General features: G+C 46.3%; 1 protein-coding gene, 2 long non-coding RNA genes and 1 pseudogene across 3 annotated transcripts; 2 read left to right on the forward strand and 2 right to left on the reverse strand.

Moving 5' to 3' along the window:
- Positions 1-19,133: 19,133 nt before the first annotated feature.
- LOC123148451 (uncharacterized) lies at positions 19,134-23,997 on the reverse strand. The gene is made up of 2 exons (XR_006473880.1): positions 23,479-23,997; positions 19,134-19,384 (listed from the first exon to the last, which is right to left on the reverse strand). It is a non-coding gene; the product is annotated as an uncharacterized lncRNA (long non-coding RNA).
- On the forward strand, positions 21,932-22,420 carry LOC123148453 (uncharacterized). Its single transcript, XR_006473881.1, has 3 exons — positions 21,932-22,031; positions 22,106-22,171; positions 22,282-22,420. It is a non-coding gene; the product is annotated as an uncharacterized lncRNA (long non-coding RNA).
- Positions 23,998-24,207: 210 nt separating the features above from the next.
- On the forward strand, positions 24,208-36,966 carry LOC123153106 (protein SRG1-like; annotated as a pseudogene).
- Positions 36,967-38,851: 1,885 nt separating this feature from the next.
- On the reverse strand, positions 38,852-41,603 carry LOC123153107 (L-type lectin-domain containing receptor kinase IX.2-like). Its single transcript, XM_044572389.1, has 4 exons — positions 40,661-41,603; positions 39,872-40,300; positions 39,697-39,769; positions 38,852-39,404 (listed from the first exon to the last, which is right to left on the reverse strand). The coding sequence occupies exons 1-4, from the start codon at positions 41,532-41,534 to the stop codon at positions 38,852-38,854; spliced, it is 1,929 nt and encodes a 642-aa protein (XP_044428324.1). The 5' UTR covers positions 41,535-41,603.
- Positions 41,604-72,089: the final 30,486 nt, after the last annotated feature.

Below are 72,089 nucleotides of genomic sequence, written 5' to 3' on the forward strand. Positions count from 1 at the left end.
AATATTGATAGCAACTACTCCTACAAGTGCCTAGAGCCTATATCAAGCATTAGAACCACTTGGAACCATATAAATTTGACATGCAAGCTCAAGAACATGGTCACCTATGCAACACAAATTTGCAAAGAATAAAGCACTAGAACAAAAACTAATTGGACCAATGGAGTAGTCACATAGCAAGGAACAATCTCCCCAAGCAGTTTTGCGAGAGGTGCTTTGAGCAAGGAGATCGAAAATCACAGCAAAAGTGGTTGGAACTCGTGCTTGAGTTGGTTTTTTGGGTTTGTGTGAGACAGAGGAAGAAGATAGGTGCTGGGATAAGTGGAGTAGGGCCACTGCGGGCCCATGAGGTAGGGGGCGCGCCCACCACCCTCGTGTCCAGGTGGCAGCTCCTCCCGCGGTAATTTTTGCACAGTAAATCCTCAAATATTCCCGAAAAAATCATATTAAATTGGCACGGCATTCTGAGGACTTTTATTTTCGGGATATTTTTATATTGCACGGATAAGTCAGGAAACAGACAGAAAAATACTATTTTTACTTTATTTCTACTAATTAACAGAAAATAAAGAGAAGGTACAGAAGTTTGTGCTTCTAGTTTCATCCATCTCATGCTCATAAAAAAGAATCCACTAACAAGGTTGATCAAGTCTTGTTAACAAACTCATTCCGATAATCATGAAACTGGACAAATTTCGAATAACACTAAGTTACCTCAATGGGGATATGCACATCCCCTATAATAAGTATATCATATTTCTTTTTGACAGTAGGAAGAGGAAATTCAAAACCTCCAATTATAATCGATGGAATTTTTCCAATGGAGTTGATACTATGAACTTGAGGTTGTTTCCTCGGAAAGTGTACCGTATGCTCATTACCATTAACATGAAAAGTGACATTGCCTTTGTTGCAATCAATAACATCACCTGCAGTATTAAGAAAAGGTCTTCCAAGAATAATAGACATACTATCATCCTTGGGAATATCAAGAATAACAAAGTCCATTAAAATAGTAACATTTGCAACCACAACAGGCACATCCTCACAGATACCGACAGGTATAGCAGTTGATTTATCAGCCATTTGCAAAAGATACTTCAGTAGGTGTCAGCTTATTCAAGTCAAGTCTACGATATAAAGAGAGAGGCATAACACTAACACCGGCTCCAAGATCACATAAAGCAGTTTTAATATAATTCCTTTTAATGGAGCAAGGTATAGTAGGTACTCCGGGGTCTCCAAGTTTTTTTGGTATCCCCCCTCCCTTAAAAGTATAATTAGCAAGAATGGTGGAAATCTCAGCTTCCGGTATCTTTCTTTTATTAGTAATGATATCCTTCATATATTTAGCATAAGGATTTGTTTTGAGCACATCAGTTAATCGCATACGCAAAAAGATAGGCCTAATCATTTCAGCAAAGCATTCAAAATCCTCATCATCCTTTTTCCTGGATGGTTTCGGAGGAAAAGGCATGGTTTCTGAACCCAAGGTTCCCTTTCTTTACCATGTTTCCTAACAACAAAGTATCTTTTATCATAACATTGATTCTTTGATTGTGGGTTATCAAGATCAACGGCAGGTTCAATTTCTACATCATTGTCATTACTAGGTTGAGCATCATCATGAACATCATCATTAATATTGTCACTAGGTTCATGTTCATTACCAGATTGTGTTTCAGCATCAGACATAGAGATATCATTTGGATTATCAGGTGGTTCAGCAATAGGTTCACTAGAAGTTTGCACAGTTCTATCATTTTTCTTCTTCTTCTTTTTAGAAGAACTAGGAACATCAATATTATTTCTTTGAGAATCTTGCTCGATTCTCTTAGGGTGGCCTTCAGGATACAAAGGTTCCTGAGTCATTCTACCAGTTCTAGTAGCCACTCTAACAGCATAATCATTTTTCTTACTATTCATTTCATCAAGCACTTCTTTTTGAGCCTTAAGTACTTGTTCTACTTGAGTGGTAACCATAGAAGCATGTTTGCTAACAAGTTTAAGTTCACCTTTAATATTAGCCATATAATCACCCAAGCGTCTAATCATATAAGCATTTTCTTTTAATTGTCTACCAAAATAAGCATTGAAGTCGTCTTGCTTATACATAAAGTTATCAAACTCATCCAAGCACTGACTAGCAATTTTAGTAGGAGGAACTTTAGCTTTATCATATCTATAGAGAGAATTTACCTTTACTACCTGTGTCGGGATATCGGGATCAGGAGGTTCTTCAGTGAATAAATAATTGAGATCATATGTTTCTTCAATAGGAGGTTTATTAAGACCATGTATTTCTTCAATAGGAGGTAAATTCTTAATGTCTTCAGGTTTAATACCTTTCTCTTTCATACATTTCTTTGCCTCTTGCATATCTTCGGGACTGAGAAATAAAATACCTCTCTTCTTCGGAGTTGGTTTAGGAATAGGTTCAGTAATTGGAGCAGGAGATGGCTCAAGAGCTGGCTCAGGAGGTGCCCAATTATTGTCATTTGTCAACATATTATTCAATAAAATTTCAGCTTCATCTGGTGTTCTTTCCCTGAAAAGAGAACCAGCACAACTATCCAGGTAATCTCTGGAAGCATCGGTTAGTCCATTATAAAAGATATCAAGTATTTCAGGTTTCTTAAGAGGATGATTAGGCAAAGCATTAAGTAACTTGAGAAGCCTCCCCCAAGCTTGCGGGAGACTCTCTTCTTCAATTTGCACGAAGTTGTATATTTCCCTCAAGGCAGCTTGTTTCTGATGAGCAGGGAAATATTTAGCAGAGAAGTAATAAATCATATCATGGGGACTACACACACAACCAGGATCAAGAGAATTAAACCATATCTTAGCATCACCCTTTAATGAGAACGGAAATATTTTGAGTATATAGAAGTAACGCGATCTCTCATCATTAGTAAACAGGGCAGCTATATCATTTAATTTAGTAAGATGTGCCACAACAGTTTCAGATTCATAGCCATAAAACGGATCAGATTCAACCAAAGTAATTATATCAAGATCAACGGAGAATTCACAATCCTTATCAGGAACACATATAGGTGAAGTAGCAAAAGTAGGGTCAGGTCTCATTCTATCTCTAAGTGATTCTTTGTTCCATTTAATTAATAACCTCTTAAGCTCATATCTATCTCTACAAGCAGAAATAGCAGCAGAAGATTCCATATAAAAAAGATAACCTTCAGGAATAACAGGCATATTTTCATCATCACTATCATCATTGTATTCAGATTCAATAATTTCTTTTTCTCTAGCCCTAGCAATTTGTTCATCAAGAAATTCACTAAGGGGCACAGTACTATCAGGCATAGAAGCAGTTTCATCATAAGTATCATGCATAGCAGAAATGGCATCATCAATAACATGCGACATATCAGAATGAATAGCAGAAGCAGGTGTAGGTGTCGCAAACTTACTCATAACAGAAGGTGAATCAAGTGCAGAGCTAGATGGCAGTTCCTTACCTCCCCTCGTAGTTGAGGGATAGATCTTGGTTTTTGGATCTCTCAAGTTCTTCATAGTGATAAGGAGATATAAATCCCAAGTGACTCAAAGAATAGAGCTATGATCCCCGGCAACGGCGCCAGAAATTTGTCTTGATAACCCACAAGTATAGGGGATTGCAACAGCTTTCGAGGGTAGAGTATTCAACCCAAATTTATTGATTCGACACAAGGGGAGCCAAAGAATATTCTCAAGTATTAGCAGCTGAGTTGTCAATTCAACCACACCTGGAAACTTAGTATCTGCAGCAAAGTGTTTAGTAGCAAAGTAATATGATAGTGGCGGTAGCGGCAACAAAAGTAAAGACAGCAAAACTAATGTTTTTGGTATTTTGTAGTGATTGTAACAGTAGCAGCGGAAAGTAAATAGGCGAGAACCAGTATATGGAAAACTCGTAGGCACCGGATCAGTGATGGATAATGATGCCGGATGTGGTTCATCATGTAACAGTCATAACATAGGGTGACACAGAACTAGCTCCAGTTCATCAATGTAATGTAGGCATGTATTCCATAAATAGTCATACATGCTTATGGAAAAGAATTTGCATGACATCTTTTGTCCTACCCTCCCATGGCAGCGGGGTCCTATTGGAAACTAAGGGATATTAAGGCCTCCTTTTAATAGAGAACCGGAACAAAGCATTAGCACATAGTGAATACATGAACTCCTCAAACTATGGTCATCACTGGGAGTGGTCCTGATTATTGTCACTTCGGGGTTGCCGGATCATAACACATAGTAGGTGAATATAGACTTGCAAGATAGGATCAATAACTCACATATATTCATGAAAACATAATAGGTTCAGATCTGAAATCATGGCACTCGGGCCCTAGTGACAAGCATTAAGCATAGCAAAGTCATAGCAACATCAATCTCAGAACATAATGGACACTAGGGATCAAACCCTAATAAAACCAACTCGATTACATGATAAATCTCATCCAACCCATCACCGTCCAGCAAGCCTACGATGCAATTACTCACGCACGGCGGTGAGCATCATGAAATTGGTGATGGAGGATGGTTGATGATGATGACGGTGACGAATCCCCCTCTTCGGAGCCCCGAACGGACTCCAGATTAGCCCTCCCGAGAGGTTTTAGGGCTTGGCGGCGGCTCCTTATCGTAAAACACGATGATTTCTTCTCTCTCATTTTTTCTCTCCGAAAGCAAATATATAGAGTTGGAGTTGGCGTCGGAGGGCATCCAGGGGGCCCACGAGGTAGGGGGCACGCCCCCCACCCTTGTGGAAAGGGTGTGGGCCCTCTGGTCTTCATATTTGGCGAGGATTTTTTATTATTTTTTCTAAGACCTCCCGTGGAGTTTCAGGTCATTCCGAGAATATTTGTTTTCTGCACATAAAACAACATCATGGTAATTCTGCTGAAAACAGCGTCAGTCCGGGTTAGTTCCATTCAAATCATACAAGTTAGAGTCCAAAACAAGGGTAAAAGTGTTTGGAAAAGTAGATACGACGGAGACGTATCAGTCGCCCCCCGCGCGGCGGCAACTGCGACCGCCTCCGTCGCCCAGCCGAAGGAGAGGAAGCCAAGGGCGCCACCAACCAAGCCACCGGGCATGTCAAGCGCCGAGTGGAGGGCGGAAGTTCAGCGATGGGAGGCTATCACCGCCGACCGGCAGAATAGGGCCATCGCCAAGAAGGCCCGCGACAACGCGGCGGGCGCGGCTGCGGCTGCCTCATCGGCGGACCAAGCCGAGGCCGAGGCGACTCGCGTGGGGATGATGAATCCACCCGGAAGCCACGCCCAGTACGCGCCCTGGGGCCAACACGGCGTAGGATCTCCACAGCCATGGGGATCACCCTCGCCGGGCTACGCCGACGGGGACACACACGGTGGGTTCAACCCAAACGTCACCTTCCCCCATGGACACCCGGCCCAGCGCATGCCCTCTCCCGCCTTCACCGGCGTGCAGTACCCTCCATACAACTACTCGCCGCCTGCCTACGCTTCCTCCCCGACGCCCCCACTCCGCCGTGGCCTGCTGCCCTTCTCGCACCTTGGCGACACCGACGAGACCGAGGCCGACATGGACGACATCATCGCGGTAGGTTCGGCCGCGGCCACCGCGTCTCCCGGGTTTGTCACCCAGGACGAGACGGTGGATCTCAGCGGTGGCATGGACGGCGAGCTCGGCTACGTCTACGGCGAGGACGAGCAGGAGGAGAAGCAGGAGGAGGAGGAGAAGGAGGAGGAGCCGGCGCCTGTTCCGGCGAAGGGGCGCAAGAAGAAGCGGGCGGCCAGGTCAGGCGACCCGCACATCAAGTGGGCGTCCAAGGAGGAGGAATGCCTCGCCGAAGCATGGAAAGTCGTCTGCCTCGACCCGACCACCGGCACGAACCAGAGCATCGAGACGTATTAGGACCGCATCAAGGCCGAGTTCGACGAGCGCAAGCTCGTCGACCCCTACTTCAAAGGCGTCTACATGCAGCGCGGCTCCAAGGCGATGGAGAACCATTGGGGGCGTATCCAGGGGGCGTGCAACAAATGGCATGGGGTCGTCGAAGAGGTCGCGGCTCGCTCGGAGAGCGGCACGAGCGTTGAGGATCAGGTATGCCACGCCGGTCTCCCGCCTCTCTTCACCGTGTACGCCACCAACTGTTTGTTCCTCCGCGCAGTTGCTGCACATGTTCGCCCTGTACCGGCAGAGCAACAGCGACGCCGAATTCAAGTACCTCCACGTCTACAGGTGCATTGACAAGTGCGAGAAGTAGGCGGAAGTCCGGCGCACGCTCGACAAGGCCAAGGAGACCTACAAGCTGGACGCGCCGACTCCTGGCACATCGGAAGGGCGGTCGGACGGCAATAAAGGTGCCAAGAAGGGGAAATACGCCGACGCGGCCACCGCTCGTGTGTAGGAGTCCATCAAGCACTGACTCGCCGACGCGCAGGCCCGGGCCGTCCTTCGTGAAGAGAAGACCGATGCGCGGTGGTCGGCGTTGATGTCGAGCAGCGCCGTCAAGCTCGACCTGCTCCGGACCAACGTCGCCGCGAAGAAGAGAAACACCGACCTAGCTTTCCTACTTGGCGGAGCGGACATGCTCCAGAACACCGACAAGGAGGTCAAGGCGTGGGTACTTGGCGGAGCGTGGCCTCATCCTGAACCAGCTTCTCTCGACAGCGCCGCCGCCGCCGCCACCAAGCCCGCGTGATGACGCCTCCACGATGCCCAACACCATCGAAGGCGCGCTGACACCGCCTAATGCAGAAGCAGCTCCGACACCGCCAAGCCCGCACACGCCAACTCCGCCGACGCCTGGGGCAGAGCCCGCCGAGTGATGTGTTGCGCACGCGGACTTCTGCCGCTCTATTTTTTGTACGCCGAACTGTGACTTGCGATCGCCGGACTTGTGGCGTCTTTTGTGAGCGGGAACGACCAAGTTCGAATTTTCCGCGTCTTGGGGGCGGCGTCTGGGGGCATGACTGGGAGCTAGGTCGCCCCCAGGGGCCGAACTAGCGCCGGTTCGCCCCCAGACCGCTCTTTTTAGTGCCCTGGGGGGCCGAACGGCTGGAGATGCTCTAAGTGGATACCAAGTATATCAGGCATCTACAGGATACAGTGTCAAGAACTAGTCGAGATATCCATGATGTACTCATCCACTTTATTCAAAAAGGAAGATAAAAGACATAACTCCGAAAGTCATGTATGAACACTAGTATAAAAAGGACCTAATGTGAGACACATTAGTCCCGGTTCAATTTTGGCCTGGTACTAATGGCACCATTAGTGCCGGTTCGAATGGCTATGCATTAATGCCGGTTCGTGTTGAATCTTTAGTACCGGTTCGTGCCACGGACCGGTGCTAAAGGGGTGGTGGTAGGCTGGCGTCAGGCCGGGGCCCCATGATCACCTTTAGTACCAGTTCGTGGCACAAACCGGTACTAAAGGGCTAACCTTTAGTACCGGTTCGTGCCATGAACCGGGACTAAAGGTGTCTGACCTATAGTCCCGGTTGGAGACACAAACCGGGACTATAGGGCAATTTTCAAACTCTACCCCCCCGCCCCGAGTATCGCCATTTCAGTTTTGAAAAAATCAAAAGAAAATGATAAAAACTTTAGAAAATAAAATCCTTCGAGAGGTCTACACCTACTAGTTATGAAAAATTGAAAACTTAAATTTGGACATGTTTTGCAAAAAGTGTATGGAAAATGTAAAATGGCTATAACTTTTGCATACAATGTCGGAAAAAACGTATAATATATCAAAAAATTCAGCACAAAAATCTCCGCATCCGATTTTGACAGCCTATGGCCTGTTTGCAATTTTTTAGAATCCTCAAATTCCAAAAGAAAAAAAAGATATGCTCAAATTTCAGTTTTTTTTAATTTTGGTCAAACTATGGTCAAACTACTTATTCAAGAAGTATTAATGTTACTACATAATTATTCAAGAATATTAGTGTTACTAAATAATTATTTCAATTTTTTGTATTTTGATCAAATCTGGTCAAATTGTGGTCTGATACGTCTCCGTCGTATCTACTTTTCCAAACACTTGCCCTTGTTTTGGACTCTAACTTGTATGATTTGAATGGAACTAACCCAGACTGACGCTGTTTTCAGCAGAATTGCCATGGTATTGTTTTATGTGTAGAAAACAAATATTCTCGGAATGACCTGAAACTCCACGGATCATCTTAGAAAAAATAATAAAAAATCCTCGCCAAAGATGAAAACCAGGGGGCCCACACCCTGTTCACGAGGGTGGGGGTGCCCCCCCTAGGGCGCGCCCCCTACCTCATGGGCCCCTGGATGCCCTCCGACGCCAACTCCAACTCTATATATTTGCTTTCGAAGAGAAAAAAATCAGAGAGAAGAAATCATCGCATTTTATGATACGGAGCCACCGCCAAGCACTAAAACCTCTCGGGAGGGCTGATCTGGAGTCCGTTCGGGGCTCCGGAGAGGGGGATTCGTCGATGTCGTCATCATCAACCATCCTCCATCACCAATTTCATGATGCTCACCACCGTGCGTGAGTAATTCCATTGTAGGCTTGCTAGACGGTGATGGGTTGGATGAGATTTATCATGTAATCGAGTTAGTTTTGTTAGGGTTTGTTCCCTAGTATCCACTATGTTCTGAGATTGATGTTGCTATGACTTTGCTATGCTTAATGCTTGTCACTAGGGCCCGAGTGCCATGATTTCAGATCTGAACCTATTATGTTTCCATGAATATATGTGAGTTCTTGATCCTATCTTGCAAGTCTATAGTCACCTACGATGTGTTATGATCCGGCAACCCTGAAGTGACAATAATCAGGACCACTCCCGGTGATGACCATAGTTTGAGGAGTTCATGTATTCACTATGTGCTAATGCTTTGTTCCGGTTCTCTATTAAAAGGAGGCCTTAATATCCCTTAGTTTCCAATAGGACCCCGCTGCCACGGGAGGGTAGGACAAAAGATGTCATGCAAGTTCTTTTCCATAAGCACGTATGACTATATACGGAATACATGCCTACATTACATTGATGAATTGGAGCTAGCTCTGTGTCACCCTATGTAATGACTGTTACATGATGAACCGCATCCGGCATAATTATCCATCACTGATCCGGTGCCTACGAGGTTTCCATATACTGGTTCTCGCTTATTTACTTTCTCGATGCTACTATTACAATCACTACAAAATATCAAAAACATTACTTTTGCTGTCTCTACTTTTGTTGCCGCTACCACCACTATCATATTACTTTGCTACTAAACACTTTGCTGCAGATACTAAGTTTCCAGGTGTGGTTGAATTGACAGCTCAGCTGCTAATACTTGAGAATATTCTTTGGCTCCCCTTGTGTCGAATCAATAAATTTGGGTTGAATACTCTACCCTCGAAAGTTGTTGCGATCCCCTATACTTGTGGGTTATCAAGACTAATTTCTGGCGCCATTGCCAGGGAGCATAGCTCTATTCTTTGAGTTACTTGGGATTTATATCTGCTGGACACTATGAAGAACTTGAGAGATCCAAAAACCAAGATCTATCCCTCAACTACGAGGGGAGGTAAGGAACTGCCATCTAGCTCTGCACTTGATTCACCTTCTGTTATGAGTAAGTTTGCGACACCTACACCTGCTTCTGTTATTCGTTCTGATATGTCGCATGTTATTGATGATGCCACTTCTGCTATGCAGGATACTTATGATGAAACTGCTTCTATGCCTGATACTACTGTGCCCCTTGGTGAATTTCTTGATGAACAAATTGCTAGGGCTAGAGAAAAAGAAATTATTGAATCTGAATACGATAATGATAGTGATGATGAAAATATGCCTGTTATTCCTGAGGGCTATCTTTTTGATATGGAATCTTCTGCCCCTATTTTAGCTTGCAGGGATAGATATGAGCTTAAGAGGTTATTAGTTAAATGGAACAACAAATCACTTAGAGATAAAATGAAACCCGACCCTGCTTTTGGTACTTCACCTATATGTGTTCCTGATAAGGATTATGAATTCTCTATTGATCCTGATATAATTACTTTGGTTGAATCTGATCCGTTTTATGGCTATGAATCTAAAACTGTTGTGGCACATCTTACTAAATTAAATGATATAGCTGCCCTGTTTACTAATGATGAGAGATCGCGTTACTTCTATATACTCAAAATATTTTCGTTCTCATTAAAGGGTGATGCTAAGATATGGTTTAATTCTCTTGATCCTGGTTGTGTGTGTAGTCCCCATGATATGATTTATTACTTCTCTGCTAAATATTTCCCTGCTCATAAGAAACAAGCTGCCTTGAGGGAAATATGCAACTTCGTGCAAATTGAAGAAGAGAGTCTCCCGCAAGCTTGGGGGAGGCTTCTCAAGTTACTTAATGCTTTGCCTAATCATCCTCTTAAGAAACCTGAAATACTTGATATCTTTTATAATGGACTAACCGATGCTTCCAGAGATTACCTGGATAGTTGTGCTGGTTCTCTTTTCAGGGAAAGAACACCAGATGAAGCTGAAATTTTATTGAATAATATGTTGACAAATGAAAATAATTGGGCACCTTCTGAGCCAGCTCTTGAGCCATCTCCTACTCCAATTACTGAACCTATTCCTAAACCAACTCCGAAGAAGAGAGGTATTTTATTTCTCAGTTCCGAAGATATGCAAGAGGCAAAGAAATCTATGAAAGAGAAAGGTATTAAACCTGAAGACATTAAGAATTTACCTCCTATTGAAGAAATACATGGTCTAAAATTGCTAGTCAGTGCTTGGATGAGTTTGATAACTTTATGTATAAGCAAGACGACTTCAATGCTTATTTTGGTAGACAATTAAAAGAAAATGCTTATATGATTAGACGCTTGGGTGATTATATGGCTAATATTAAAGGTGAACTTAAACTTGTTAGCAAACATGCTTCTATGGTTACCACTCAAGTAGAACAAGTACTTAAGGCTCAAAAAGAAGTGCTTGATGAAATGAATAGTAAGAAAAATGATTATGCTGTTAGAGTGGCTACTAGAACTGGTAGAATGACTCAGGAACCTTTGTATCCTGAAGGCCACCCTAAGAGAATCGAGCAAGATTCTCAAAGAAATAATATTGATGTTCCTAGTTCTTCTAAAAAGAAGAAGAAGAAAAATGATAGAACTGTGCAAACTTCTAGTGAACCTATTGCTGAACCACCTGATAATCCAAATGATATCTCTATGTCTGATGCTGAAACACAATCTGGTAATGAACATGAACCTAGTGACAATATTAATGATGATGTTCATGATGATGCTCAACCTAGTAATGACAATGATGTAGAAATTGAACCTGCTATTGATCTTGATAACCCACAATCAAAGAATCAATGTTATGATAAAAGATACTTTGTTGCTAGGAAACATGGTAAAGAAAGGGAACCTTGGGTTCAGAAACCATGCCTTTTCCTCCGAAACCATCCAGGAAAAAGGATGATGAGGATTTTGAATGCTTTGCTGAAATGATTAGGCCTATCTTTTTGCGTATGCGATTAACTGATGTGCTCAAAACAAATCCTTATGCTAAATATATGAAGGATATCATTACTAATAAAAGAAAGATACCGGAAGCTGAGATTTCCACCATTCTTGCTAATTATACTTTTAAGGGGGGGATACCAAAAAAACTTGGAGACCCCGGAGTACCTACTATACCTTGCTCCATTAAAAGGAATTATATTAAAACTGCTTTATGTGATCTTGGAGCCGGTGTTAGTGTTATGCCTCTCTCTTTATATCGTAGACTTGACTTGAATAAGCTGACACCTACTGAAGTATCTTTTGCAAATGGCTGATAAATCAACTGCTATACCTGTCGGTATCTGTGAGGATGTGCCTGTTGTGGTTGCAAATGTTACTATTTTAATGGACTTTGTTATTCTTGATATTCCCAAGGATGATAGTATGTCTATTATTCTTGGAAGACCTTTTCTTAATACTGCAGGTGATGTTATTGATTGCAACAAAGGCAATGTCACTTTTCATGTTAATGGTAATGAGCATACGGTACACTTTCCGAGGAAACAACCTCAAGTTCATAGTATCAACTCCATTGGAAAAATTCCATCGATTATAATTGGAGGTTTTGAATTTCCTCTTCCTACTGTCAAAAAGAAATATGATATACTTATTATAGGGGATGTGCATATCCCCATTGAGGTAACTTAGTGTTATTCGAAATTTGTCCAGTTTCATGATTATCGGAATGAGTTTGTTAACAAGACTTGATCAACCTTGTTAGTGGATTCTTTTTTATGAGCATGAGATGGATGAAACTAGAAGCACAAACTTCTGTACCTTCTCTTTATTTTCTGTTAATTAGTAGAAATAAAGTAAAAATAGTATTTTTCTGTCTGTTTCCTGACTTATCCGTGCAATATAAAAATATCCCGAAAATAAAAGTCCTCAGAATGCCGTGCCAATTTAATATGATTTTTTCGGGAATATTTGAGGATTTACTGTGCAAAAATTACCGCGGGAGGAGCTGCCACCTGGACACGAGGGTGGTGGGCGCGCCCCCTACCTCATGGGCCGCGGTGGCCCTACTCCACTTATCCCAGCACCTATCTTCTTCCTCTGTCTCACACAAACCCAAAAAACCAACTTAAGCACGAGTTCCAACCACTTTTGCTGTGATTTTCGATCTCCTTGCTCAAAGCACCTCTCGCAAAACTGCTTGGGGAGATTGTTCCTTGCTATGTGACTACTCCATTGGTCCAATTAGTTTTTGTTCTAGTGCTTTATTCTTTGCAAATTTGTGTTGCATAGGTGACCATGTTCTTGAGCTTGCATGTCAAATTTATATGGTTCCAAGTGGTTCTAATGCTTGATATAGGCTCTAGGCACTTGTAGGAGTAGTTGCTATCAATATTATTGAAGTTGGTTTACTTTTGTTTGAAGTTACTAAAAATTTCAGAATTTTTCAGAGAAAAACAATATGGTTAGAAAGATGTTCCAAGGTGGTTCCTCTAAGAAGAAAGGACCCAGGATTGTTATGCGCGATGCTGACGAGGATCCACCAAGAGACGCTCCAGTACGGCCTTACGAATGGCCGTCGGAAAATTTTATGAACCGTGCGGGAATTAAAGAAGAATTCAAAGCATATTTGCGCAATGCCGGTCTTGAGGATTTTGAGGCTAACAATTGCCCCCAGTATCACGATCTCACAAGTTCCTTTGTGAGGAGGTTTGAGTATTCATCTTCGCGTAATTCCCCTTCAGTCATGTTTGATCTCTATGACAAATCTTATACCATGGACTTAGAGGATTTCACTTCTGCTTGCAAACTTCCATCATGGGGTAGTGTTAGGGTTCCCCCTAAATCTGAATTTAGAAACTTTCTTACTAGTATAACTGTGGGGGAATCTAGAGATATAACGCAGGCTACCATAGGGAGCATTCACTTTCCTGCTATACATTATTTTGCTCTTTTCATCGGTAGATGCATAAATGCTAAGGATGAAGCATGTCACATGTGTGTCCCTGATCTTAGCATTCTTAGGAGTGCGGTGTTAGGAGACCAATCTTATCATATGGGAGCCATTGTAGCTCGTAGGTTGCATCATAATAGACATAATGGAGATTTCTTTGGAGGAATTTATGCAACTCGCTTAGCTCATTTTCTTGAGATAGACATTCGTGAGGGTGATATGGAGTTGCCTCCTGCATATTTAGATTATGACTCTATGGCTTCGTACCAGTTTGTCGAGAGGCCTGAATCACCTCTTATATCGTTTAATTTTTGATAAACGACGTGTTTTCCGTATTACTCTCCCTGCTCCTGCCTTCTTTGATTCACAGACAAAAAGAAGATATGTTATTACCAGAGAGGAGGTAGAAGAGTATAGAGGAGAGCGGAGGCAGCTCGACTCCATGCTGCAGCTCAGCAGGCGATAACCGCTACACATCAGTATGATCCCAACTATTTTCGTCGCAGTACGACCCCAGCTACACCTATGGGTATCCGCCAGGCTATCCCTGGCAATAGACCAACTTAGAACAAAAGTCTAAGCTTAAGGGAGTACGTATTTCTCACCGACATTACATTTATGTTCACACACACTCATTGCTAGATGTCGGTGCTCATACTCTTTCACTGTAATATCCATGCTAGTTTATTTTTTTTCTGCTTTCTTCTTGTGTGTTTGTTAAACCTTAAGAAAAGTCAAAAAAAAATTAATACTAGTTTATTTTTCTGCTGTAGTAGTAATAATTAAAAAGAAAACCCAAAAATATTTCCCGTTCTTCTTTTGCTTGTTGGGAGCTTTCCTGTGTAAATGGTTTTATTTCTTTTCTTTTATTTGGGGGTCAGTAGGAGAAGACCATAATTAAATTGTTGAAGTGGCTCTTATATGCATTATTGTTGATTTAACCAAGAGCCCATATTGCCTTGTCTTCTCCTGTTTATTAAATGCTCGCAGATTCCAGCTTAGTCCAATGCACATGCACTCTTATTATTATTCACACCGTTCGGTCGTGCAAGTGAAAGGCAATTATGATGATATATGATGGACTGACTGAGATGAGAAAAGCTGGTATGAACTCGACTTCTTTTGTTTTTTAAATATGATGAGTCCCTCGTTCTTGATTCAGCTTATTATGAATAAACATGTTTGCAATGACAATTAGAGATCATAGTTGCTTGTGCCATGCTTGATTAGCTATGAGTTATAATGGTTTACCTTGTGTGCCAACATGCTATTGAGATGATTATGATGTGGTATGATGGGGTGGTATCCTCTTTTGAATGATTTAAGTGACTTGACTTGGCACATGTTCACGCATGTAGTTGAAACAAAATCAACATAGCCTTCATGATATTTATGTTCATGGTAGATTATATCCTACTCATGCTTGAATTCAATGTTTATTTATTTTAGTGCATGTACATGGTTGTTATCGCTCTCTAGTTAGTCGCTTCCCAGTCTTTTGCTAGCCTTCACTTGTACTAAGCGGGAATACTGCTTGTGCATCCAATCCCTTAAACCCCAAAGTTATTCCAGATGAGTCCACTATACCTTCCTATATGCAGTATCTACCTATCGTTCCAAGTAAATTTGTATGTGCCAAACTCTAAACCTTCAAATAAAAATTATGTTTTGTATGCTCGAATGGCTCATGTATCAACCAAGTCTGTCCTTATCTTCCGTGTTAGGCGGGTTATTCTCAAGAGGAGTGGACTCCGCTCCTCACTCACAAGAAAATGGCTGGTCACCGGGATGCCCAGTCTCATGCTTTATGCAAATTAAATCAAAATTAATTGCAAACAAAACCCCCCCTGGGACCTGATGTATGTTGGAGGCACTCGTTGTTTCGAGCAAGCCATGGATTGATGCTTGTTGGTGGAGGGGGAGTATAAACTTTACCATTCTGTTTGGGAACCGCCTATAATGTGTTTAGCATGGAAGATATCACCATCTCTTAGTTGGTACGTTGACAATGAACGTATACCGCTCAAAATACAATTTATCTCTATTGCAAAACTGAGCTCTGGCACCTCTACAAATCCCTGTTCCCTCTGCGAAGGGCCTATCCATTTACTTTTATGTTAAGTCATCACCCTCTTATTAAAAAGCACTAGCTGGAGAGCACAACCGTCATTTGCATTCATCACTGTTAATTTATATTGGGTATGACTATGATTGGATCTCTTTTACCATGAATTACAATGTCTAGTCAGTTCTTGATCTTTAAAGGTGCTCTGCATTTATGTTTTGCGGTCTTAGAAAGGGCTAGCGAGATACCATCTTGTTATATCATATTATGATTGGTTTGCGAAAGTGTTGTCATCCGAGATTTATTATTATGGCTTGCTAGTTGATTATGCTATTGATATGAGTAATTATGAGACCTGAGAATTATTGCAAATGTGGTTAGTTATGATCTCTGCTGAAAACCTGAATACTGGCTTGACATAGTTACAATAGCAAGAGCAAACAGAGTTTGTAAAAGTTTTTCTTTCATTCTTTCAGTTTGTCAACTGAATTGCTTGAGGACAAGCAAGGATTTAAACTTGGGGGAGTTGATACGTCTCCGTCGTATCTACTTTTCCAAACACTTTTGCCCTTGTTTTGGACTCTAACTTGTATGATTTGAATGGAACTAACCCGGACTGACGCTGTTTTCTTCAGAATTGCCATGGGGTTGTTTTATGTGTAGAAAACATATATTCTCGGAATGACCTGAAACTCCACGGAACATCTTAAAAAAAATAATAAAAAATCCTCGCCAAAGATGAAGACCAGGGGGCCCACACCCTGTTCACGAGGGTGGGGGGCGCCCCCCCTAGGGCGCGCCCCCTACCTCGTGGGCCCCCTAGATGCCCTCCGACGCCAACTCCAACTCTATATATTTGCTTTCGGAGAGAAAAAAATTAGAAAGAATAAATCATCGCGTTTTACGATACAGAGCCGCCGCCAAGCCCTAAAACCTCTCGGGAGGGCTGATCTGGAGTCCGTTCGGGGCTCCGGAGAGGGGGATTCGTCGCCGTCGTCATCATCAACCATCCTCCATCACCAATTTCATGATGCTCACCACCGTGCATGAGTAATTCCATTGTAGGCTTGCTGGACGGTGATAGGTTAGATGAGATTTATCATGCAATCGAGTTAGTTTTGTTAGGGTTTGATCCCTAGTATCCACTATGTTCTGAGATTGATGTTGCTATGACTTTGCTATGCTTAATGCTTGTCACTAGGGCCCGAGTGCCATGATTTTAGATCTGAACCTATTATGTTTTCATGAATATATGTGAGTTCTTGATCCTATCTTGCAAGTCTATAGTCACCTACTATGTGTTATGATCCGGCAACCCCGAAGTGACAATAATTGGGACCACTCCCGGTGATGACCATAGTTTGAGGAGTTCATATATGCACTATGTGTTAATGCTTTGTTCCGGTTCTCTATTAAAAGGAGGCATCAATATCCCTTAGTTCCAATAGGACCCCGCTGCCACGGGAGGGTAGGATAAAAGATGTCATGCAAGTTATTTTCCATAAGCACGTATGACTATATAAGGAATACATGCCTACATTACATTGGTAAATTGGAGCTAGTTCTGTGTCACCCTATGTTATGATTGTTACATGATGAACCGCATCCGGCATAATTATCCATCACTGATCCGGTGCCTACGAGTTTTCCATATACTGGTTCTCGCTTATTTACTTTTCCGCTGCTACTGTTACAATCACTACAAAATACCAAAAAACATTACTTTTGCTGTCTCTACTTTTGTTGCCGCTACCACCACTATCATATTACTTTGCTACTAAACAGTTTGCTGCAGATACTAAGTTTTCAGGTATGGTTGAATTGACAGCTCAGCTGCTAATACTTGAGAATATTCTTTGGCTCCCCTTGTGTCGAATCAATAAATTTGGGTTGAATACTCTACCCTCGAAAGTTGTTGCGATCCCCTATACTTGTGGGTTATCTTGGTCAAACTGTGGTCAAACTTATCCAAGAAATATTACTGTTACTAAATAATTACTGTTTTTTAGAACAATAGTTTCAAACTCAAATGATGAAACGAGTGACCTAATGCTCAAGCTAAACTTTTGAGGGTTAATAGGATTGACAACTTACATTTGTCAGGAAAACAACAAGTGCAGACTTGGAAAGTAGGGGGAGTAGAACTCCGAAGTTAAGCGTGCTCAGGCTGGGGGAGAGAGAGGATGGGTGACCGACCGGGAAGTTAGACGATTTGGAATGAGTGATCCACACTTGAGCAGTTAAGAGGGGTGATTAGAAACTAAATTATCAAATAATTTAATTCAGAAAATTGAAAATCGAAAAAAAATCAAAAAAAATTCCAAAATTTTCAGAAAAAAAACAAAAAAAACTTTAATACCGGTTGGTAACACCAATCGGTACTAAAGGTCCCCCGTACCACGGCGCGAGCCAACCGGTACTAAAGGTCCCCCATGCCACGGCGCGAGCTCACGCCACGTGGTGGGCCTTTAGTGGCGGCTCGTGCCGAACCGGTACTAAAGAGGGGGGGCCTTTAGTGCCCACACTTTAGTACCGGTTACAGAACCGGCACTAAAAGCCCTTACGAACCGGTTTTAAACCTCTGTTTTCTACTAGTGGAACAATCAATGGCACACAATAGCATAGATCAATATCAACATTGGCAACACCAGGACAGTGACAGCAACAATTGTTCTTCAAATCAACGGCTGCAGGAGCCACACCTTTGCAAAATAGAAAAGAAAGGCAATTCCGAATAACTAGTTCCATGTTGATGCGAAGTCGTCTTTAGGAAATATCATGTTTTCCTCCACTTTGAGGGAAGGAAATAACACATGGCGTTCCAATTGAAGCTATCATCCTCGTGTCCCTAGCATAATTAGATTGTAACAATATTACATGAAAAGATTAAGCGAACTAGCTGAAATATGTTGAAATATGTTGGAGTAACTAGTTGCTGAAATATGTTGCACGTCTTTCTCCATCACTTTGGACTTTTGGAGTAGTTAGCTGAAGCACCGGTATCACCCCTTGCATGTCATTTTTTCTGAAAGTATTTGTGTGTCAACAAAATATTTTTATTTTTTCGGGGAGCAAAATACTTGTTTACAATCCCACAAAATGTTAAATCCAAATCCAGTCTACCCATAGTAGGAAAGCAAAAAAAAAAGTACGGATTTATCTTGTTTTATTTCTCTGTGTGTAGATTAAATTCAGATTTCACCCGAAAAAAAGAGATTAAATTCAGATTTTTTTAAAGTTTGTAAAGAAATATCTTGTTCAAACAGAACAAACATTTATTTTCAAAAACATTTAGGTACCGTCCACTTGTAGCTCTCTACTCCCGTGGGGTGGTGGTGGGGCTGTCGTTGGATTACGACAATTTCCAACCTTTTGGTGGTGGGCCGGATTCATCTCGCAGCACACAGACACGGCGGCTTGCCTGCTCCGCGAAAATGCTCCCATCCGTGCTCCATGGTACGTGGCGCTCATCCAACGATCGCACGCTATTGCCCTCTTTTTCGATTAAAAACCCCCAGCAATTAAACAAAAGCGGTCAGCCGCGTCTCTTAATTAAACCGTCCACTCTAAGACTTTTTCCAACCATCGTAATTAACGCAACAGAATAGAGATTTGGAGGGAAATAAATCACTCTTGCGCGCCAAAACATTAGTGGTGAACTTTTCCCGTACACAGTTACTCCAAACAGACCACATCATACACCTCCATCAAATCTATCTACAAATATAGATCCAACAAAGGGATACGAGGAACTTGATGGCGTCTTCACCAATTCTTGCCGGGACCAATGAGGAATCAGATTCCCCAAATGTAAGCTATGTCTTCCATTGCGTTCTTCCCTCTCTCTGATCCAATGTCTTCTCCCAGTCCTGCAATTTACGGATCTATGGCTTTTAGGTTTTTGTGATTGTTGTCATTGGTAGGGCATAGCAAAATAAACCTATACAACAGAAGTGAATATTTCGTACTCCCTGTGCGTAATATCCAGTTAACAATATGTCTTGCACAGATTACACAATACAAAGTTGTATTACTGATGGGTACATATAAATGAAAACTGACAGTGATGCTGGACATATAAGAGAAATGTGATGGCTCAAGGGGAAAAGACATATAAGAGAAATGTAATGGCTCAAGGGGCAAAGACATACCTCTGATTAGTTGGGAATGCCTACTCCTTTTCATTCCACCGTGAAATCAAAATAAATAGACATAGCAAGGTTATTTGTTGATTTACAACACGGATAGGTTTCATCTCCTTTTCCTTGTATTTGAACCAATTGCTAAAGTGACTACTAATTTAAACATGGGTTCGAAGAAACTACAGCTAGCAATGCAACAGAGCAAATTGAAAAAGGGGTGCCAAAGCTTGGCATGCAGTTTTTATCTGAAGAAGAAGCTTATTCCTTCTATAACAAGTATGCTTATTCCATGGGTTTTAGCATCCGAAGAGGCAATCAACATAAAGTAAAAAATTCTAGTACAATACAACAACGGACATTCACATGTTCTCGTCAAGGTATGGACTAGTTCTAACTTGTTCTGGTCATATGCATTTTTAGATGGGACTAAGAAAATTACTTGAACTAATAGGAGTTCGTGCGGAAGATAAAAGAGAGGAGAAATTCAGTTATAGTAGGCCTGAGACACGATGTGGTTGTGATGCACGTATAAAGATAAGTCTTAATAATGGTATTTATTATGTATACGAATTTAAGGAAGCCCACAACCATAGTCTTGCTACTAGAAATATGTCGCAATACTTAAGATCACACAGGAAACTAACTGAAGCTCAACTAGCCAATGCTGAGGTCGCAAAGTCAGTGGGCATTTCAAATAAAGCAACTATTGATCTAATGACGAAAGAGGCATGTGGACCTAAAAACCTTGGCTTTATAAGCACAGACATGAAAAATCATTTGTACTCAAAGAGAACACTAAAAGCAAAGGTGGGTGACACTGGTGGAGTGTTAGAATATATGGAGAAGAAGGTTTCAGAAGATGTCAAGTTTTTTTATTCAATTCAAGTTGATGAGGATGATTTGATAACTAATATATTTTGGACGGACTCCAAAATGGTCTCAGACTATGCATTATTTGGTGATCATATGTTTTGACACCACATACAGGAAACTAGACGACGGGCGTCCGTTTGGTTTAATTGTTGGTGTAAATAATCACAAGAAAACAATTGTGTTTGGTGCTGCACTTCTCTATGATGAAACAGCAGAAAGTTTTGCTTGGCTTTTTAGAACATTTTTAACAGTAATGTCTGGAAAGCATCCACATACAATTCTGACTGACGAAGATGCGGCAATGGCTAAGGCGATCCGTTCAGTCCTGCCTCACTCTCACCGTAGACTTTGTGTGTGGCATATGAATCAAAATGCTATCAAACATCTTGGTGGAGTTGTTACAGATTACAAGAAGTTCAATGCAGATTTTCAGCATTGTATCTATGATATTGAGGAGGAAGATGAATTTATAAGTACATGCAATGAAATGCTTGACAAGTATGGACTCCGGGACAATGCATGGCTCCAAAGGTTATTTGAGAAAAGGGAGCATCGGGCCCTAGTATATGGCAGGAATACTTTCTCTGCACACATGAGCAGTACCCAAAGGAGTGAAAGCATAAACAACGAACTAAAACGTTACATTAGTTCTAAGTATGACATGCTTACTTTTTTGAGCATTTCGAACGTCTAGTTGCAGATAAAAGATTTGAAGAGGTGAGATGTGACTTCAAAGCAACACAAAGTACTCCTAAGCTGAAGGTAGAAAGCTATATGTTAAGGCAAGCATCAACTACATATACTCCACCAATATTCAAGATGTTTCAGGAACAAGTGCTTCGGACCTTAAACTATGATACATTCCTTTGTGATGACAGTGACACCGAGGAGAAGGTTTACAAAGTAAAATTTCATGGTACAGAGCGTGATCATGTTGTTAAAATTTTTCCAAAAGAAGAAAAGGTCAATTGCAGTTGCAAGAAGTTTGAATTTGCTGGAATTCTTTGCTCTCATTCCTTGAAGGTACTTGACATTAATAATATCAAGCACATCCCTCAACAGTACATCTTGAAAAGATGGACAATTGATGCAAAAGTTTTGGATATAACAAGCAACTGCAACCTGCATGAAGACCGCAAAACAATACTGACAAAACGCTATAAAGAGTTGTGCAGAATGTTTATCCAAATAGCTGCTCGAGCCGCAGAGTCTGAAGAGTCATACTTGATGGCTGCTAATTATGCAGAGAAATTAGCAGAAGAGGTGGAGAAATGTCTAAAACATAGATCTGATCCAGATACAGGTAACTCTGTTTGTTCACAAGGTATGTACATTCAGTTTTATGCTCTCATCAAGCTTAAATTTATATTTACTTTTATAGTTGGAGACTCAAACAATATCACGACTACAAGTTCAGAACAAAATGAGAGGCCTACCAAGCCAAAAGGAATGAAGGTTAAGGAGAAGACGGCTCGAGGATCAGACAGACATCCAGATATATGTAACTCCCTTGGCACAAGGTCTGTAAGTTTAGTTTTATGATTTCATCAAACTAACCTATGTTTGCTTTTATAGTTGCAGACCCGAACATTAACTCGTCTACAAGTTCAGAACAAAATGAGGGATTTGCCAATCCAACAGGTAACAAGGTTAAAAAGAAGACTGTTCGAGGGTCAAGTAGACCAGCTAATATGGGTGTGTAGTTTTATAATGTTATCAAACTTGAATTTTATTTAAATATATATTTGCAGAACCAAACATTAACTCATGTACAAGTTCAAAACAAAATAAGGGGCTTGCTAAGCCAAAAGGTATCAAGTTGAAGGAGAAGACTATTCAAGGAGCAAGTAGACCTATTGGTGGCTTAGAGAAAGCAAAATCAAAGAGGAAAAGGAAAGTAGAAATCCTGTAGCACTACAACCTCATGGCACCTCAATGGTATAAATAAATTTACACTTGATCTGACATAAAAACTTAAGTTATACAAGATTTATCACACCATGTTTTATAGGGTCATTCGGAGGTTTTTACGAATCAAATGCCTACATATCTACCACAATACAACCCAATCCTAAATCCTATGGCGATGTATGGACAAGACCAAAGATTGCCAGCTGAATTGCAACATTACAATAGCTTAATGGTATAAGCTACCTACACTCAGATTTTAGTTTTATCGTTTTAAAGATTTATGGACACTAACCTTTGGTACTACTACTCACAGGGTCATTTGGGAGTTCCGACAAATCACGTGTATACCTATTCAGAACAATGCAACTCAGCTCTGGATGCCTCACTATTGCCGTCTCTTGGTACGATGAGAGGACACCCAGCTCCAAATTTCTCGCTGCAACCAACCATTGGTACAATGAGAGGACACCCAGCTCTGAATGCCTCACTGCAGTCGTCCATTGGTACGATGAACCAAGCTCCAAATGCCTCACTGTAGCCATCCGTTGGTACGATGACAGGACACCCAACTCCGAATGCCTCACTACAGCACCCCATTGGTATGATGATAAGACACCTAGCATCAAATGCCCCACTGCAGCCATCCGTTGGTACAATGACAGGTCAAAATCAAGTCTTCTTCCAACAACAGAAGACAACTTAATCTGTCATTGTTATCAAAGACTCATGATTTTTTCTACTTTACTAAAAACTTGTAATATATTATTGGATTTATGGGGAGTCCGTGCATATCGATCGAATGCACTACTTAATTAAGTGAGACCAATGCATACTTGCTGTCCAAAAGCATAGATTTAAGAAGGCGTATGTATATTAGTTCATTGACATGCATAACTTAATCAAGTCAGACCAAAAGCACAGTTCTTGTCCAAAAGCATAGTTGCTTGCATCTCACCGACCTCACACGGACAAAAATAGCATTTGGTTCAGAAATTAGAAGAACAACGGTCATATACTTCAGTAATTGGACGACGTACCTTCAACCACGGCAAGTCTTCGCAGCCATGTTATGGTACGTGCTGGACGAAGCTCAGTAGCTGGGGCGCGACAAACGTGACAAATAGGGCCACGAAGGTGACCGCCGAGAAGGAACGGCGCGCAGCTCGCCGACGAGCGCTGCGCCCGGCGACAGGAGGCTGCAACCTCAGGAACGGCGCGCAGATCGACAACGAGCGCAGCGCCGAGCGACGGAGGCTGCGGCCTCAGGAACGGCGCGCAGCTCGCCGCCGAGCGTCGCGCCGGGCGACGGAGGCTGCGGCCTCAGGAACGGCGCGCAGCTCGCCTACGAGCGCCGCGCGGGGCGAGGGACGTCGTGGCCGCAGGGTTGGTGCGCAGTTCGCTCACGAGCGCCGCGATGGGACGAGCACGGAGCAAACCCTCCCGCTCCGACAAGCAAGCAGATCAACATCGCGGTGTTCGCCGGCCGTGGAGGAGCTACTGCTTTGCCTGTGGGGAAAGTGAGTGGATAAGAGAGGAGACGAAACGAACGGCTGGTCTTTTCCTGCGTTTAATTAAGAGACACGGCCGACCGGTTTTGTTTAATTGATGGGGTTTTTAATCAAAAAAAAGGGCACCAGCATGCGATCGTTGGATGAGCGCCACGTATCACGCAGCACAGGTGGGAGCATTTTTGCGGAGCAGCCAAGCCTCGCCCGCACACAGACAAGGGCGGTCCGCCGGAGACATTTTCGCGGAGCATTTTCGCGATGGGAGCATTTTCTCTGATGGATTCTGTGATGACCGCATCAAGGGATTTTTTCCGCCTACCGCTCGAAGAGAAGAGAAAGTACAGTAACATAATAGGTGGGAAACATTTCCAGATGGAAGGGTATGGAACTGACCAGGTGAAAACTCAAGATCAAAGACTGGACTGGTCCGATCGACTGCATCTTAAAGTGGAGCCAGAGGACGAGAGAAACCTTGCCCATTGGCCCACACATCCAAAATCTTTCAGGTTATCTGCCAGATACATGTATTCAAATGGATCCGTCTTACCTGTCAGTTTTGCAGAATAGAGCTCATTTGCTTATTTATGTCACTAGTGATCTAGCCTGGCCTAGAAAAACTTCATAAATAATTACTGCATGAAAGAAACCATCGTCAGTATTACCATACTAGGATTAACTGAACTACCCTGGTGGTATTTGCAGGGATGACCTGCATGAGTACACATTGAGGAGCAAGAGAATCAAAGACGACATCCTTCGGGCAATGGCCAAGCTATAGAGCTCGATGAAGATTGCCTAGTTAACCAGTTTAGAGACAGGGCTTATTGCTAGAATCAATTACTATCCTCCATGTCCAAGACCCGATCGGGTCTTTGGCATCAAGCCTCACAATGACGTATTTGCTCTTACGGTTCTTCTCATGGACAAAGATATCGCTGGACTGCAGGTTCTTAGTGATAAGAAAATAGGCAGTTTTCCGATTAAATTAATTCATGAATAAATCATGAGTATGATATTGACAGTATTGATAACACACTGGTTACGATCTAACAGAGCATGTACTACGTATATAGTAGAAACATCTACGCATATCGCTAGTACTGCTACAACAGAAAGAAACATGAGAGGGATAAACGATGTATACCCTTCAATCGGCCATGCGGCGGCGGTGGCGGCGGCAATAGCCGCGGCATCCTCAGCGGCCTTCTTGTCGGCCTCGGCCTTCTCAGCGGCGGCACGGTTGGCGTCGGTCAACATGGTGATGACGAAGGTGATGTGGACGTAGATGAACAGAAGTGAGCAGTCGCGTAGTGGCTACCCAAAAACCTAATCGCCCCTCTCCCGTACAGGATCCGGAGAGGCGGGGTTTCGGAGGCCTGCTCTCCCGTCAACCGTGTACACGGTGAACGGGACGGAGTCGTCGGCGGCAGCAGCAGCAGAGGAACGATGCGGGCGTGGAGACGGAGATGCGTTCTGTTTTTTGGCGGCTAGGGTTGGCAGCGCCCCACATATATATGTGCGGCTGCGCGTGGAGAGACGTGGGTTGAACCCACGTCCAAGTCGGTAGCCCATGATCCGACGTCTCAAATCGTGGCCCCACCTGTCAAAGACTCTCCGTTCCTGACCGGCAAAAAGAAGAGCATAGGAGTGAGCTCGGCTCGGCTCAATCCCGCAACCCGCGGCGCGTCGTGACGAGGCGTGGCGTGGCGTGGCGTGGCGAGGCGAGCGGAGGAGGAGGAGTGCGCGAGGGCCTCATCTCTTCTCAAACTCCAATAGCATGAGGAAGAGAATCCCTTGTAAACCACTCCAATTCTCCTTCCACTTCCGATGTGGGACTAAACTTCCCACCACCTTGTCATGCCACCTACATGGGCCCTTAGAGATCAAATCTGAAATTGTCATATGGGCTCTAGGCCCATCTCATATTTCAACAATCCCCCACCAGATCTCAGGGGCCCAGTTTGTCCTTTGTTCCAAACGCTGTTTTGATATACCAGCATCTCAGTGGAGACCGATTAAGGTTGAGCTCCACCTAGACCAAGTAGTTACACTCCTTCACAACTAAACAATGGACTATGCCTTGAATTGTCAATTTGGCGTCAAGAAGTTTCACCACAAGTCTCACTGATACGAGGTTGCCGAAGGCCGACCCCTCGGGTGGAGCATATTAGTCACAATTCTGGCCTGTTCATGAGCTTGCTAGAGATCACCCCAATCTCATAGACTGTGACCAGCAGTCGGGCTCATATAGGTGTGTTCCTCCAAAGATCGCTCTGTAGGATAGCTTCTTGCTTATGCATATAAGCCTTGGAACACATTAAGACAGTAGTCATCCTTCCATACAGTTTCCGAGAGTATTGCATCTCCAACGGAGTGGGTTAGTAAAGTTACTCTCCTCAGTTCACCACTGGCTTGTTTTCCCAGGTCCTACTTCACGGGATCTCCGATCACATAGGTTGGGTTACTACCATGGCAACTCATGTGGGTCTCATACCCATCTCCCTTGATGTGTTATCTATCACAACATGTGATAGCCCTTTAGTAAAGGGATCTGCCAGATTCTTAGCCGTTTGAATATAATCCAACGCTATCACTCCGGAGTTCCTCAATTTTCAGACAGCTTTCAATCTCATTCTTATGTGTTTGTTGGACTTCATCTTGTCCTTTGAACTCTTCACCTTGACAATAACTGTTTGATTGTCATAGTTCATAAGGATGGCCAGAACCGGCTTCTCAACCACTGGCAAGTCCATCAACAGATCTCGAAGCCATTCTGCTTCGCCACTCGATGTGTCTAATGCTGTTAATTCTGCTTCCATTGTCGATCTTGTTAAGATCGTTTGCTTGCAAGACTTCCAGGAAACAGCACCACCTCCAAGAGTAAATATATACCCAGTTGTGGCCTTCATCTCATCAGCATCAGAGATCCAATTCGCATCACTATACCCTTCAAGTACCGACGGGTATCTGGTATAGTGAAGTCCATAGTTCATAGTACCTTTCAGATAGCGCATAACTCTCTCAAGAGCACGCCAATGTACATCACCCGGTTTGGAAACAAATCGGCTCAGTTTGCTAATAGCAAATGCGATGTCAGGCCTCGTTGCGCTTGCTAGATACTGTAGTGAACCAACAATCTGAGAGTATCTCAATTGATCTATAGCTGTGCCTTTAGACTTTTGAATCAGCACACTAGAATCATATGGTGTTTGAGATGGTTTGCAGTCCGAATATCCAAAACGACTCAACACCTTCTCAACATAATGGGATTGCAAAAGTGTAATCCCACCCTCATCATCTCTCAATAGCTTGATGTTCAAGATAACATCAGCCACTCCAAGGTCCTTCATCTCAAAGTTCTGAGATAGGAAAGACTTAACCTCCTCGATCAACTTGAGATTAGTCCCAAATATCAGTATGTCATCAACATACAAACACAGTATAACTCCTTCGCCCCCACCATAGCGATAGTATACACATTTGTCAGCCTCATTAACAACAAAGCCAACAGATGCCAACGTTTCATTAAACTTGTCATGCCATTGCTTAGGCGCTTGTCTCAGGCCATACAAAGATTTCACCAACTTACACACCTTTCCTTCCTGACCATCCATCACAAAGCCATCAGGCTGTTGCATATAGATTCCTCCTTTAGCTCTCCGTTCAGGAAAGCCGTCTTAACATCCATCTGATGAATGTGAAGACCATGCGAGGCCGCCAACGAGAGTAATACTCGAATGGTGGTCAGTCTGGCCACAGGTGAATAAGTGTCGAAGAAATCTTCTTCTTCTTTCTGGGCGTAGCCCTTGGCCACAAGCCTAGCCTTGTACTTTTCTATCGTACCATCGGGTCTAAGCTTCTTCTTGAACACCCACTTGCATCCCAATGGTTTGCAACCATAAGGACGTTCAGTAAGCTCCCAAGCCCCGTTAGCCATGATGGAATCCATCTCGCTACGGACCGCATCCTTCCAGTAGTCAGCTTCTGGAGATGCATACGCTTCTGAAATAGAAGTGGGATTGTCCTCCACGAGGTATATGAAGAAATCATCACCAAAGGTCTTTACAGTCCTTTGTCTCTTGCCCCTACCAAGGGATTCCTCATTATCCTCCTCAGGATTTTCATCATGTGTTTGATTATAATATTCCATCGGAATGGCAGGTTCAGGAGTCTCCTCAGATTCCTGTCTAGAAGTGCTTTGTACATCTCTCATGGGAAAAATATCCTCAAAGAATGTAGCATCTTTAGACTCCATAATTGCACCGACTTTCATGTCAGCTACCTCAGATTTCACTACTAGAAATCTATAGCCATCACTATTCATAGCGTAGCCCAAATTAACACAGTCCACAGTCTTTGGTCCAAGCTTACGCTTTTGGGGGATCGGCACATTAACTTTTGCCAAGCAGCCCTAGGTACGTAAGTACGAGAGTGTTGTCCTTCTCTTGGTCCACTTCTCGTAAGGAGTGATCTCCTTATCCTTTGTCGGAACTTTATTCAGGACATGACAGGATGTCATTATAGCCTCCCCCCACCATGACTTGGATAAACCCGACGTATCTAACATGGCGTTAACCAAATCAGTTAGAGTACGGTTTTTCCGCTCGGCAACCCCGTTTGACTGGGGTGAGTAAAGAGGCGTCCTCTCGTGAATAATGCCGTGTTCCGCACAAAAGGCATCAAACTCTTTCGAGAAGTACTCTCCACCATGATCTGACCAGACTCGTTTAATTTTTCTTTTCAAATTGATTCTCAACTTCTACCTTATAGATTTTGAAGTAGTGTAGAGCCTCATCTTTAGTATTTCACAGATAAACATAGCAATATCTAGTGGAATCATCTATCAAAGTCATGAAATATTTCTTTCCACCTTTAGTCAACACACCATTCATCTCACAAAGATCAGAATGTATGAGTTCCAGTGGCGCCAAGTGTCTCTCCTCTGCTGCCTTGTGAGGCTTGCGAGGTTGCTTAGATTGCACACACGAATGGCACTTAGAACCTTTGGCTAAAGTGAAACTCGGGATTAAATTCGATTTTGCTAGCCGCGTCATAACACCGAAACTAATGTGACAAAGACGTGAATGCCATACTTCAGATTCATTAACACTCAAATGAATATTGTTCACGACTTTATTACATAGATCTGCAAGAGAAAGGCGGAACATGCCTCCGCATTCATAACCCTTTCCAACAAATAGTCCATATTTCGTAACAACTAATTTATTAGACTCGAATACCAACTTAAACCCTTCTCTACATAGAAGGGAGCCACTAACGAGGTTCTTCTTGATGGTGGGGACATGCTGCATGTTCTTCAGTTGCACGATCCTTCCTGAAGTAAACTTCAGATTGACCGTGCCAACACCAAGAACAGAAGCACTCGCGCCATTCCCCATCAGTACGGACCCGTGACCTGTGGCCTGGTAAGAAGAAAACAATGAAATGTCAGCACACACATGAACACCTGCACCTGTGTCGACCCACCAATCGGTGGACGGCCAAACCGAAAATACAACAAATTAATTACCGTACCCAGATGCACCACCCTCATTGTTGCTCATAATCATATTGACAGACTTGGAGTCCTGCCCTTGCTTCTTATACTTGTTTGGGCACTCGTTGGCCCAATGCTCAAGCGAACCACAAGTAAAGCAGCCCTCATCCTTCTTGTTCTTCTTGAAGGTCTTCTTACCCTTCTTCTTAAAGTCGGCACTCTGTTGGACACCGTTCTTTCCCTTGGGCTTGTGGGAATTGGAGTTCTTCTGATGCACCATGTTGGCCATAGAAGTTCCTTCGACCCCTTTTCCGTGCGAGTCCTTTGCCCTTGAATTCTGCCCAACACTTAGATGGCCAATGACATCCTCCACAGAGAATTCACGCCTCTGATGTTTCAGAGTGGTGGCAAAGTTCCTCCAGGAATTAGGAAGCTTAGCGATTATGCAGCCCGCGACAAACTTGCCCGGTAACTCGCACTTAAGAAGCTCAAGCTCCTTAACAATGCATATTATCTCATGAGCCTGCTCCAATACAGGACGGTTTTCAACCATCTTGTAATCATGGAACTGCTCTATAATATACATCTCGCTCCCTGCATCGGCAGCCCCGAACATAGATTCGAGCGCCTCCCACAAGTCCTTGGCAGACCGCACATGCAAGTATGCGTCAACCTGCTTATCTCCAATCACGCTCAGAACTGCCCCGAGGAACACGACAGTGGCCTCCTTGAACGCCTTCTCCTGATCAGGAGCGATCGTTCCTGTGGGAGTCACACCGGCGACCCAGAACACGTTCATGGCAGTGAGCCATAAGGTGGTTTTAGTCTGCCAACGCTCAAAGTACGTCCCCGTAAACGGCGACGGTTTCAGTGCAGCAGGAAAACCAGAATTCGAAAAACTCCTACACAAATTAGGTTTTTGGATTGATAAGAAAATAGGCAGTTTTCCGATTAAATTAATCCATGAATAAATCATGAGCATGACATTGACAGTATTGATAACACACTGGTTACGATCTAACAAAGCATGTACTACGCATATAGTAGAAACATCTATGCATATCGCTAGTACTGCTACAACAGAAAGAAACATGAGAGGGATAAACGATGTATACCCTCCAATCGGCCATGCGGCGGCGGTGGCGGCGGCAGTAGCCGCGGCATCGTCGGCGGCCTTCTTGTCGGCCTCGGCCTTCTCAGCGGCGGCACGGTCGGCGTCGGTCGACATGGTAATGACGAAGGTGATGTGGACGTAGATGAACAGAAGCGAGCAGTCGCGTAGTCGCTACCCAAAAACCTAATCGCCCCTCTCCCGTACAGGATCCGAAGAGGCGGTGTTTCGGAGGCCTGCTCTCCCGTCAACCGTGTATGCGGTGAATGGGACGGAGTCGCCGGCGGCAGCAGCAGCAGAGGAACGACGCGGGCGTGGAGGCGGAGATGCGTTCTGTTTTTTGGCGGCTAGGGTTGGCAGCGCCCCACATATATATGTGCGGCTGCACGTGGAGAGACGTGGGCTGAACCCACGTCCAAGTCGGTAGCCCACGATCCGACGTCTCAGATCGTGGCCCCACCTGTCAAAGACTCTTCGTTCCTGACCGGCAAAAAGAAGCGCATAGGAGTGAGCTCGGCTCGGCTCAATCCTGCAACTCGCGGCGCGGCATGACGAGGCGTGGCGTGGCGAGGCGAGCGGAGGAGGAGGAGTGCGCGAGGGCCTCATCTCTTCTCAAGCTCCAATAGCATGAGGAAGAGAATCCCTGGTAAACCACTCCAACTCTTCTTCCACTTCCGGGGTGGGACTAAACTTCCCACCACCTTGTCATGCCACCTACATGGGCCCTTAGAGATCAAATCTGAAATTGTCATATGGGCTCTAGGCCCATCTCATATTTCAACAATCCCCCACCAGATCTCAGGGGCCCAGTTTGTCCTTTGTTCCAAACGCTGTTTTGATATACCAGCATCTCAGTGGAGACCGATTAAGGTTGAGCTCCACCTAGACCAAGTAGTTACACTCCTTCACAACTGAACAATGGACTATGCCTTGATCTGTCAGTTTGGCATCAAGAAGTTTCACCACAAGTCTCACTGATACGAGGTTGCCGAAGGCCGACCCCTCGGGTGGAGCATATTAGTCACAATCCTGGCCTGTTCATGAGCTTGCTAGAGATCACCCCAATCTCATAGACTGTGACCAGCAGTCGGGCTCATATAGGTGTGTTCCTCCAAAGATTGCTCTGTAGGATAGCATCTTGCTTATGCATATAAGCCTTGGAACACATTAAGACAGTAGTCATCCTTCCATACAGTTTCCGAGAGTATTGCATCTCCAACGGAGTGGGTTAGTAAAGTTACTCTCCTCAGTTCACCACTGGCTTGTTTTCCCAGGTCCTACTTCACGGGATCTCCGATCACATAGGTTGGGATACTACCATGGCAACTCATGTGGGTCTCATACCCATCTCCCTTGATGCGTTATCTACCACAAGTCGTGATAGCCCTTTAGTAAAGGGATCTGCCTGATTCTTAGCCGTTTGAATATAATCCAACGCTATCACTCTGGAGTTCCTCAATTTTCTGACAACTTTCAATCTCATTCTTATGTGTTTGTTGGACTTCATGTTGTCCTTTGAACTCTTCACCTTGACAATAACTGTTTGATTGTCACAGTTCATAAGGATGGCCGGAACCGGCTTCTCAACCACTGGCAAGTCCATCAACAGATCTTGAAGCCATTCTGCTTCGCCACCCGATGTGTCTAATGCTGTTAATTCTGCTTCCATTGTCGATCTTGTTAAGATCGTTTGCTTGCAAGACTTCCAGGAAACAGCACCACCTCCAAGGGTAAATATATACCCAGTTGTGGCCTTCATCTCATCAGCATCAGAGATCCAATTCGCATCACTATACCCTTCAAGTACCGACGGGTATCCGGTATAGTGAAGTCCATAGTTCATAGTACCTTTCAGATAGCGCATAACTCTCTCAAGAGCACGCCAATGTACATCACCCGGTTTGGAAACAAATCGGCTCAGTTTGCTAATAGCAAATGCGATGTCAGGCCTCATTGCGCTCGCTAGATATTGTAGTGAACCAACAATCTGAGAGCATCTCAATTGATCTATAGCTGTGCCTTTAGACTTTCAAATCAGCACACTAGAATCACATGGTGTTTGAGATTGTTTGCAGTCCGAATATCCAAAACGACTCAACACCTTCTCAACATAATGGGATTGCAAAAGTGTAATCCCACCCTCATCATCTCTCAATAGCTTGATGTTCAAGATAACATCCCCCACTCCAAGGTTCTTCATCCCAAAGTTCTGAGATAGGAAAGACTTAACCTCCTCGATCAACTTGAGATTAGTCCCAAATATCAGTATGTCATCAACATACAAACACAGTATAACTCCTTCGCCCCCACCATAGCGATAGTATACACATTTGTCAGCCTCATTAACAACAAAGCCAACAGATGCCAACGTTTCATTAAACTTGTCATGCCATTGGTTAGGCGCTTGTCTCAGGCCATACAAAGATTTCACCAACTTACACACCTTTCCTTCCTGACCATCCATCACAAAGCCATCAGGCTGTTGCATATAGATTCCTCCTTTAGCTCTCCGTTCAGGAAAGCCGTCTTAACATCCATCTGATGAATGTGAAGACCATGCGAGGCCGCCAACGAGAGTAATACTCGAATGGTGGTCAGTCTGGCCACAGGTGAATAAGTGTCGAAAAATCTTCTTCTTCTTTCTGGGCGTAGCCCTTGGCCACAAGCCTAGCCTTGTACTTTTCTATCGTACCATCGGGCCTAAGCTTCTTCTTGAACACCCACTTGCATCCCAATGGTTTGCAACCATAAGGACGTTCAGTAAGCTCCCAAGTCCCGTTAGCCATGATGGAATCCATCTCGCTACGGACCGCATCCTTCCAGTAGTCAGCTTCTGGAGATGCATACGCTTCTGAAATAGAAGTGGGATTATCCTCCACGAGGTATATGAAGAAATCATCACCAAAGGTCTTTACAGTCCTTTGTCTCTTGCCCCTACCAAGGCATTCCTCATTATCCTCCTCAGGATTTTCATCATGTGTTTGATTATAATATTCCATCGGAATGGCAGGTTCAGGAGTCTCTTTAGATTTCTCTCTAGAAGTGCTTTGTACATCTCTCATGGGAAAAATGTTCTCAAAGAATGTAGCATCTTTAGACTCCATAATTGTACCGACTTTCATGTCAGGTACCTCAGATTTCACTACTAGAAATCTATAGCCAACACTATTCATAGCGTAGCCCAAATTAACACAGTCCACAGTCTTTGGTCCAAGCTTACGTTTTTTGGGGATCGGCACATTAACTTTCGCCAAGCAGCCCTAGGTACGTAAGTACGAGAGTGTTGTCCTTCTCTTGGTCCACTTCTCGTAAGGAGTGATCTTGTTATCCTTTGTCGGAACTTTATTCAGGACATGACAGGATGTCATTATAGCCTCCCCCCACCATGCCTTGGATAAACCCGACGTATCTAACACGGCGTTAACCAAATCAGTTAGAGTACGGTTTTTCCGCTTGGCAACCTCGTTTGACTGGGGTGAGTAAGGAGGCGTCCTCTCGTGAATAATGCTGTGTTCCGCACAAAAGGCATCAAACCCTTTCGAGAAGTACTCTCCACCACGATCTGACCGGACTCGTTTAGTTTTCTTTTCAAGTTGATTCTCAACTTCTGCCTTATAGATTTTGAAGTAGTGTAGAGCCTCATCTTTAGTATTTAACAGATACACATAGCAATATCTAGTGGAATCATCTATCGAAGTCATGAAATATTTCTTTCCACCTTTAGTCAACACACCATTCATCTCACAAAGATCAGAATGTATGAGTTCCAGTGGCGCCAAGTGTCTCTCCTCTGCTGCCTTGTGAGGCTTGCGAGGTTGCTTAGATTGCACACACGAATGGCACTTAGAACATTTGGCTAAAGTGAAACTCGGGATTAAATTCGATTTTGCTGGCCGCGTCATAACACCGAAACTAATGTGACAAAGACGTGAATGCCATACTTCAGATTCATTAACACTCAAATGAATATTGTTCACGACTTTATTACATAGATCTGCAAGAGAAAGGCGGAACATGCCTCCGCATTCATAACCCTTTCCAACAAATAGTCCATATTTCGTAACAACTAATTTATTAGACTCGAATACCAACTTAAACCCTTCTCTACATAGAAGGGAGCCACTAACAAGGTTCTTCTTGATGGTGGGGACATGCTGCACGTTCTTCAGCTGCACGATCCTTCCTGAAGTAAACTTCAGATCGACCGTGCCAACACCAAGAACAGAAGCACTCGCGCCATTCCCCATCAGTACGGACCCGTGACCTGTGGCCTGGTAAGAAGAAAACAATGAAATGTCAGCACACACATGAACACCTGCACCTGTGTCGACCCACCAATCGGTGTACGGCCAAACTGAAAATACAGCAAATAAATTCCTTGGGCTTGTGGTAATTGGAGTTCTTCTGATGCACCATGTTGGCCACAGAAGTTCCTTCGAACCCTTTTCCGTGCGAGTCCTTTGCCCTTGAATTCTGCTCAACACTCAGATGGCCAATGACATCATCCACAGAGAATTCACGCCTCTGATGTTTCAGAGTGGTGGCAAAGTTCCTCCAGGAATTGGGAAGCTTAGCCATTATGCAGCCCGCGACAAGCTTGCCCGGTAACTCGCACTTAAGAAGCTCAAGATCCTTAACAATGCATATTATCTCATGAGCCTGCTCCAATACAGGACGGTTTTCAACCATCTTGTAATCACGGAACTGCTCTATAATACACATCTCGCTCCCTGCATCGGCAGCCCCGAACTTAGATTCAAGCGCCTCCCACAAGTCCTTGGCAGACCGCACATGCAAATATGCGTCAACCAGCTTATCTCCAATCATGCTCAGAACTGCCCCGAGGAACACGACAGTGGCCTCCTTGAACGCCTTCTCCTGATCAGGAGCGATCGTTCCTGTGGGAGTCACACCGGCGACCCAGAACACGTTCATGGCAGTGAGCCATAAGGTGGTTTTAGTCTGCCAACGCTTAAAGTATGTCCCCGTAAATGGCGACGGTTTTAGTGCAGCAGCAAAACCAGAATCCGAAAAACTCCTACATAAATTAGGTTTTTGGATTGATAAGAAAATAGGCAGTTTTCCGATTAAATTAATCCATGAATAAATCATGAGCATGACATTGACAGTATTGATAACACACTGGTTACGATCTAACAGAGCATGTACTACGCATATAGTAGAAACATCTACGTATATCGCTAGTACTGCTACAACAAAAAGAAACATGAGAGGGATAAACGATGTATACTCTCCAATCGGCCATGCGGCGGCGGTGGCGGCGGCAGTAGCCGCGGCATCCTCGGCGGCCTTCTTGTCGGCCTCGGCCTTCTCAGCGGCGGCACGGTCGGCGTCGGTCGACATGGTGATGACGAAGGTGATGTGGACGTAGATGAACAGAAGCGAGCAGTCGCGTAGTCGCTACCCAAAAATCTAATCGCCCCTCTCCCGTACAGGATCCGGAGAGGCGGGGTTTCGGAGGCCTGCTCTCCCGTGAACCGTGTACGCAGTGTACAGGACGGAGTCGCCGGCGGCAGCAGCAGCAGAGGAACGACGCGGGCATGGAGGCGGAGATGCGTTCTGTTTTTTGGCGGCTAGGGTTGGCAGCGCCCCACATATATATGTGCGGCTGCGCGTGGAGAGACGTGGGCTGAACCCACGTCCAAGTCGGTAGCCCATGATCCGACGTCTCAGATCGTGGCCCCACCTGTCAAAGACTCTCCGTTCCTGACCGGTAAAAAGAAGCGCATAGGAGTGAGCTCGGCTCAATCCCGCAACCCGCGGCACGGCGCGGCGAGCGGAGGAGGAGGAGGAGTGCGCGAGGGCCTCATCTCTTCTCAAGCTCCAATAGCATGAGGAAGAAAATCCTTTGTAAACCACTCCAACTCTCTTTCCACTTCCGGGATGGGACTAAACTTCCCACCACCTTGTCATGCCACCTACATGGGCCCTTAGAGATCAAATCTGAAATTGTTATATGGGCTCTAGGCCCATCTTATATTTCAACACTTAGAGATGAAACATGGTACAACGTTCCACCTATGTCTAACCACACCTTGCTGATCAATGTTGGTGTTACAATGGAGGTAGCCATCGCTAAACCGCTAGTAAATTTGTCACATATTTACATCGATACTGATACACTCAGGTTATTTTTTTTACGCAGATAATGACCAATGGGGTCTTCAAAGGACCAATACATAGGGTTGTGACTAATTCTGAGAAAGATAGGATCTCAGTGGCCTTGTTCTATGGTCTGGATCCTGAAAAGGAGTTTGGACCGATAGCGGAGATGTTGACTGAGAACCAACCAACACGATACATGAACATGAAGCCCAAGGACCTCCTAGTCGCGCACTATGAACATTTCAGTCGTGGAGAGAGAGTTGTCAATTCGTTAAAGATATGACCAAAGGTTACTTTACTTTGTACACATGGAAAATGAATATTGCATGCATCGATTAGTTGAAGATATAAGCAAGGTAACTTTGCTACTGTAAGGCAATAAATCTCGTGAAAATAAAGATATTGGAGAGCAATGATTCGGTGCCCAGGCTCATGTGCACACTTGATGGAAAAAAAATTCAAAACAAATATTTAAAAAATCAAACAATTCCTTTTTTTGCATGATAGATAATTTGGTGCGTGAGGTCCGCTCTAATTTTGAGACCATTTGGACATCTGAATAGCTCTCGACAAAAAAGACAAATTTGGGGTCTATAAAAAAGTTTATTGTTCATGTATTGTTTTGACCCAATTTGTCTTTTTTGCTGAGAGCTACTCATATGTCCAAACGATCTAAAATTTAGAGCGCATCAAATTATCTATCATTTAAAAAAGGATTATTTTTTACTTTTTTGTATTTTTTGTGAATTTTTTCTTGACCAGTGTAGATGAGCCTGGGCTCGGTAATGGATATTCGAAGAATTTGATCCTATTTATGTTTCAGTTTGGGTTAACTTGTTCTGTGGTAAATTTGGCTATATGCACACCTTCAGAATTCAGATTCAGTAAGCCCAAGTGTGTCCTCCCTTTCTACATAACTTCTTTCACTTTGGTAGATGGTGTGGGGCGTAGGGGGGAGGCTCCTCACCTGAATAAATTTCAAATTTTGCAACGCTTGTCCAAGGGCATCCATGAATTCCAGAGGTTGTTGATCTTCCAAAGCATGATGATAAGATAATAAGCAGAACGAGGTTGTTATTGATGGTAGATGGCATGTCCAAGGGCATGCATGAATTCCAGAGGCCGCTCATTGGGTTGAACTTGGGCCGGATGGAGATGGCACGCCAGATGCGTCGAGCGGTCGGGCAAGTAAAGAACAGGTGTTGTCGATCTTCGAGGCAGCTGGAACAAGGTGGGCACGCTGCAGTTGGCAAAATGTCCTTGCGGTGCAAGTTTACTGTGGTGTTTAGTCTGTCGAGGGAGAAGAGCCAGCCAAAAAATTTACTCCACTTTGTTTGACACACTTGATTCCCAAATGATGCCGAGTTGTGGGTCTGCTAGCTGTGTGGATAGTGCATACTGCATAGTAGTCTCCTCTAGTAGAGGTGTCACCGTTCAGTAGTCTCAGTTGGTCTGTGGGCTGTGGCAGTGGAGAGCACACATTCCTGCGGCAAAAAACTCAAGGAGACTAGTTCATGTGCATCAATTGAGGTTAGACGATTACGAAGACCAAGTTTGAGCCCATCCTGCATGATTGTTGCCACCATGGCATTTGGTTGGGTGTGGCTGAACAAGAGTGCGGGAAAGACTACAGCAAGCGATTCAGGTTTTAGCCAGACAAGCCAAAAGAAAGTCACTGACAATTATTCTTCCCTAGATGGATATGTAGAGGTAAGTGATGCAAGATCAGGTCTTTCCAAGGCAATTAAGCTTGGTGGATGCAGGAACTTGTAAGCGAATTTCCGCACGAGGCAAAAGTTTTGTGCATCCATGTTTTTCACCTCCTAACCCACCTGAAATCTTAGGAGTGCAAATTTTGTCCCACGCACATGAACAAAATTCTCAACAGAAAAATAGACGATTAAGACGTTATCCGCTCATTTTCATGGGCTGCATTGCTAGTTGTTGATAGAAACATCACAATGAACTCCAGGGTGGAAACACAACAACACAGATTAAGTTCCAAATCACAACCATAGTTTTTGTGAGAAAAGAAGACACCAAAGTGTACTTGCACATTACAGACCCTCCAGGGGCCGAAATGATACTCAAAGTGACGAGACGATCGACTACTAAAATCAAAGTTGTCGAGGAGAGCTCCCTAGCTAGCTAGGCAGGAGCAGTACTAGCTATGGTGGCTTTGATCGATCGGGTGTAGCAGGGGGCAACTCTCCGCCGTTCTCCAGGAATAGCATTGCAGCAGCCATTGAAGGCCGTTGGCTCTCATCTAGGTCACAACACTGGAGGGCGAGGACAATCACGCGCTCCATCTCTATCTTGTCAAACTGGCCATCCAGCTTCTTGTCGGCAGCATCACTCACAAATGTTTCTGGCTGATCTCTATGGAGCTTCCGGAGAAGGTCCGGGTTATTTTCTCCATGCAATATCTCTAGCAGGACGATCCCAAAGCTGTAGACGTCGGAGCTAGGGCGCAGCTTGACCTGTCCATGTTTCTTGCACAGTGGATCCATGTAGTCCACGGTCCCAACGGCCACTGCCGTAATCAGTGATGTGTCGTCGTCGTATTGGGCGACCCTCGACAGCCCAAAGTCGCCAAGCTTGGCATTGAAATCATGGTCCAGGAGTATGTTGCTTGGTTTGATATCTCTGTGCAAGATGCATGGCTTGCATAGGTGGTGGAGGTAATGAAGAGCGGACCCTATGCCCTTCACTATTTTGTACCTGCAATATTTTTCCACACACAGCACATATCATTTTGTTGGGTTCCACGACATACGATTTTATCAAAGAGTTTTCTTTTTTTGAAAGACAAAAACAGAAGATATATAGGAGCGACAACAGCAACCATGCATGCACTCGAACCCTGATATTGATATAGACATGCAATCATACCATGGACCCATGCATGTTACTACAACTGAAGGAAAAAAAAATGAAACGAAAGTTGAACTAAAACTACGATAAGTATTTTGAAACAGAGAGAATACTAAGTATGTCTCCGGGCCGGCCATACCTCCTTGCCCATGACAGTACTTCAGGCCTTTCGTGCAGGTGCTCGTGGAGGTTGCCATTAGGCACAAGTTCATTTTTTTTTTCGAAAAGGGGGGGATCCCCGGCCTCTGCATCAGCATGATGCATACGGCCATCTTATTAACAATAAATCATCCACAAGGTAGGCACAAGTTCATAGACGAGGAAGAGCTTGACGTTCTGTCTGTGCAAGCACCAAAACATGAAATTGTTTATGCTGCAGCACCAGCCTTCGAGCCTGACCACGTTACCGTGGCCCGTTCGGCCGACGGCGTCCAGCTCTGCGAGGAAGTCCTTGAATTCTCCCCTCGAGTCCTTGAGGATCTTCTTCACGGCCACCGGTTGGTCGGCCTTGAGGCTCCCACTGTATACCACGCCGAAGCCACCGGCTCCGATCTTCTTCTTGTCGGAGAATCCGTCGGTGGCGGTGGACACTTCGCGGTACTCGAATCGTTTAAGACGAGTTCCGGTCCCAAAGGAATCGCGCGTGCGTGTCCACCTACACCATGATAGGATTGACCAAATTATCACCACCAGGGCCAACGCAACAACGACGGCTCCTCCGATGATCAATGAATTGTCACGACCTGTTGAAGGAAAGCAATGCAAAATTAAGCCTGGATATCTCGTCTGCAAGCTGCGATGACATCGCCGATACAGGGCACTTTCAGAAAAAGACACGAGAAATATAGGATCAATATATGTTGAAGCTGGTTCCCTACCTTTGGTAGCGTGCACTTGGCCTTGCTCTGGTTGGACATTGTTAGCCCATGTAGGTGTTTCCGTAGGTGTTTCTGTATGTGTTTCTGTAGGTGATAAGTACCCGAAATTCCATGTATACATGTGTATATACTGAAACATGACATTCGTCTATGATATGCTAGCTGCTTTTGTTTTACTAGTAGTAACTAGCAGTATTTCTGGAAATTCGGAAAATCCGTACGTACCTCTGGCTCTCGGTGCCATAGTTGAGTTGAATGACCAAGAGTGTATCTGATGCAGCTCAGTGTTTCCACCGGTGGCCGCAGAGAACCCAACCGCCACCACCGGAGGGAGCAAGGCATCGAGAGGATCAGGCAACTGCGTCTTCACCCGAGCGGCGGCAAGAGAATGATTGGAATAATCAAAGTGCAGGATGGCCTCCAGCGTCCGGGTGGTGTTGACAAAAGTGATGGTCGCCGTCATGGTGCCATTGAGGCTGTAGCTGGGCAACCTGGTGGTGCTCACCGAGGTGACGGAGCTGAGGTCGATGCCGATGTGATCGGAGGCTCCCGTGGGATCCCATGGGTTGCTGTAAGTGTCGAACTCAACGGCGACGAACCGGTCTTCGCCGACGGCGCTAGTGTCGCTACTGCTGATGAGGCCAAGGAGATTGCTGGACGACTCCGGCGGTAATCTTGACGGGTAGGTGGAGAGGAAGAAGGTCAGGCCGTCCCCCTTCTTGGTCCTGTTGGGTATCAAGTGAATGGCGAAGATGAAGGTTGTGGCGAAGCTGGCCACTTCGCCGGTGCTCTTGTCGTACAAGGGAATCGGGTGGTTGTACGACATCCGGCCCTTGCAGTAATAGCTCTCCTTGGACTCTACGGAGTTGCAGGTGAGGTCGACCAGGTCACCGTTCAGGGCGGCGTCGCCCTCGAACCGGAGGTCTTGTAAACTGTAGTCGGAGGTGTTTGCGAAGTCGAAGCTGAAGGAAAGCGGCGGCGCCGGTGAGGCGGTTGCCGCGTGGGCAATGACGACATGATCGTGGGATAGGAGGAAAGAGAACAAGCAGCCGGCGAGGATGATGCCGAGACGTGAGGTTGCAGGCGAGACGACCACCATAATTCCAGCCACTCGAGTAGTCTAACTTTTGGCTAGGCCCGCTCGCTCATGGATCCACCACCTCCGGCTACTCACTATTCTAGCCACGTGACCACGTCCCGCTTTAATAGATGTGCTAGGGGGTGTTTGGTTGCCCTGCCCAACCAGACTTGCGTGGGAACAAAATACATAAGCTGTTCTGTGTCCACAGTTTGGCCCGCATCGCATGATGTTTAAAGTAGCTTCTAGTCAAGTCTGCTAGAAACTGCCAAATCAGCAGTTTCAGCCAGCCAGTCTGAGTTGACCCACATCAAGCGCACATGATAGCCCCCTTGCACGAGAGTATGCCAATGCGATGCGAGCTAGTATACACTGGTGTTGTCCACGACGTCGTTCCTTTCGGCCTCCTCGCGGTGCCCTACTACACGGATGCCGTCCCTGACGTCGTTCCTTTCGGCCTCCTCTTCCTCGTCCTACTACACTCACGCTGTCATGGGGCGCACACTGCAATTTTTCTTCTCTGTCATCTGCCTCGGCGCCTTTCTATTCGTCCCTTCGTGCGGACTTTCTCTGTGGAGACGACGCAAGCAACTAGTTTGCCGCGCCGTCGTCAGACATAGTGGACATTGGCAGCGGCGCCGCGTTCGATGGCGGCGTGACAAACTAGTTGCTTATGTCGTCGCCACCACCGTCCACCGCAGTCGTCATGGCATTGTGTAACTCTATGTGTTATATGTAGCTATTAACTCTTAATCATATCCCGTACACACAACCAAACATCGTGTAGTTGCATGTGCCGAGCCAGAGCAGGACACCAAACAGCATGCCAAAATTGATCCCCTAATGCAGGAAGCCTAGATGTGGGCTGCCAAACAATGTTCAGATGTTGGTTTTTTGCCCGTTTTTGCTCAGTCAGGCTCGACCAAGCCAAGCATGCAATGCATGCAAATTCGCATATGACAACCAAACACGCCCTAGGAGCATGTGTAGCTAAAGGTGGGAGTTGATCAAAGTCTCAAATCCCATGACTATTCCCTGTCTGTTTAGTTATGAAAAAATAAAGTAGGTGTTTGACACAAAAAGTAATAACAAACAACGATGGTTATTGTGTTATTATCTCTCTACGCGCCAGGGGAAATAAATATGCGGGCGTGCTAGTGTACTAAGTACACAAATAAAAGATAGGTAAACTTGCACTTTATTAATCTCTCATTTGAGAAACAAAATTACAAGCTTCCATTACATAAGCGCTCCATGGCCTGCTAGCGCGGCCGATATGACTTGGGCGATGTGAGGTTCTGGTTCACGGGGCCTCGGAAGGCTCCCGATTAATTACATCCGCGAGTCAAAGTCGCGGAGCACCTCCGATTAAGCTGCTGCAATGGTCGTCGTCTTCAAGTCTCATCTTCTCCATGTGCTCGGTGTAGATGATGGTGATGATGTGGTGGAATAGAAGAGTGGAGCGGTACGTCCGTCGCTCCAGCGATGCTTAGTCACATCCCTCCGGCTTGTCGATGTCCGATGATGAAGATGTCTGGCCTCGTCAGCTCAGACAGATGGTCGGCCTTCGCCTCGTCGGTGCCCAGCCTGGTGGTGTCCGCCTCGTCGGTGTTAGACACGGTGTGTCTTGCCTTCGCCTCGTCGGTGCCCGGCAAGATATGGATAGCTTCATCGGAAGGAGACATGCCGGTGAAGTGGCTTCGCCTCGTCGGAGCTTGGACGGGGTTGGGGAAGTGTGTTGATGTAGAAGTCGGAGTAGATTCGAGTGTCGCCGGGTGGCGGCGTTGCTTGAAGATGACAAAAATGCGAGCTCGTCGATGTAGACCTCAGACCGTCGTGCCTCGTCGGTCTTGGCAGCGTTGGAATATTTGTTGTCGGCGTGGCATGGGTCGCACTTGGCTTAGACTTCTCGACGGCCGGTTACTTCATCGGGGTGTGCAAGGGGGTACACCTTGCGGGAGTAATGGTTTGGGGAGACCGGCGTCAGTGTAAAAACTGACGCACGCTCACAATGGCGTGGCTGGGGTGGTTGGCGCCTCGTCTTTGCTAGACGCCAAGTATTAGGCGGTCCGCCAAGACAAAGGTAGTGTTGTAGAGGCCGCGTTGCCTTGGGCTGGTGCTAGGCCAAAGGGTGACCTGTATGCTGGCAACGCCGTGGACCTGTACGCCAAGGACCTGTTCTCCACGGTAGGTGCACCTCTCGAAGGAGTGACCGGTCTTGTACTGTGTCGCTGCAAACTTTGGTTCGACCAAAGATCTGTACGCCGTGAAGGGGGAAGCGAGTCCGGGGCCGCGTCATCACCGAGCTCCGGCTCCGCCCCGCCGTCACATCCGGGAAGCAAGACACCAAATCTGTGCACCGCGATCGGAACGCCATGGACCTGTTCGCCACGGTAGGTGCACCTCTCGAAGGAGGGACCGGTCTTGTATTATGTCGCTGCAAACTTTGGTTCGACCAAAGATCTGTACGCCGTGAAGGGGGAAGCGAGTCCCGGGCCGCGTCATCACCGAGCTCCGGCTCCGCCCCGCCGTCACATCCGGGAAGCAAGAAACCAAACCTGTGCACCGCGATCGGAACGCCATGGACCTGTGCACCGGTGACTTGTTCGTTGTGACCTGTGCATCGTAACCTCTTCGCCGCGGACCTGTAGACTGCCATGTTAGAACAGCGTTAGGGCTAGCGGTTGGGCTGCGTCGTTGGCGAGCTCCGACAGCTCCCGAGTCATCTCCAGCCAAGAACATGACACCTGAAAATGAAAGGCTTGGTATAGACGATCTCCGGCGGTGTCGGTGCAGTTTGCTGTTTCGGTACAGTCATCTCCAGCGGTGCCAGTACTCGCCACCGCCGTCCGTACTCGCCACCGCCGTGGACGCGCCATCTACGTCCCGATCTTGCCGATGCTGCCGCCAGGGGCGCATCTCCTCCTGGTCCTCTCCCTTCCCTGGGGCGCGCTCTCCATCGTCGCTCCTCACTGAAACGAGAGATGAAAAGAAAGGAAAAATGAGAAGATTAATTATACATGTCGTTAACAAAGAAGGATGCTTGGGTTGATTGTAGCGTGTGGCGAGAATGCCTCGCCGGCGGACGTCCTCGTCATCGCGGACACCGGCCCATTGTCTGCGGCCTACAAGTGCACCGAGGCGCAGCGCATGGTCTGTCGCCGGGGTGCCCGCGGCCTCTGTCGCTGCCTCTGTGTGACCGCTTCCCTATGAGCGCCCCGTATGTGTCTCTGCTGGGAGCTTCTCGACGCCGCCGATGACGACGCGTCTCCTGGCTCTCCTCCCCTAAGGACGTGGTTTCTATTTCATCTACCGGCATGGCCGTATGGGCTCCCATGCCATGTTCGATCTCATCGGCTTTTCTCTCGGCGGGGTTGCCGCACGTAAGACCTGTTCATCTTTCATCACAAGGGCAGACCCTCCACATGACCTGTAAAAATGGGCGCGAGATGGTATATTTCCCATCTCGACGAACATGGCCATATAAGGCTCGATGTCGTGCTCATAATATTATCGCTTTCCATTGCAGGACCTGTTCGTCTCCAGCATGTCACCTGTTCATCGATGGACAAGAAAAATACAAGAAAGTATATACCTTTTCTTACCGATCTTACCATCACCTTGTGAATGCGGTGGAAGAGATTGCTTGTGAGAAAATATGAAAGAAAGACATAGCACAATCGATCTATAGGTGTCCGTGTGTGTGTGCGTGCGAGCGGCCTTGCGGCCAGCCTTATGGGCCAGTTCTTCTGGGCGATTCTATCAGAATCGCTCCCCTCCCCAGCTTCTACCAGAATCGCCACTCTATATGTTTTTTACAATCCTAACTAATTAGACCTTAACTAGATAGGATTGTAAAAAAGTTATGGAGTGGTGATTCTGGGAGAAGCTGGGGAGGAGGACGATTCTGAGAGAATCGCTGAAAAGAACTGGCCCTATGTGTGCGTGCAGCCTGGCGGCCGTGCGGCCGTGTATCTCCGCCCCTCTCCGGTGTGTAGCCCGCCGGCGGCAGCCGCGTGCGTGAGAGCGGCCTGGCGGCCAGCCCATCTGTGTGCGCCTCCCCGTGCGCAGCCCTGCGGCGGCGCGTGTGTGGACGGCCTAACGGCCGGGTGTGTTCGCCCCGTTCGAGTCCTCGTGTGTGGGTCTCCATGGCGCCTGGGCATCAAGAGAGAAAAAAAACATACCTATCATATGGGCAGAAAAAAAAGAGCACCATACGACTTGGACATAACACAAAATGGCCAGGTGTGCGCCACCACCGGCGGCGCAACTTCCTAGCCTCGCAGACACGATCAGTGTCGTCCCCGGCCGGCCGGGGCATTACCGCCGGTGTGAGCGCCCTTCTCGTGTGGGTCGTAGCTGTCGCTGCTGCTTCATCTACATGTGGCCTGCTTGTGCGAGGGCGCCGTCGGCTGCCACCATGGGCGCACGCTCTCCTGGGTGCCGCCTCTTTCTTGGCCGAGTGCTCGCTTGGCTGTCGATCTTTGAATCTGCGATCTGCATGATGAAGAAGATAAAAGAAGAATAGAGAGATGAATCAGTGTGCACGGTTATGTTGGGTTTCGTTGTAATTTCAAAAAAATTCCTACGCACACGCAAGATCATGTGATGCATAGCAACGAGAGGGGAGAGTGTTGTCTACGTACCCAACGCAGACCGACTGCGGAAGCGCTGACACGACGTAGAGGAAGTAGTCGTACGTCTTCACGATCCAACCGATCAAGCACCGAAACTACGTCACCTTCGAGTTCGAGCACACGTTCAGCTCGATGACGATCCCCGGACTCCGATCCAGCAAAGTGTCGGGGAAGAGTTCCGTCAGCACGACGGCGTGGTGACGATCTTGATGAACTGCAGCAGCAGGGCTTCGCCTAAACTCCGCTACAGTATTATCGAGGAATATGGTGGCAGGGGGCACCGCACACGGCTAAGGAATAGATCACGTGGATCAACTTGTGTGTTCTAGGGTGCCTCTACCTCAGTATATAAAGGACCAAAGGGGGGAGGCTGGCCGGCCACAAGGGGTGCGCCAGGAGAGTCTTACTCCCTCTGGGAGTAGGATCCCCCCCCCCCCCCAATCCTAGTTGGAATAGGATTCGCGGAGGGGGAAACGAGAGAGAGGGGCCGGCCACCTCTCCTAGTCCTAATAGGACTAGGGGAAGGGGGAGGCGCAAAGCCCATGTAGGGCTGCCTCTTCTCTTTTCCACTAAGGCCCATCATGGCCCATTTAGCTCCCGGGGGGTTCCGGTAACCTTCCCGGTACTCCGGTAAAATCCCGATTTCACCCGGAACACTTTCGATATCCAAACATAGGCTTCCAATATATCAATCTTTACGTCTCGACCATTTCGAGACTCATCGTCATGTCCGTGATCACATCCGGGACTCCGAACAACCTTCGGTACATCAAAATGCATAAACTCATAATATAACTGTCATCGTAACCTTAAGCGTGCGGACCCCACGGGTTCGAGAACAATGTAGACATGACCGAGACACGTCTCCGGTCAATAACCAATAGCGGGACCTGTTTGCCCATATTGGCTCCTACATATTCTACGAAGATCTTTATTGGTCAGACCGCATAACAACATACGTTGTTCCCTTTGTCATCGGTATGTTACTTGCCCGAGATTCGATCGTCGGTATCCAATACCTAGTTCAATCTCGTTACCGGCAAGTCTCTTTACTCGTTTTGTAATACATCATCTCACAACTAACATATTAGTTGTAATGCTTGCAAGGCTTATGTGATGTGCATTACCGAGAGGGCCCAGAGATACCTCTCCGACAATCGGAGTGACAAATCCTAATCTCGAAATATGCCAACCCAACATGTACCTTTGGAGACACCTGTAGTACTCCTTTATAATCACCCAGTTACGTTATGACGTTTGGTAGTACCCAAAGTGTTCCTCCGGCAAACGGGAGTTGCATAATCTCATAGTTATAGGAACATGTATAAGTCATGAAGAAAGCAATAGCAACATACTAAACGATCGGGTGCTAAGCTAATGGAATGGGTCATGTCAATCAGATCATTCAACTAATGATGTGACCTCGTTAATCAAATAACAACTCATTGTTCATGGTTAGGAAATATAACCATCTTTGATTAACGAGCTAGTCAAGTAGAGGCATACTAGTGACACTTTGTTTGTCTATGTATTCACACATGTATTATGTTTCCGGTTAATACAATTCTAGCATGAATAATAAACATTTATCATGATTATAAGGAAATAAATAATAACTTTATTATTGCCTCTAGGGCATATTTCCTTCAGTCTCCCACTTGCACTAGAGTCAATAATCTAGATTACACTGTAATGATTCTAACACCCATGGAGCCTTGGTGCTGATCATGTTTTGCTCGTGGAAGAGGCTTAGTCAACGGGTCTGCAACATTCAGATCCGTATGTATCTTGCAAATCTCTATGTCTCCCACCTGGACTAGATCCCGGATGGAGTTGAAGCGTCTCTTGATGTGTTTGGTCCTTTTGTGAAATCTGGATTCCTTTGCCAAGGCAATTGCACCAGTATTGTCACAAAAGATTTTCATTGGACCCGATGCACTAGGTATGACACCTAGATCGGATATGAACTCCTTCACCCAGACTCCTTCGTTCGCTGCTTCCGAAGCAGCTATGTACTCCGCTTCACATGTAGATCCCGCTACGACGCTTTGTTTAGAACTGCACCAACTGACAGCTCCACCGTTTAATGTAAACACGTATCCGGTTTGCGATTTAGAATCGTCCGGATCAGTGTCAAAGCTTGCATCAACGTAACCTTTTACGGTGAGCTCTTTGTCACCTCCATATATGAGAAACATATCCTTAGTCCTTTTCAGGTATTTCAGGATGTTCTTGACCGCTGTCCAGTGATCCACTCCTGGATTACTTTGGTACCTCCCTGCTAAACTTATAGCAAGGCACACATCAGGTCTAGTACACAGCATTGACATGATAGAGCCTATGGCTGAAGCATAGGGAACATCTTTCATTTTCTCTCTATCTTCTGCAGTGGTCGGGCATTGAGTCTTACTCAACTTCACACCTTGTAACACAGGCAAGAACCCTTTCTTTGCTTGATCCATTTTGAACTTCTTCAAAATTTTGTCAAGGTATGTGCTTTGTGAAAGTCCAATTAAGCGTCTTGATCTATCTCTATAGATCTTAATGCCTAATATGTAAGAAGCTTCACCGAGGTCTTTCATTGAAAAACTTTTATTCAAGTATCCCTTTATGCTATCCAGAAATTCTACATCATTTCCAATTAGCAATATGCCATCCACATATAATATCAGAAATGCTACAGAGCTCCCACTCACTTTCTTGTAAATACAGGCTTCTCCGAAAGTCTGTATAAAACCAAATGCTTTGATCACACTATCAAAGCGTTTATTCCAACTCTGAGAGGCTTGCACCAGTCCATAAATGGATCGCTGGAGCTTGCACACTTTGTTAGCTCCCTTTGGATCAACAAAACCTTCCGGTTGCATCATATACAACTCTTCTTCCAGAAATCCATTCAGGAATTCAGTTTTGACATCCATCTGCCAAATTTCATAATCATAAAATGCGGCAATCGCTAACATGATTCGGACGGACTTAAGCATCGCTACGGGTGAGAAGGTGTCATCATAGTCAATCCCTTGAACTTGCCGAAAACCTTTCGCGACAAGTCGAGCTTTGTAGACAGTAACATTACTATCAGCGTCAGTCTTCTTCTTGAAGATCCATTTATTCTCAATTGCTTGCCGATCATCGGGCAAGTCAACCAAAGTCCATACTTTTTTCTCATACATGGATCCCATCTCAGATTTCATGGCTTCAAGCCACTTTGCGGAATCTGGGCTCACCATCGCTTCTTCATAGTTCGTAGGTTCATCATGATCTAGTAGCATGACTTCCAGAACAGGATTACCGTACCACTCTGGTGCGGATCTTACTCTGTTTGATCTACGAGGTTCAGTAGTATCTCGATTTGAAGTTCCATGATCATTATCATTAGCTTCCTCACTAACTGGTGTAGTTGTCACTGGAACAGTTTTCTGTGATGTACTACTTTCCAGTAAGGGAGCAGGTACAGTTACCTCGTCAAGTTCTACTTTCCTCCCACTCACTTCTTTCGAGAGAAACTCCTTCTCTAGAAAGGATCCATTCTTAGCAACGAATGTCTTGCCTTCGGATCTGTGATAGAAGGTGTACCCAACAGTCTCCTTTGGGTATCCAATGAAGACACATTTCTCCGATTTGGGTTCGAGCTAATCAGGTTGAAGCTTTTTCACATAAGCATCGCAGCCCCAAACTTTAAGAAACGACAACTTTGGTTTCTTGCCAAACCATAGTTCATAAGGTGTCGTTTCAACGGATTTTGATGGTGCCCTATTTAACGTGAATGCGGCCGTCTCTAAAGCATAACCCCAAAACGATAGCAGTAAATCTGTAAGAGACATCATAGATCGCACCATATCTAGTAAAGTATGATTACGACATTCGGACACACCATTACGCTGTGGTGTTCCGGGTGGCGTGAGTTTTATCGAAACTATTCCACAGTTTTTCAAATGTACACCAAACTCGTAACTCAAATATTCTCCTCCACGATCAGATCGTAGAAACTTTATTTTCTTGTTACGATGATTTTCAACTTCACTCTGAAATTCTTTGAACTTTTCAAATGTTTCAGACTTATGTTTCATTAAGTAGATATACCCATATCTGCTTAAATCATCTGTGAAAGTGAGAAAATAATGATATCTGCCACGAGCCTCAATATTCATCGGACCACATACATCGGTATGTATGATTTCCAACCAATCTGTTGCTCTCTCCATAGTACCGGAGAACATTGTTTTAGTCATCTTGCCCATGAGGCACGGTTCGCAAGTACCAAGTGATTCATAATCAAGTGGTTCCAAAAGTCCATCAGTATGGAGTTTCTTCATGCGCTTTACACCGATATGACCTAAATGACAGTGCCACAAATAAGTTGCACTTTCATTATCAACTCTGCATCTTTTGGCTTCAACATTATGAATATGTGTATTACTACTATCGAGATTCAATAAGAATAGACCACTCTTCAAGGGTGCATGACCATAAAAGATATTACTCATATAAATAGAACAACCATTATTCTCTGATTTAAATGAATAACCGTCTCGCATTAAACAAGATCCAGATATAATGTTCATGCTCAACGCTGGCACCAAATAACAATTATTTAGGTCTAATATTAATCCCGAAGGTAGATGTAGAGGTAGCGTGTCGACCGCGATCACATCGACTTTGGAACCGTTTCCCACGCGCATCGTCACCTCGTCCTTTGCCAGTGCCCGCTTATTCCGTAGTCCCTGTTTCGAGTTGCAAATATTAGCAATAGAACCAGTATCAAATACACAGGTGCTACTGCGAGCTCTAGTAAGGTACACATCAATAACATGTATATCACATATACCTTTGTTCACCTTGCCATCCTTCTTATCCGCCAAATACTTGGGGCAGTTCCGCTTCCAGTGACCAGTCTGCTTGCAGTAGAAGCACTCAGTTTCAGGCTTAGGTCCAGACTTGGGTTTCTTCTCCTGAGCAGCAACTTGCTTGCCGTTCTTCTTGAAGTTCCCCTTCTTCTTCCCTTTGCCCTTTTTCTTGAAACTAGTGGTCTTGTTAACCATCAACACTTGATGCTCCTTCTTGATTTCTACCTCCGCAGCTTTCAGCATTGCGAAGAGCTCGGGAATAGTCTTGTTCATCCCTTGCATATTATAGTTCATCATGAAGATCTTGTAGCTTGGTGGCAGTGATTGGAGAATTCTGTCAATGACGCAATCATCCAGAAGATTAACTCCCAATTGAATCAAGTGATTATTATACCCAGACATTTTGAGTATATGCTCACTGACAGAACTGTTCTCCTCCATCTTGCAGCTATAGAACTTATTGGAGACTTCATATCTCTCAATCCGGGCATTTGCTTGAAATATTAACTTCAACTCCTGGAACATCTCATATGCTCCATGACGTTCAAAACGTTGTTGAAGTCCCGATTCTAAGCCGTAAAGCATGGCACACTGAACTATCGAGTAGTCATCAGCTTTGCTCTGCTAGACGTTCATAACATCTAGTGTTGCTCCAGCAGCAGGCCTGGCACCCAGCGGTGCTTCCAGGACGTAATTCTTCTGAGCAGCAATGAGGATAATCCTCAAATTACGGACCCAGTCCGTATAACTTCTACCATCATCTTTCAACTTTGCTTTCTCAAGGAACGCATTAAAATTCAACGGAACAACAGCACGAGCCATCTATCTACAATCAACATAAACAAGCAAGATACTATCAGGTACTAAGTTCATGATAAGTTTAAGTTCAATTAATCAAATTACTTAAGAACTCCCACTTAGATAGACATTCCTCTAATCTTCTAAGTGATTACGTGATCCAAATCAACTAAACCATAACCGATCATCACGTGAGATGGAGTAGTTTTCAATGGTGAACATCATTATGTTGATCATATCTACTATATGATTCACGCTCGACCTTTCGGTCTCCGTGTTCCAAGGCCATATCTGCATATGCTAGGCTCGTCAAGTTTAACCTGAGTATTCTGCATGTGTAAAACTGGCTTGCACCCGTTGTAGATGGACGTAGAGCTTATCACACCCGATCATCACGTGGTGTCTGGGCACGACGAACTTTGGCAACGATGCATACTCAGGGAGAACACTTCTTGATAATTTAGTGAGAGATCATCTTATAATGCTACCGCCAATCAAAGCAAGATAAGATGCATAAAAAGATAAACATCACATGCAATCAATATAAGTGATATGATATGGCCATCATCATCTTGTGCTTGTGATCTTCATCTCCGAAGCACCGTCATGATCACCATCGTCACCGGCGCGACACCTTGATCTCCATCGTAGCATTGTTGTCGTCTCGCCAATCTTATGCTTCCACGACTATCACTATCGTTTAGTAATAAAGTAAAGCATTACATCGCGATTGCATTGCATACAATAAAGCGACAACCATATGGCTCCTGCCAGTTGCCGATAACTCGGTTATATAAACATGATCATCTCATACAATAAAATTCAGCATCATGCCTTGACCATATCACATCACAACATGCCCTGCAAAAACAAGTTAGACGTCCTCTACTTTGTTGTTGCAAGTTTTACGTGGCTGCTACGGGCTTAAGCAAGAACCAATCTCACCTACGCATCAAAACCACAACGATAGTTTGTCAAATAGACTCCGTTTTAACCTTCGCAAGGACCGGGCGTAGCCACACTTGGTTCAACTAAAGTTGGAGAGACAGTCGCCCGCAAGCCACCTATGTGCAAAGCACGTCGGGGAAACCGGTCTCGCGTAAGCGTACGCGTAATGTTGGTCCGGGTCGTCTCGTCCAACAATGCCGCCGAACCAAAGTATGACATGCTGGTAGGCAGTATGACTTATATCGCCCACAACTCACTTGTGTTCTACTCGTGCATATAACATCAACATAAATAACCTGGCTCTGATACCACTGTTGGGTTTCGTAGTAATTTCAAAAAAATTCCTACGCACACGCAAGATCATGTGATGCATAGCAACGAGAGGGGAGAGTGTTGTCTACGTACCCAACACAGACCGACTGCGGAAGCGCTGACACGACGTAGAGGAAGTAGTCGTACGTCTTCACGATCCAACCGATCAAGCACCGAAACTACGGCACCTCCGAGTTCGAGCATACGTTCAGCTCGATGACGATCCCCGGACTCCGATCCAGCAAAGTGTCGGGGAAGAGTTCCGTCAGCACGACGGCGTGGTGACGATCTTGATGAACTACAGCAGCAGGGCTTCGCCTTAACTCCGCTACAGTATTATCGAGGAATATGGTGGCAGGGGGCACCACACACGGCTAAGGAATAGATCACGTGGATCAACTTGTGTGTTCTAGGGTGCCTCTACCTCAGTATATAAAGTACCAAAGGGGGAAGGCTGGCCGGCCACAAGGGGTGCACCAGGAGAGTCCTACTCCCTCTGGGAGTAGGATTCCCCCCCCCCCCCCCCAATCCTAGTTGGAATAGGATTCGTGGAGGGGGAAAAGAGAGAGAGGGGCCGGCCACCTCTCCTAGTCCTAATAGGACTAGGGGAAGGGGGAGGCGCACAGCCCATGTAGGGCTGCCTCTTCTCTTTTCCACTAAGGCCCATCATGGCTCATTTAGCTCCCGGGGGGTTCCGATAACCTTCCCGGTACTCCGGTAAAATCCCGATTTCACCCGGAACACTTCCGATATCCAAACATAGGCTTCCAATATATCAATCTTTACGTCTCGATCATTTCGAGACTCCTCCTCAAGTCCGTGATCACATCCGGGACTCCGAACAACCTTCGGTACATCAAAATGCATAAACTCATAATATAACTGTCATCGTAACCTTAAGCGTGCGGACCCCACGGGTTCGAGAACAATGTAGACATGACCGAGACACGTCTCCGGTCAATAACCAATAGCGGGACCTGGATGCCCATATTGGCTCCTACATATTCTACGAAGATCTTTATCGATCAGACCGCATAACAACATACGTTGTTCCCTTTGTCATCGGTATGTTACTTGCCCGAGATTCGATCGTCGGTATCCAATACCTAGTTCAATCTCGTTACCGGCAAGTCTCTTTACTCGTTTTGTAATACATCATCTCACAACTAACATATTAGTTGTAATGCTTGCAAGGCTTATGTGATGTGCATTACCGAGAGGGCCCAGAGATACCTCTCCGACAATCGGAGTGACAAATCCTAATCTCGAAATATGCCAACCCAACATGTACCTTTGGAGACACCTGTAGTACTCCTTTATAATCACCCAGTTATGTTGTGACGTTTGGTAGTACCCAAAGTGTTCCTCCGGCAAACGGGAGTTGCATAATGTCATAGTTATAGGAACATGTATAAGTCATAAAGAAAGCAATAGCAACATACTAAACGATCGGGTGCTAAGCTAATGGAATGGGTCATGTCAATCAGATCATTCAACTAATGATGTGACCTCGTTAATCAAATAACAACTCATTATTCATGGTTAGAAAACATAACCATTTTTGATTAACGAGCTAGTCAAGTAGAGACATACTAGTGACACTTTGTTTGTCTATGTATTCACACATGTATTATGTTTCGGTTAATACAATTCTAGCATGAATTATAAACATTTATCATGATTATAAAAAAATAAATAATAACTTTATTATTGCCTCTAGGGCATATTTCTTTCAGGTTAGTCTTGAGTCTTGGCGTCGCGTGCGTGTGCTTGCTTGGGTTGATGGAGTGTGCGGCAGCGCGCATGGAAGAAGGCTCCGCCGGGCTTGCCGGCGGGCGTGCGTCGTCGTCGTCGTGGTCGCAGCACGTCTACGGTGCAGTGGACGCCGGCGCGTCATCCGAGCGCATGGTCCTCCCTGGCGTGGCCTTTTGGCTTCCTTTTTTCATCACCGAGGGCGCAGTGGGGGCTCCTCTGTAGGCTCCTCCGTCCATCTGCTCGACGCTGCCGCCGTGGGCGCGTCCCCCGGGAGTCCCCCTTGACTCGTGGTGGCTGCTTCTTATATAGGCAGGTGTGTGGCCAGAAGGGATAAGTCTCGCTCCAGAGTTGTTGAACCGGGGCTCCTGATCTCGTGGAGAGATGACAAGATAAAGATGCATTATCTCCTCTGAAGCTTATCCCCTGTGCGTGCATTGCAGCAGCTAGACCTACACACCGACACGGTCACGGCTGACACGTAGGGACCTGGCCTGATCAGCTTTCGTGGATAGTCAAGCCAACTAACTCGTCACGTTCAACGAGCTAGCTACATGCACGCATAGGATTTCCATCGTAATCATAACTTGTACGTGAGATGTGCCCATGCATAACTCTTTGCATGCCTAGGTAATCAGATTGATTAGATCAAGTATGTGTGGACATAAATAATCACTGCTCCGTGGTCTTGATGACCCTCTCTGACGAATATCAACATATTATTCTTGGTCATATTCATTCTTGCGCATACATATTGACACCATTTTTTTTATATTTCATAACAAAAATCCGCCAAAATGGCGTCGAACAGTAGGGAATAGGAATTGAGAGAATATGAGGCTAAAAATACCTATGGTTGGGGGTAAAGGAGTTGTGGAGGGAAGGGGAAGAGAATTGACAGGGATAAAGGCATCTCTAAAGCAGACCCTTGAACCTCCCGCAAGCATCCGAACAATTCGTCGGCGGGCTGGTCCGAACATCCCTTTTTCCGCAAACTAACAAAGGGATTTCCTGGAGTCCAGGCATTCATATGACGAACCAACAGCCGCCACGTACCCACACACTGCGCCCTCTCCTCTCTCCTCTTTCTCTCTCTCCATGCACCAAATGGCGGAAGATGTGTATGAGCAATGGCGGAAGGTGTAGCTAAAATGGCGGAAGCTAGCAGGCTCTGTTTTCTTTTTCCAAATACATACATACTAGCTAGCTTCAGCCCAAAGAATGGTGCAACATGATATAGTACATATACAGAGTGGTTTTTCTACACCCACTCTCGGTGCACCCACGGTGCACCCATGCAAAAAAACATATCAAAACATTTCGAAAAAATCTGAAACTTTGTGGAAATGATCATCAACAAATGTTATGAGGGCTTGCAAAATTTGATGGTCAAATAACATTTGAGGAGCTCTCTACAGAAAAGACAAAATCACTGAAATAACCATATAGTAAACTTGTTTGGCGGAAGGTTTGGCTCTCTTTTCTTTATTTAGAATGGACATACGTACATATACACCGATTTGGAATAATAATCCGCAACCGTATACGCATATGTTTGGCAGAAGGCAGTACTAACCGTGTTAGCTATTTGGCGGAACGTTGTTGTTTGACTCGGATTTGAGGTATAGAGTTGGATGGTAGGCTCCCATATCAGTGTCGGGACACCGGTCCGGATCGATTTTCGGATAAATATCGTGTTCATTTGCAGGTCAGCGTTGGAGATGCCATAACTCCCCCGTATCTCTTCCTTAGAGGGCCTTGGCAATTCAGCCCGAGAATGGGAATTGACGAAGAAATAAAAAACAAGCAGAAAATAAGAACTGACACTGGGAATTAAATTAATAGGTTAGTCCATAAAAATAATATTAATTGATATAAAAAGCATATAAAAATAATAATATAATAGCATGAAACAATCAAAAATTATAGATATATTTGAGACGAATCAGACGTCAACGGTGACGATGTAGGGGGTTACAAAGATGAGTCAGCAGGCGGGAGGAGGCAGTGGAGGAGGTCACAGCCAAATAATTATGAAGTGCTATTACATGAACGTAAATTGCACATATGTTGTACTTCCATTAACATATGTCTTTTCATGTGTCTGAATTATATGTTTTTTACATTTGACAATTTATGTTAGCGTTACCATTTAGAATTTACAATTTGGGTCAAAATTTACAATTCTTAATTTTTAGCTCTAAGAGTTTCATATTCTATAATTACACTTATTGTTTAGTATTTAGAGTTCGTCTTCGGGTTTAAGGTTTAAGTATTATAGTATATGGTTTAGGGTTTAGGGTTTAGGGTGTAGGCTTAGTACTTTTACTTTTTGCCTATATTATCACTATATTTAGTTTAGGATTTAGGGTTATTGCTATTTACAATGGAGTTGTTGGATTTCCACGAAGAGGGAAGGTGATGTAGCACAGTAGTAGATAGTATTTTTTCTCAATTAAGAACCAAGGTTTATCGAACTAGTAGGAGTCACGAAGTTAACAACGTTAGCAGTACCTGCGCACAAACAAATAATTTGCTTGCACCCAACAAAGACAATGGGGTCGTCACTCCCCTTGTTCTTGATAGTCACAAGATTATCAGTACATGCACACAAACAAATACTTTGCTTGCACCCAACAAAGGCAATGAACCCTTTAGACCGAGTATGTACCCTTTTGCACCAAATATACTGTTGCATGTGTTATCTTCGAAGGCCATCTATCTGTAAGGATAGAAGATGATATCTCCCCTCTCCCCGTCAGAAATGATGCTTAAATATGGATGTTCTTTTTTGAGGGACAGGAAGATAAGAACAAACATAAACTAAGAAAAATAGCATAGCAATGACATAATGAATCGTTTTCTTTTCTTATCCGTTCTATATTTGTATCTTCATTCCATTTCTCATTATTAAGAGACCCCGTGGAATAGGTATCAAACCCCACACTAATGGGTATATCGGTAAGATACCGAAAAAGGCTTTCGCCCCGCTTTATATATAAAGCAATGCCACACCTTACAACCAACAGGACAACAGGAAACAGAAAATACACTCAACACGGATACAAAGCACTACGGAAGAGCTAACGAGCTCCGAAGAACCCAAAAGTACTTCGGAGCCCACGACGGTTACAGATCATGACATGGACACGCCCGCGACAAGGGAGCTAATCATCGCTGGAGGAGAGCCATGCTTTGTCGCCTCCCAGGGCCACTCGGTTCACCATCCTAATCTGCCGCTGAAGAGGGCACCCCCGCCCTCTCGTCCTGGATCGAAGGACATCGACCCATCAGCAGGCAAAGCAGCTCACCCCCGAGCACGCTTGGACCGGTGAACCAGTTGCCGAGGAGAGGGCGACCGCCCTGGCAACCTCACCTCTGAAAGACACCCATACATCGCCACCGTCTCCGGCCAAGACCCAGAATCCCACCGCAGCTGTCGGACATGAACCCTACTGAAGAAGCAGACTAACACCACGCCAAATCCTAGACCGCTGATCACCCAAGACGGCGCCTTCAAGAAGTACATGACACTGACGCGCCATCGCCGCCCCAATCCAGAGATTGTAGGCTTTCGCCCGAGACCGGGAGGCGAAGGGCATGGAGTAGGTCTCGATGTTGCCCACCAGAGGGACAACGGCGCCACGGGCGTCGCCAACATCGTGACCGGCATCGCCGGCCAAGGGTTTCCCCTGACCTAGTGCCCATACCCAGCGCCCCGCCACCGAACAGGACGCCAGGAGGACGCCCACATCTCGGCCGGTCAAGGAGGACAAGCGCCGGTGAAAGCCTCCAACTTCAGATCGAGATCCATGGCCGCCACCGCCTCGCCGCCCAGCACGGCCAAGACCAGCGCACCGCAGCGCCAGCGCCACCCCCAGACGTGGGAGCAACGCCCTCTCCAACCGTGGCCGCCGCCACCAGTGACACCCGCAGCCCCGAGGGGACCAGATCAACCTCGCCGGACCTAGCCCCCACCACCGCCGCCGCAGAGCCACACCACCGCCTCCCAGCACCGCTGCTGCAGAATCCGTGCGTCCCCGCCGCGGATCTAGCTCCCCCACGGCCGGCTAACCCGCGCCGCCGGGATCCCGAGCAGGGGAGGGAGGAGAGAGGCCCCGCCGCTGCCATCGCCACACGGGCTTCGCCCGGTGGACGCCCTCCGGCAGCGGCGAGGAGGAGGGGGCGGGGGAGGGAGCTGGCCGTCGGTGGCGGATCTGGATCTCCCGAGACACGTGCGCGGGGCGCGTTGCGGGAGCCACGGGAGGGGGCAGTCTCCTGTTCCGCTCAAGAACCTTCCATATCTGTAAGATATACGAATGCATTACACACAAAAACAAAAAATGAATTATATCTATACATAACTCATTTTGTGAATCTTAGACGAAAATCAACGGCGCAAGATCCGCATGCCCCTCGACCTGTGTGCTATAAATTCTCTCCCTAGCCTACCATGCATGCACACATATCTATTCTACATGTACTTATTCCTAGCTAGGAGTAAGGGCATCTCTAGCCGTTGGCCCCCCCAGGAGGCATTTTTTCGCCTCTTGGGGGGCTGCCGGCGAGAATTTTACTTTGGGGCTGAAATTTCTTCCAGTCGTTCCCTCCCCCCCCCCCAGGCAGCACACGAGGCGACGAGGCTTGCTGGCCCCGCTGCTGCTCTTCCTCGCCGCCACGCTCTCCTTCCCCTCCGCGCTCCGCCTCCTACCCTTCGCTTCCCGCCTCGCCATCAACGGGATCGGACGACCCTTCTTCAACCTCGGGCGCCTCTGCAAGTCCCGTCGATCTGCTCGCCCCGACCCTCCTCGGCTGCCTCAACCCCTGCAGCGCTTCGGGCGCCATGGCCGGAGCTCCGCTCCCACGCGGTCGTGCGCCCCTGGCCATGCCCCCGCGAGCCAACTGCTACTGCCTGCTGCACGCGTGCCCGTGTCCCTGCTTCTGCTGCTACGTGAGATGATGCTGCTTGGCTGCTTGGCTGCTTTGCTACTCTGCGGCCAGGCAGGATATGCACGAGCCCAGCAGCCCAGGACGGCGTCTTTGGCAGCGTGCAGGGAGCGCGAGTGAGATGGCGGACACGGCCGCGGGAAGGACCAAGGAGACCAAAGATGCGGCGGCGGGGAAGACGAGGGAGACGGCGTCGACGAGGGAGACGAGCGATACGAGGGAGACGGTCGTGGTTGGCACGCTCGGGGCCGGTGCGCCCGGTGCCGGGGCCGCCCGTGGCCGGCGCACCCGGTGCCGGGGACGCTTGGGGCCGCCTGTGGCCGGCGCGCCCGGTGTCGGGGACGCCCATGGCCTCCGCGCTCGTGGCTGCCCGTGGCCGGCGCGCCCGGTGCCGGGGACGCTCGGGGCGGTGCGCCCGGCCGGGGCTGCCCGTGGCCGGCGCCGCTGGCTCAGCTCCACCAGCAAGGCGGTGGTGCAGACGGGCCGCGCGGACTCCGGCGCCGTTCGCGAGGAAAAGATGAGAGAGAGGAGAGAGGCTGAGAGGAAAAGAGGAAAGAGAGAGTGAGGAGAGAGGCCGACATGTGGGGGCTTTGCATGCAAAAAAGAGCGCCGGCACCCCCAGCTGCGCCCCGGCTTTTTGGGTTTGGGTTGGTACCGCCGGGCGTAATTTCGGCCAAATCCGGCGCTTTTTCAGGTCTTGGGGTCCCGACTGAGAGAAAAATTAGACGCCGGCGTCCAAAAAGTGGTCATGGGGGGCATCCTGGGGGGCCGGCTGGAGATGCCCTAACTAATAAACCCAACTAGCTTAGCACTGTACACCGAACACATCCTCTACGTTAGTCTTATTCCTAGGTCTTCATCCTGTTGGTCCAACTTGGCATGACCATGACTTTTTTTTGACAGAGTATGTCTTTTTTACGAAATAACTTTTGAACTATTCATCTTTAATCATGCCAATACAACAAAAACCAAAATAAGAAAAAATACATCCAAATCCGTAGACCACCTACCGATGACTACAAGCACTGGAGCGAGCCGAAGGCACGTCCCCATCATCCCCCCCCCCCCCCCCCCCCCCGCCGGAGCCGGGCAAACCTTTTTGGAGTAGACAGTCGGGAAGTCGTCGTACTAAGACCTCATAGGACCGGCGCATCAGAACAACAACCGCCGCCAAATGAAGAGCAGCGTAGATTGGAAGGATCCAACCTGAAGACACACGAACGTAGATGAACGACGACCAGATCCGAGCAGATCCGCCGCCATGGCCCTATGGCCACCGGAGACAAGGCGGACTGATGGCGACGCCAGCAGGTGGTAGATGAGAGACAGAGAGTATGTCAATGGCATACCATATCTATACCTACTATTAAAGGGAATAGGTATTCTTGGTTTGGTTCGGTCCTTGTATGTTGATGGGCCTTCTATGGGCTTCTATAGAGACCATGCAAAATATCTGGGCCAGGTACTTGTACGTTGATGGGTCGTCTATGGGCTTTCATAGAGACCGCGAAAAATTATTGTGTCAAAATAAATCAACATTGTGGGAATTAAACAGAGGACCTCCTATCTGGATCTATGTTGTAACAACCAACGAGCTATGCATCTTTCATGTTTTCTAATCTCACTTCGCTCTTTTACAATAATTCTCACCGGTAAATATATGAGCGGCCCCAGGAATCAACCGACAGACAGTTAAAACAAAGGAGAGCGGTCGTCATGTTTAGGGTGAACTAATTAAGCAAATGAGCTAATTAAAGGAAATATTGTGGGCTTAAATAGAATATTTAAACGAATGTAGCTAATTAAAGAAAAAATTATGGGTAAAACCCGTGGAATAATTAAAAGAAAGATTATGAGCTTAATAAATAGAATATTCAAATAGATGGGGCTAATTAAAGGATGGATTTGAGGTAAAAAGGTAGAATAATTAAAAGGAAGGATCCGTAGGCTTCAATGTGGTGGAGCTACTAAATTAGAAACGAAAGGATTTGATTCCCGACTAAAAGGATAAGCACGTCACGGTAATTAATGAAAGGATTATACTTAAATGGAATTAGTGGGAGATTATGCCCGGCAAAGAAAATATGGACGTGGCTAAATTGCATCCAATTTTTTATGTTCATTTTGTTGAAGAATGTTAAGTTGCAACATGTTCTTCATAGCGATTCCGGTGTTGTGGGACATTATGCTTGCACAAAACATTAATTTTTTCTGTTGCAACGCACGGGCATATGTGCTAGTTTTTATAGAAGGGGGAATATAATGTATAAGAAACTTGCATTGGTTGCAAACAACTAGAAGGGACACCAGACCAAACCCGCTAGCTAGATTCACGGAATTAAACATGATGAAGACCTATTTTTTTACCATAACATGATTTTTTGTCTCTATTCGATCCGAAAAGGTGATCGGGTTTCATTATAATTATCAAAAGATATAACAAAAATAAAATAAAATAAAATAAAATAAGGTAACCACTAGTTTTAAGCGAAACCAAAACAACATAACGGGAGCAACGCAGGCAACCCAACACTAGATCAACATGAGGGAGGGGCGAACAAGGTTTCAGGAGCTTTTTGCACAGCATCTTCTTCTTCTTCTTCTTCTTCTTCTTCTTCTTCTTCTTCTTCTTCTTCTTCTTCTTCTTCTTCCAGCGGCTTACTAGGCATCATCATCAGGATTGACCGCTTCTTCCATATACTCTTCCTCTTCCGGCAGCAGTCTCTAGGCCTGCCTTTCTCCTCGACCATTGTTGTGTAACAAACCACAACATGGTGAAGACCTACGTACCCACAAGATTAACTGCAACATGCTCAAGCCATCCGGACACATCGCTCAACCATGGCGTACGGCGGCTTCCGGTAGCGACCGTGTCCACACCCGCGACTGCCTGGTAGGTGGTAGCTGCGACTCGATGGAATGCCAGCACTGCCGCGAGACGCCATCTCCTTTGTTGGACCACCCACGCTTCTTCCGGCGTCTCTACTCCGTTCTGCCATCGGGTACATACACGCTCGTCCTGAACGTGTGTAAATGAAGGCAACGATGGAAATGAATGCGACGACGGACCACCGGGGCAGGCTGAATGTTATGGGCTTATGGCTCGCTGCCTCCTTTCATAAAACAGAAGTTACGACAGCGCCAGGCCCCGCTTGACCCCAAGTCAAGTCTCCTCCAAGCACAGCCCAAGCCACCCCGACGCGGCGTACCACGACTGTCGGCGACCCCGGACACACGCGCGGCCGCGAGACGCCATCTCCTGTACCAGGCACACACACTTCTTGCCGCCCCCTTACGTCCGTGGACGCGAGTGACCGCTCATTTCTCAAAAGTTCGTGTGTTCCTCCAAGCAAATCCTCAAATACACAGAAGTACCATGCAACATTAAACTCACACAGTAGTTGAACACACACACATAACATAAGAAGTTCATATATGTCATCGGACTACCAAAAATTGACATGTTCTACTAACTAAGAATGATACGACAATGGAGGAATTTCATCCACGACCACCCTTACCTGTGACTTCTTCGTTGTGGAAGTAGCGGTCGAAGACGCATATGAATCGAGCCGGATCTACTCACTGTCGGAGTTGTCCGATCCATCATTGGTCCCCTCCTCCTCTTTGGGGGGCAGTCCGGCGAGGGCACGGACCGTCCAATTTTGCTCCTTCGAGAGGGCACGCGCCCTCCTCCTGTGTCGTTTCTCAAGGATGCGGGCACCGAGGACTTCCTCGTTCATGTCCAAGGGGGCGTGCGACTCGGCCTCTAGCACTTCCGCGGCTTGTCGCGCCCTCGTGCTCGCACGACGGGCACACCGGTCCTCAGTAGCGGTTGGGCCGCGCCGCATGTCGGTGTTGACCTCACACTTGGAGCCCGACGTCGTGGGGACAAGGCACCACCGCAGGGGTTGCGTCGTTAGCCCGGGGATGTCTGTTCTAGCACTATGGTACCTCCAGCTGATGGTCACCATGTCCAGATCCACTGTGGTTATGCCCCTTGAGCCGTGGGCGCCGACGGATCCAAGCGCCATGTACACTGACGCAATGGACCCACCGAAGCGACTCTGGCTATGGAGCTGGGATTTCCTCCCTGGACCGACGAAGAGCTCCTTCTCGTCCCCGCATGGGACGAGGTCCCAGATGACGGATCCGGAGATCTTGGAATCAGATCTACTGCCTGCTCTCTATAGAACGCCGGACATCGCTGTAGAGGATCTTGCGGACAATCTATGAAAGTGGAGTGACTAGGATTTGGTACGGAATGCTGACAAGGACACATATGGCGTCGGGGTGGGTCAGTGTTGTTAGAGATATATTTGGTATTTAGAGATTGTCCAGGATTAGATATGAATTATTTCCATCTTATATCTACAACGACTACGCTCTCGGCTACCTCGACAACGGCATAAAGGGCTATCACCACGCTTGAGCAACTCGTCGGCTTCCTCTATAGTCCACGCGTCCACGACGCTCCCGCTGCAATTGCGGAGGAATGTCAGCCCGCCGGCTGCTATTCTCTCCTGTCTGGCCGTTCGCGACGCTCCTGTTGTTCGCAACGCTACCGCTACGACTGCAGGGGATATAAAGATATATTTGGTATTTAGAGATTGTCCACGATTAGATAGGAATTGTTTCTATCTTATCTCTAGGAGGCATCGTGCCCTCCAATTCTTATACTCAATATATACTCGCACTCGAGGCTCAATAATACATCCATTATATTCCGCCAATTTCTCTCTCTATCCCTTCTAACAAGCATGGGTCAGATCTGACGTGACGAACGTGTCCGAACATCCCTATACCCACCCCCACATATGAGCTAGGTACAAGGGTGTCGGTCAGCCCGAACATATGGGCTAAGTTTACCAGGTCCGGCTGGATGGCAATTTACCGTCCACGCAATGACTGTACTATCCACCGAGACTGTTATGGGAGGATATGGGTGCTCCAGTTGTTTCTAAGGCCTTGTACAATGGGAGGTGCTTAGGGAGATGCTTAGTAAAATAAACCGAGTTCTTCTTAAGCATCGGTGCTTATTTCTGCAGGATAGACGCTTAATTAAGCGTCCACCCTCTACAAATAAGCACTGGTGCTTAGAGAAAAACTGATTTATTTTTTTAAGCACCTACCCCAAGCACCTTGCATTGTACAGGGCCTAAGATGCACGAATAGCCCCGCTATGCCATTGGCATGCATGCTCGGTCTTGGTCGAGAAAATTTATCTAACTTGTGTGTATCTTCTACCGTGTGCTCACATAGTGTATAATGTTGTTGGGATCGACTATACGTAAGGTACCTGAAAAAACTTCTAGCGTATGTCGCTTTCTCTATCGATGACTATCACCACCTTGCTGCTCTGCCCCCCTCTTGACCTACCTCCCTTCCCTCACCGTGTTGTCCATTGCCCAGGCCATCCCTCTAAGCCCCGTCCCGGTGAACAATTTCGACGACCCCCCCCCCCTATCCCGGGTTAAGTTTCGGACTCGCGCCCGCTGGCTATGTGAGGTTCTCTCTACTAATTCACTCAATTCGCCATGGATTCGATTACAAGCTCAGAGGAGGAAGGGGAATTACAGCCAGAGGAGGAAGATGATAAGCTAGCCTATCGGCCGAAGCCGCCGTCCTGTCCAAGCCTAGTCGCTTCTCTAGTCGTCTCTCTGTATGTATAGTGATCGCCCGCTTCTTTCCAAGCCCAGGAGCAGCTCGTAACCCGGCCCATGTAATAGGATAGGTCCAGCCCATGTGATAGGATAGGGGAGGATGCTGACAATCCCCCTTCCATAACTTTCGGCTTGCCCTCAAGCCGATTCCATGTCAAACCACCAGGATCCCAAGGTGTCTGTACTGCAATTTGAACTCTAAGAAGCATCTCTCCCGGATCCCAAGGCGTTTGCAAAGCTTGGAAAGTTAGCGCACCATGGATCACAGTTGGAAGCAATGTGTTTGGTTGACCCAATGTTGACCGAAGAGTCACTCTTGTAAATACTGAACATTGGGAGTTGTAGGCCTCATCGGTACTCACTGAACAGAGCACTTGAACAATCTTCCATACCATCCAGTCAGTAGCACTGGCAGGTAAAATTTTATAGCTGACCATCTCAATAGCAGAGCACTCGACAATGGTTTGCAGATATGTATTGTCAACAACAAGCCAAGCATAGGAGTGCTGATCTTGGACACTAATAGTCATGCTGGGACCATATGTCTTCCGAGGCAAGAGAAGACGAGAAGAGATTATGTGCACAGTTAAACTTATCTTGGCAAATAACTTATCACTTGAGTGATCAACCAGAGACCCATGATATAATTCTTTCACCCATGTACTTGCTAGAATTCCAATGTTTGAGCTTGATAGTGGATAATTCCAAGAGCTCATATTTGTTGAGAATAGGTCAACCATTGGAACAACCAAGAAGAGACCCTTGTCTTGTGTGCTGCCCCTGGAGAGTTTCACGAACTGACGTGTGCTAGCTTGGCTTTGCAATTCATCACCAATAACAACAAGGACCACAGGGAGTGTTGGAATTGGAGTCTGTAACAATTTCTGACGGTTGTAGTGCTTCATGTTGTCAAGAAGGAAAAATGCCCATGTAATCCTGCCTGTACAGCACATGTACCAGGCAACAACATGACTAACCCAATAACTACCAGTTTCAGAGCACTCCCCATTAACTGACCATGCAATTGTCCATTGATATTTATCAGAACCCGAGAAACTCAGGCATGAGCTAACACTGTCTTGCAAGAATCCATCAATCACCAGCTCAGGACCACGGACTAACATGTATATTGGGCTTCCATTAGTAGATGTCAAATTGAGTAACGAAGCAATATGATCGTCGATAACTGAGATGAGCACACAATAGCCTTCAACAACAGAAAAATAAATAGCTCCAAGTGTGAATCTTACTTCTTGGTTGCAATGCAGACTATCATGCAAATTTTATGAGAAAGCCACAGCCATTAAGCACAACATCCAAGGCGGCCACTGCTTGAGCTCCTCCAGAGCATGAGCACAAGGTTGCACTGATTTTCCAAATAGTGGATGCGCACACCATGTAGCTTTAGTTGGTAACCATGGAAACCTGAATATGAACTCATCTGGATGGAACACAAAACAAGGCCATCGCTTCAGGTCCACCAGTAAAAAGAAGCACTTACGTGATTTCTCAGCCTCCAGAACATACAACAGAAGCACAGTCGAGCAGGAACACCTTGCAAATTTTTCCATATATCGACCATAGGGATGCCTAATTCAGTGATTTTAGTCAAACGAGAAAATTGACCAACCTCGCCAAACCAAGGGAATGGGAGTGAATTAAGCATTTGAATTGGTATCCAACGAAATTCATACTGCCACAATTGTGATTTCAGCAACTCCATCAACGAACCCTACAATTTCACAGCTGCAGGAACTCCATCTGTCAGTTGCACGAATGGCCATGGTGGTTTCAATGGCAAGTCAGCAAGCAGTGACATGGTACAGAGTAGCTCGTGCATCAAGACCTTCTTGGCAACAATATGCTCAGGAGCTGTAGCAATTTGCTCTGGATATAAGCTCTCAGCGTCAAATTGTGCGTCAGCATCAACGGATGCATGAACATGATTTATATCCTTGCAATTGTTGCTCTGCTCGAACAGGGGAGATCCACTCATGTCCGGTAATCTGCACTTATTCTGCTGCTCATACACTTGCAGATTAAATGCCGACACATTAGGAGAGAAAGAGGGTGGCCATATTTGCTTCTCATCCCATGGCAATGGCGGAAAACAAACTAATGTGGCAGCAAGTTCAGTCATCTTCTGAACAAAATTTCTACCATCCTCGTAGACATACTGTCGCTCAGTCATTATTGTATCAATGGTGTTCAATGCAACAGGAGGGAGTAAGACCAGGCGCGAGTAGATACCGATAGTCAAGCACTTGGTAGGAAGCATCATGTGAAGTCCGCGGTCAACAAAGAACCACAGTGACTGGGATGTCCGGCTCTCTATCGGTGCTGAAATGGTCAAAGACTTGGCCTCCATGTCGTAGGCGCCGTCAGTGTCGAGGGTGTTCTTGTGCACGGAGACGGTGGAGAAGGTCGATGGCGACATTAGAACTTGCACCGTGAGCTCCGGATTGAACGATGGTGTTGCTGTTGACAACAGTCTTGTTGCAGTCAGTAGTGTAGTGTCCAAATCATTGCTCAAGCAATTGGTCAAGCATGTAGCAGGCAGCTTTGAGACTTGCTCAAGGACATGTAGCAGTTGGGTGGTCGTCCTCCGAGTAGGTGTTGGAGCAGTATGGGACATGCCCTCCGAAACCACTGACACCTCTAGAACGCCAGTGTTGCTGGTGTTGAAACCCTGTCAATTCGTCGAGCAGATGGTGGGCATCTTCATGGCGTGGCTGGTGGCCATGGCATCGTGGGTGATGTCGACTGCTGCAGGGGAAATGCTGAGCACTGAGGTTGATGTAGAGACCAACGACGCCATTGTGGGTAAGGGTGTGGTCGTCGCCGCACGCACGGAGGTCGCGACCCAACTGGTGCTGCTCGCTGTTGAGGAAGCCGTCGCGGCGGACTTGAGCGTGTCGTCCAGCACGGAGATCGGGCCCGGGTCTGCGATGACGCGCGGAGGTGTCGCAGCAGCCGCAGATGGCGTGGTAGAACGGATGGTGGAGATGGTGCCGCGCGGGACAGGCGGAAACGCGGCCGACCTCGTCGTTGATGAAGCCGACGCCGCTGCAGTAGGGGCGCGCGTGGATGTCGCGGTGAGCACAAGGGTTGCGTCCCAATTGGTGGTCGAGGTGGTGTGATGCAGAGACGTTGCAGAGACGTTGCAGAGCTCGTCGCCGATGAAACAAAGGCCGCCGCTGCAGGGGCGCACCTACGGTCGTCGTCCCTACGCACCTTCCAACGAAGGTCGTCGATAGTCCGGTCCAGCTTGGTGTGGAGGTCACCGAACGCCATCTCGACCGCCTTCTCTAGCCTCGCCTTGGAGGCGGCGAAGCTTCGGTCCAGATCACAAGCTAGCTGGGCCTTCAGAACCTCATACATCGCCAAACCGTCCGGCAAGAGGGTCGCCAGGAGCTCCGCACGCCGTTGTGAGTACATGGACTTGATTGGGGAAAAGTTTTTGGTGGATTTTTGGTGGAGAATCGAACGGCTCTGATGCCAGTTGTGAGGTTCTCTCTAATAATTCACTCAATTCGCCATGGATTCGATTACAAGCTCAAAGGAGGAAGGGGAATTATAGCCAGAGGAGGAAGATGATAAGCTAGCCTATCGGCCGAAGCCGCCGTCCGGTCCAAGCCCAGTCGCTTCTCTAGTCATCTCTCTGTATGTATAGTGATCGCCCGCTTCTTTCCAAGCCTAGGAGCAGCTCGTAACCCGGGCCATGTAATAGGATAGGTCCAACCCATGTGATAGGATAGGGGAGGATGCTGTCAATCCCCCTTCCATAACTTTTGGCTTGCCCTCAAGCCGATTCCATGTCAAACCACCAGGATCCCAAGGCGTCTGTACTGCAATTTGAACTCTAAGAAGCATCTCGCCCGGATCCTAATGCGTTTGCAAAGCTTGGAAAGTTAGCGCACCATGGATCACAGTTGGAAGCAATGTGTTTGGTTGACCCAATGTTGACCGAAGAGTCACTCTTGTAAATACTGAACATTGGGAGTTGTAGGCCTCATCGGTACTCACTGAACAGAGCACTTGAACAATCTTCCATACCATCCAGTCAGTAGCACTGGCAGGTAAAATTTTATAGCTGACCATCTCAATAGCAGAGCACTCGACAATGGTTTGAAGATATGTATTGTCAACAACAAGCCAAGCATAGGAGTGCTGATCTTGGACACTAATAGTCATGCTGGTACCATATGTCTTCAGAGGCAAGAGAAGACGAGAAGAGATTATGTGCACAGTTCCAGTTATCTTGGCAAATAACATATCACTTGAGTGATCAACCAGACACCCATGATATAATTCTCTCACCCATGTCCTTGCTAGAATTCCAATGTTGAGCTTGATAGTGGATAATTCCAAGAGCTCATATTTGTTGAACATAGGTCAACCATTGGAACAACCAAGAAGAGACCCTTGTCTTGTGTGCTGCCCCTGGAGAGTTTCACGAACTGACGTGTGCTAGGTTGGCTTTGCAATTCATCACCAATAACAACAAGGACCATAGGGAGTGTTAGAATTGGAGTCTGTAACAATTTCTGACGGTTGTAGTGCTTCATGTTGTCAAGAAGGAAAAATGCCCATGTAATCCTGCCTGTACAACACATGTACCAGGCAACAACATGACTAACCCAATAACTACCCGTTTCAGAGCACTCCCCATTAACTGACCATGCAATTGTCCATTGATATTTATCAGAACCCGAGAAACTCAGGCATGAGCTAACACTGTCTTGCAAGAATCCATCAATCACCAGCTCAGGACCACGGACTAACATGTATATTGGGCTTCCATCAGTAGATGTCAAATTGAGTAACGAAGCAATATGATCATTGATAACTGGGATGAGCACACAGCAGCCTTCAACAACAGAAAAATAAATAGCTCCAAGTGTGAAGCTTACTTCTTGGTTGCAATGCAAACTATCATGCAAATTTTGTGACAAAGCCACAGCCATTAAGCACAACATCCAAGGGGGCCACTGCTTGAGCTCCTCCAGAGCATGAGCACAAGGTTGCACTGATTTTCCAAATAGTGGATGCGCACACCATGTAGCTTTAGTTGGTAACCATGGAAACCTGAATATGAACTCATCTGGATGGAACACAAAACAAGGCCATCGCTTCAGGTCCACCAGTAAAAAGAAGCACTTACGTGATTTCTCAGCCTCCAGAACATACAACAGAAGCACAGTCGAGCAGGAACACCTTGCAAATTTTTCCATATATCGACCATAGGGATGCCTAATTCAGTGATTTTAGTCAAACGAGAAAATTGACCAACCTCGCCAAACCAAGGGAATAGGAGTGAATTAAGCATTTGAATTGGTATTCAACGAAATTCATACTGCCACAATTGTGATTTTAGCAACTCCATCAACGAACCCTACAATTTCACAGCTGCAGGAACTCCTTCTGTCAGTTGCACGAATGGCCATGGTGGTTTCAATGGCAAGTCAGCAAGCAGTGACATGTACAGAGTAGCTCGTGCATCAAGACCTTCTTGGCAACAATATGCTCAGGAGCTGTAGCAATTTGCTCTGGATATAAGCTCTCAGCGTCAAATTGTGCGTCAGCATCAATGGATGCATGAACATGATTTATATCCTTGCAATTATTGCTCTGCTCGAACAGGGGAGATCCACTCATGTCTAGTAATCTGCACTTATTCTCTTGCTCATACACTTGCAGATTAAATGCCGACACATTAGGAGAGAAAGAGGGCGGCCATATTTGCTTCTCATCCCATGGCAATGGCGGAAAACAAACTAATGTGGCAGCAAGTTCAGTCATCTTCTGAACAAAATTTCTACCATCCTCGTAGACATACTGTCGCTCAGTCATTATTGTATCAATGGTGTTCAATGCAACAGGAGGGACTAAGACCAGGCGCGAGTAGATACCGATAGTCAAGCACTTGGTAGGCAGCATCATGTGAAGTCCACGGTCAACAAAGAACCACAGTGACTGGGATGTCCTGCTCTCTATCGGTGCTGAAATGGTCAAAGACTTGGCCTCCATGTCGTAGGCGCCGTCAGTGTCGAGGGTGTTCTTGTGGACGGAGACGGTGGAGAAGGTCGATGGCGACACTAGAACTTGCACCGTGAGCTCCGGATTGAACGATGGTGTTGTTGTTGACAGCAGTCTTGTTGCAGGTCCGTAGTGTAGTGTCCAAATCATTGCTCAAGCAATTGGTCAAGCATGTAGCAGGCAGCTTTGAGACTTGCTCAAGGACATGTAGCAGTTGGGTGGTCGTCCTCCGAGTAGGTGTTGGAGCAGTATGGGACATGCCCTCCGAAGCCACTGACACCTCTAGAATGCCAGTGTTGCTGGTGTTGAAACCCTGGCAATTCGTCGAGCAGATGGTGGGCATCTTCATGGCGTGGATGGTGGCCATGGCATCGTGGGTGATGTCGACTGCTGCAGGGGCAATGCTGAGCACTGAGGTTGATGTAGAGACCAACGACGCCACTGTGGGTAAGGGTGTGGTCGTCGCCGCACGCACGGAGGTTGCGACCCAACTGGTGCTGCTCGCTGTTGAGGAAGCCGTCGCAGCGGACTTGAGCGTGTCGTCCAGCACGAAGACCGGGCCCGGGTCTGCGATGACGCGCGGAGGTGTCACAGCAGCCGCAGATGGCGTGGTAGAACGGATGGTGGAGACGG

The sequence above is a fragment of the Triticum aestivum genome, chromosome 7A, assembly GCF_018294505.1.
Source record: "Triticum aestivum cultivar Chinese Spring chromosome 7A, IWGSC CS RefSeq v2.1, whole genome shotgun sequence".
Lineage (NCBI taxonomy): Eukaryota > Viridiplantae > Streptophyta > Magnoliopsida > Poales > Poaceae > Triticum > Triticum aestivum.

Excerpts from the sequence above, each read along its gene's own strand:
- LOC123153107 (XM_044572389.1), bottom strand. The coding sequence starts at position 41,534 with ATGGTGGTCGTCTCGCCTGCAACCTCACGTCTCGGCATCATCCTCGCC. Across the intron at positions 39,770-39,871 it reads CGTCAAGCTCTTCCTCGTCT|ATGAACTTGTGCCTAATGGC; the intron begins ATGAACTTGTGC and ends TCGAAAAAAAAA. Across the intron at positions 39,405-39,696 it reads GTACTGTCATGGGCAAGGAG|GTACAAAATAGTGAAGGGCA; the intron begins GTATGGCCGGCC and ends AAAATATTGCAG.